The 72,089-nt window shown below is 44.6% G+C and overlaps 1 protein-coding gene across 1 annotated transcript; it reads left to right on the top strand.

The window, feature by feature from the left end:
• The first annotated feature begins 25,830 nt into the window (after window positions 1-25,830).
• On the top strand, window positions 25,831-56,329 carry NRL (neural retina leucine zipper). The gene is made up of 3 exons (XM_073653306.1): window positions 25,831-26,074; window positions 35,896-36,327; window positions 55,724-56,329. The coding sequence occupies exons 2-3, from the start codon at window positions 35,896-35,898 to the stop codon at window positions 56,099-56,101; spliced, it is 810 nt and encodes a 269-aa protein (XP_073509407.1). The 5' UTR covers window positions 25,831-26,074; the 3' UTR covers window positions 56,102-56,329.
• Window positions 56,330-72,089: the final 15,760 nt, after the last annotated feature.

A 72,089-nucleotide genomic window follows, 5' to 3' on the forward strand; every position in this document is an offset into this window, starting at 1 on the left:
CCACAAGCTTGATGACCAGTGGGAGAGAGAGCCCTACACTGTGTTGAATTCAAGGTTTGACAACAGGAAGACGTGTCTGATCAGCAAAGATGGAGGAAGAACAACTGCAACAGTATCTAGGGACCACCTGAAGTTGTGTCCAGATCTGCTAAAACCCCAAGAAGAAGTGCCTCTCATTTTCCCGGAGGAACCCGATGAAGCAGTAATACATACTGATTTAGGAGACTTCCAGGCAGATTGGCCTCAAATCGGAGGAGCAGTCATAATTCCAGTACTCCAATTCTTCCAACAGCCAGAAGACCCTCCACAGCAAGTTGAACCTGTAAGTGCTGCAGAAGAGCCTAGTGCCACAGAAGAGCCTGCTCAGGAAGAATCCCCGGAAGAAGGATCCCCGGCAGAAGCGGAGCAGGAAGGCCCAGCCAATGGTGAACTTGCCAGCCCAGTAGCAAGGTTAAGGCAGTTTTTCAATACCATCGCTAGTAGAACTAACAGGGTAGCTGAGAGAAACACGGACACTACACAGACCACCGCACTACGCAGATCTACACGTAGCACGAAAGGTCAACTCCCTGTCAGGTACACTAAGTAAAATAGTTAAACCGCGACAGATGTAGATAGTTACCCCTAGGGTATTGTATTGTATTGTATTGTATAATACTGTATATAATTGCATTATCCTGCGTATGTATCACTATGTATTTATTGCCTTTACATGCCTTTAACTTATATTTTTCCCCTCTAATGGACAATCCAAGTGAAACGGACACTTTACTTATTCGCTTCCCATTACCCTATGGGTATCTAAGAACTCTGTGGCTGAGGACTATGTGCAGCCCAAAGACTTTATTTGTACATATTTGCACTCCCTGAGTGCCCCTTTGAGCAACCTCTCCGGAAGAGACTTGGACTTTCTGGTTGCTCATTGCCTACTGTTTACTGAACTATATATGTATATTTATCCATGTTCTGGTTATGCAACGTTCAAGTGTCCTAACCTCCCATAAAGGGAAGCTTGTTATTGTTTTTGTTACAAAATGTGCTTCAGCCCGGGAGTGCTGAGTTCAACTAGGGGGGAATGTGACGCCCTGCTGTGCATGGAGTCACAGATCCTAGAGGAGTGCATTTCAAGTTTTCTCCACAAGAGGCCCTCAGAGCATACACACACCTCCACCTTCCACCTCAGACCACCAGAGGGAGCCTGATAGTGATATAAATAGGGAAGGTGGAGTGATTCAGCAGTTTTTAGTTTCTGCTCAGACACAGAAGGAGAGAGTCTATGAGTGAGTTCTCCTCAGGAAGAGAGTGGAGACAGAACAGTCTGGAGTCCACAGCCAGTTCCTGCAGAGTGAGACACAGAGAAACAGGTCAGTTGCAGTGGAGCTCAGTCAGATTCAAGCAGCTCAAGTTAAGCGAGCTAGGAGCGTTGCTGATGCTCAGAGAGCAGCAGAAGAGGCAGCCACCTAACTGCCAGTGTGTATAGCTCACCCCAGAAACCATATCCCGGATACTGTGTCCGAGTCTGCAGGGATTCTTTATACTCAGCAGAAGACAACCAGAACCCCTGGCGAACTACAGGTCCCAGGAATACCAAACGCTGACTGTTATACCAGGGTCAGGAGTTACCGAGGCCCCATATACCAGGGAGTGTGTACTCCAACAGAAGGCCCTACCACAGGATCAGCCGGTGCAGAACAGAGACTAAGTTAGGCCTAGCTCCAGGCAGGCCAGAGACTAACACTAAGCGGCGAAGAAACAGGAGGCCCTACACCTGCTCACTGGGGAGAGTCCTGCAGTGCACCCCTCACCCTACAGTGCTCTGGACTGTACCTGCATTCCCACCAGTAAAAGGTACAGAAGCAAACCGTGTGTGTGTGTCCCCTGTTCTTCCTTGGACCCGGCTGGGTCACCGCCATATCGTGCACCTCGTCAAACATCACTGCCCTGAGGCCTAGCTCCACCTGTGGGGAGCTACACCATCAAAGCTGCCGTAACACCGGCCTCAGTGGACTGCCGCAGTGCTGGTGATCCTCACCAGACACCACAGGTGGCGTCACGAACTTTGACATTTTATTTTCCCCTTTTTTAAGAGAGACCCCAGGGTACGGGCCCGGGAGCCGACCACCGCGACGTCCCCCAAGACCAGGCATTAAGGCCCGGGCGCCGAGTAGTCCCCATCCCCTGGGCGCCACATTACCCTTATGATAATGCTAAATTAGGGGATGAAAAACATTTTTTGTGGGAAAAATGTGAAAATTTTATTTTTACGGCTCAATATTATAAACTTCTGTGAAGCACCTGGGGGTGCAAGGTGCTCACCACACATCTAGATAAGTTCCCTAAGGGGTCTAGTTTCCAAAATGATATCACTTGTGGGGGGTTTCCACTGTTTAGGCACATCAGGAGCTCTCCAAACACAACATGGCGTCCGCTAATTATTCAAACAAATTTTACATTCAAAAAGTCTAATGGCGCTCCTTCCCTTCCGAACCCTGCAGTGCGCCCAAACAGTGGTTTTCCCTCACATATGGGGTATCAGCGCGCTAATGAGAAATTGCACTACAAATTGTGTATTCCATTTTTTTCTGTTACCCTTGTGAAAATAAAAAAATTGGGTCTAAAGTAACATTTTTGTGAAAAAAAGTTAAATGTTCATTGTTTTCTTCCACATTCCAAAAATTCCTGTGAAACACCTGAAGGGTTAATAAACTTCCTGAATGTGGTTTTGAGCACCTTGAGGGTTGTAGTTTTTAGAATGGTGTCACTTTGGGGTATTTTCTGTCATAAAGGCCCCTCAAAGTCACTTCAAATAAGATGTGGTCCCTAAAAAAATGGTTTTGTAAATTTTGTTGGAAAAATGAGAAATCGCTGGTCAACTTTTAACCCTTATACCTTCCTAACAAAAAGAAATGTTGGTTCCAAAATTGTGCTGATGTGAAGTAGACATGTGGGAAATGTTATTTATTAACTATTTTGTGTGAGGTTGAAAAACGGAAAAAGGTGCTCCCCCTGAAGACCCCACTAGAAACAGTTACTGAAACGGTGGTCGATCATGATGAAGGGTGGATCAAAGTACCCACAGAACTACCGTGGACGACGCCAAGTGAACCGACTAGAACCTAAGAGCTCTCAGAAGAACCTCTATCGGGAGAATTGTGCAGGACAGAACGAGCCAATGCAGGCATTCCTCCAGGTGGTACGCACAAGATGATTTCATCTGGACGCAAATCCAACAGAAAACTCAGGAATGAGTTGGACTACCCTTAAAGAAGCAACACACATTTGTAAACTTCCCTCGCCCAGGGACTGGCGAGATAAAAGAAGGGAGGAATGTAAGGAGACAAAACACTGTGGAACCAGAACAGCATGGAGGCATGGCAGAGGGGAGGAGTTTGATCAGGACTCTGGGGACAGCATTGTCAGGGAATCGAGCTGAGGAGAAAAACAGCACGCGTGCAAGTTCTGGGGTGATTCTGACACCGAGGAGAGAGATGGGAGAAGCAACAGCAGTGTCCAGAGCTCCTGTCAGGAAGAAAGGTGCCGCATATCCGTCCAGCCCAGATGTTGACGGTCAAGCCCCGAAGACCTGAGCAACGCCAGTCAAGGTTCCTCACCCGGGTGACGTCAGTTGACAGAACAGGAACAGGTTGCAGCGGCACGGTTCTCAGACGTGTGTGCCAGTGATAGGACGTTGCAGAAGCTCAGGAGGTGGCAGATTGGAGATTCATGGTCGGGCCAGTGACCAGGAAGGACGCGCGAGAAGGGCCATTACATTTGACAGGAACATATGGTACCGGGCACGGATAGAGGGAAAGACAGTAGTCAGACGGGGACCAGCAGACGCAAGAGCGGGATCGCGAAAGTGGATAGTTATGGGGGAAACGGGCAGCGAGTAGTGCCAAAGCTTTAAAAGACTGCCCCTTGCCCGCTATAGTTAATATAGTTCCCCTTCCCTCCAGTAGATCATTTTAAACTACCAGCCCATGAATTCTAGTGTATTCTGATAATTTATTCTGTTATGTGATTTACTGCTTATTTTACTGTCAAACATTGTAAATAAATTGTTACCATATAATACATGTTTGATAATTAATATTAGTTGTTAAATAAAAGAAATATACTGTTGCTCCACCTGTGTCTCCGCTGTTGCATACTATTTACCTGCATTATATTTTCACCACTATTTGCATCCTGAGGATGTAGGTGGTGGTGATAACGGGATGCGGACGGGGGAGGGCATGGTGCAGTCTGTGGGGCCACTATTTTCAGTACCTCGGCTTTCTTGGTCCATGGGCCGGACTGAAACAGCCAGTGGGCCGGATGTGGCCCATGGGCTGCACTTTGTCCAGGTCTGCTGTAAGAAAGTCAATACTTTTGGCTGTTAACCACAGTTCAGCTTGGTGTGAAAGAGAAACCCAGCCTCAAGTACAACACTGTTTATGATGTTTACAGTCCTGGTCAAGAAAAAAAAAGCAGTCCATCATATGCGATGGATACATGCTTACCTTTTTGGTCACTTTTGTATCAAAATTAATTACCATTAAATCAAGAGCATGTGGCTGCAGATGAGCAATGTTACAAAACATACACGTCCCATAAGTATGCTTGTAGTGCACGCACCACATGTACATATTCTTGTAAAATACTTTTAAACATTTTATTACCTAGACTTCATATTTGTTTATGATCTACAAAACTATGGGTCTTAAACACAGGTTAAGTGCACATGTAGATGTACAATGCACTGTATTTATTACATCTAACCTGCATAGGCTGTTTTATTGCTGCTTGTACTAAGAAATATGTGTATGTTTCTGTGAACCATCTGCAACATCAGGAAATATTATAAGGTGGATCACCAAAAACATACAAGAAAGAAAGAACTTTACAGTGAAGTTTAATGTTGTTTTTATAAATTATTATTATTTATTTTCAAAGCACCATTGATTCCGGGGGCTGTACATGTGACGTCAGAATGGTGTTATCAATGGCCACTGTAGATCACTCTTTGTATTTGTAGTCTCTCCTTTGTAATGCTAATCTAATTATTTCTCATTAGTGTTATTCAATTACATAAACATTATTTTCATCTAGTAGTACTACAAGTTAAAAAAATATGTATTTTTTTCCTATAGCAGCTACAGTATATTACAGATTTACAATCCTTTATTTCTTGTATTTCAATAGTCAATAAAAAAAGCAATGAAAATAATTTACACCCAACCTTCATTGCATCACCAAGAAGGAAAAATCATGGAATTATTGAATTTACAGGATCGATAGACATGTTAATGATATTCAAATGATGAAAAAATGGATACAAAATTTTGAAAACATCTTGATTTATTCAGTAGCGAGTATGAGTGCCTCGTGCAGAATTACTCACACTCCTTGGCATGGTATAAATGAGGGTATTAATGGTTGTCTGCCACACCAAATGTCATGTTGAAAAATGGCTTCTGTGTCACTTTGGAGAAATGGACGCACCACTGGTTCCACGACTGATCCATTCTGTACTGCAACTGTAATTGGACATCATGTGCCAAGGTTAAGGTGTCAAACAGTGTCTACACAAGCAATAAGAAGGCATTTGCATTACATTGGGCTATGAACCAGATGGCCAGTTCCATTGACCTCATTTCACAGCTCTCAGAGGCCATCTTGGTGCAGAGTAAGACAGCAATGGAGGCTGTAATGGAGGTCTATCCTCTTCTGTGATGAGTCCAGTCTTTTGTCTTGGATGCAGTGATAACCAGAGATTGGTCTTAAGACCATGTGGGCAAAGCCATGAAGAGGCATTCACAAGGGAAGGTTACACCTTTTTTTAAGTAACTATGTTGTGGGGTGGCATAATATACGGTAGCTGGATCCCTCAGATCTTCAGTATAGGTACACTAACAACTCAGCATTATGTTGATTTGGTTGTGGAACCAATGATATGGTGATTTCTCCAAAGTGTCCCAGGAGCTATTTTTTTAACACAACAATGCCAGACTACATGAGCAACTTGCATGGCCTAAATGTGCTACTATGACCTGCCTTTCTGGACTTGTCTCCCATCGAGCACATCTGGGACGTCATCGGTTGTCAATTGTAAAGGGAGCTGCTAGCGGTGAATCTTGATGATTTGCGTGTCATTCAGCGTGGAAGAACATTTCTCAGACAACTATTAAAAAGCTCATAGACAGCACAGCAAGGCATTTAATTGCGTGTATTTCTGCACGTGGCGCTCATACTTAAACTGGTTTTCCCACAACAAAAGTTCATTTTAATCAATGGCTGTGTCTGACAGTGTACAAAACATACCACAGCTCCTGGGCAGGGAGGAAGCAAAAGAGTATACAGACATTACAGCACAGGATCACAGCGGATTCTTTCTTTGAAGTAAAACATTGTTTAAAAACAGGCAGTGAAATATTTTACCTCACAAAATGACTCCTCTGCGATCTCCTGCTGTAATGTCTGTATACTCTTTTGCTTCCTCCCTTGCCCAGGAGCTGTGGTATAATCAGACCATGTTCCTGTACGGTCAGACACAGTCATTGATTAAAATGAACTTTTGTTGGTGGGAAAACCCCTTTAATACTGAAAAAATGGAAATGTTTTGAAAAATTTGTTTCCATTTTTCCATCATTTAGATATCACTAACACGTCTATCTATCTATCCTGTGATTTCCATAATTCCACAACTTTTCCTTCTTGGTGTTATAATTTCAATGTTTACTATAAAGTGCGAAGAATTAAAGATCCAGCACCATATTTGAAAGTGGTTATCACACTGTATGTATGCTGTGTTTTATTGTAAATATGCCAATAGTGTGTATAACTGAAAAAAAAATGTGTTTCATCAGATTCATCATGATATTTGTAGTTTAAAAGACATTTTACAAGGTTTAGATGGTGCATGTTATGGCCTGATGTTCGGAAAGGCTTCTACCCTGGACCTCTTCCAAAAGGATTCTTTCTGCACATTGAGATGGCATCTGACAAGATTCAACCAAACTACAATTCTGAAGTTATTTTTTGGTTTGTCTATGCTCCTTTTACCTTCCTCCTCATTCTGCATGGGGGCTGCATACTCATGCTTCCTCTTACAAGTTCTCAATGGTAATTTAAACTGACGGCTAATAATTCCTAAACTGTGCAGGTCCACAACCTTTTCTCTCATGTGCTGACAGATCTTTGGTTTTACCCACGTTGATGGATGACAAAGGGATTTTACATGTGTGTAACCTTATATTTATACTCCAGGTAAACACTCATGAAGCCTAGGAGCTTTAAAAATAGAGATTTTTTCTTTTGCTCAAACATACAATTTTCACATTAATTTACATGCATTATTCTTAAGGAATGTCCATAATTTTGAGCCATTTGTTTTTTTAAAAGAATGTACTATTGCTAAAATGATGATGATATATGATGCAGGAATGATGTCTGTTACGTGAATGGGAATTCATATAATACATTATATTATTATTATTTATTATTATAGCGCCATTAATTCCATGGCGCTTTACATGTTTAAAAGGGGTATACATACTGTAGCAAACAACAAGTACAATAATTTGAACAAAAACGAGTCAGCGACTGGTACAGGAGGAGCGAGGACCCTGCCCGCAAGGTTCACAATCTACAGGGGATGGGTGAGGATACAGTAGGTGAGGGTAGAGCTGGTCGTGCAGCAGTATGGTGGAGCAAAGGTTACTGCAGGTTGTAGGCTTGTCGGAAGAGGTGAGTCTTCAGCTTCATTTTGAAGGTTTCCACGGTAGGCGAGAGTCTGATACGTTGGGGTAGAGAGTTCCAGAGTAGGGGGGATGCACGGGAGAAATCTTGTATGCGATTGTGGGAAGAGGAGATAAGAGGGGAGTAGAGAAGGAGATCTTGTGAGGATCGGAGGTTGCGTTCAGGTATGTACTGGGAGATTAGGTCACAAATGTATGGAGGAGACAGATTGTGGATGGCTTTATGTGCCATTATTGGAGCTTTGAACTGGAGTCTCTGGGCAATGGACAGCCAGTGAAGAGATTGATAGAGGGGGGAGGCCAGGGAATAGCGAGGGGACAGGTGGATTAGTTGGGCAGCAGAGTTTAGATTAGATTGGAGGGGTGCGAGAGTGTTGGAGGGTAGGCCACAGAGCAGGAGGTTGCAGTAGTCGAGGCGGGAGATGATGAGGGCGTGCACTAAGGTTTTAGCAGATTCATGGTTGAGGAATGTGCGGATCCGGGAGATGTTTTTGAGTTGGAGTCGGCAGGAAGTGGAAAGGGCTTGGATATGAGGTTTGAAGGAGAGATCAGAGTCCAGGGTTACCCCAAGGCAGCGAGCTTGCGGGACTGGGGAGAGTGGACAGCCATTGACTTTTATGGATAGGTCAGATGGGGGGTTGAGCGAGATGGTGGAAAGATGATGTTGTGTTGATGATGTGTTGTTTGGTTTCTGGGGCAGCGTCAGTAACTCTGGAACTGTAAGGTAATATTCATATATGGCCGAAATTCAGTCTGGAATACTCCTCGAAAAGTTCATCCGACAAAATAGAGTTTTCTAGGTTTTATAAACCTCTTTTACATTAGGTAAATTTTCTCATTATGAATTTAGCGCCTTCCCAACCTGGACAATTTAGGTTTTTGCGTTTTCGTATTTTCCTCTCCTTCTTCCAAAAGCCATAACTTTTTTTCTCTGTCCACATAGACGTATGAGATCTTGTTTTTTGCACGACAAGTTGCACTTTTCAATGACACCATTGATTTTACCCTATAGTGAACAGGGAAATGGAAAAAAACATTCCAAGTGCGGTGAAATTGGAATAAAACACAATTCTGACATTGGTTTTTGGGAACTGTTTGTACTACGCAAAGTATAAAAGTCAAAAAGTGAAAATCAAATATAAAATAAATTTATCCGATCGGTAAATGGCGTAACGAGAAAAAAATCAAAACTCCAGAATTACGTTTTTTTGACTGCTTCAAAATTGCAATAAAATGCAATAACAGGTGATCAAAACATATGTACCGCAAAATGGTGTCAATAGAAATGTCAGCTCAGGGCGCAAAAATGAGCCCTCACATAGTCCCAGATGCCAAATAATGAAACGTTTCGGGTCTCAGAAAAAAGCGAAAAAAATAGAATTATTTCTTTACAAATTTCCAAATTTTTTTCAACAACTAAATAATAATAATAAAAAATATATATACATGTTTGGTATCTGCGTACTCGTACTGACCTGGGGAATCATATTGCCAGGTCAGTTTAACCATATAGTGAACGTGGTAAATAAAAAAACAAAAATACAATTGTAGAACTGCACTTTTTTGCAATTTCAACACACTTGGAATTTTTTTCCCATTTTTCAGCACACTATATGGTAAAATCAATGATGTTATTCAAAAGTACAACTTGTCCCGCAAAACAAGCCCTCATACGGCTATATGGCTAGAAAAATAAAAAAAAAGTTATGGCTCTTGGAAAAAGGGTTCATTCTCTATCTTTTCATACTCATTTATGGGTTCATCCACATACCTGTTTCTTATTTGACCATTGTCTTGGACCATGCATGGTATGTCGTCGGCAGTATGCTACATAGGTCTTCACATGGCCTCGTACTTATTTAGATAGTATTGATCACAGCCTCAGTTGATTTTGTTGGACATTAACTTTATAATTTTTTTCTTGCTTCCATCCATACACTAGCTATCATATTACACATTTATTACATGCCTACAGGTTTATAGGAGATGCTGATGGTGCATTTTCTTACCTTGAATTCAATGTTCACATATTACGTTGCTGTTTGTATCCATTTAAATACTGCTTTAATTTCATACACTTTATAGGCATTTGCATTATTGTCATTGACATTATATTTGATAAACCGTGTTTTTTTATTAGATAAGGGGACAAAAGCTTAATTATAGGCAGGGGCGTACATAGAAATCATGGAGCCCCATAGCATAAGTTGTATTTGGACCCCCAAAAACAACAAAAAAACAAAACATTAATATTCAACGGGGTTACAGAAGAGTAGCCCTTACAAAGTAATTTTCCTCCTTTATAGTCCTCCATACAGTATTATGGGCACCACATAGTCCTCCATACAGTATTATGGGCACCACATAGTCCTCCATACAGTATAATGGGCCTCACATAGTCCTCCATACAGTATTATGGGCACCACATAATCCTCCATACAGCATTATAGGCATCACATAGTCATCCATACAGTATTATGGGCACCACATAGTTCTCCATACTGTATTATGGGCACCACATAGACCTCCATACAGTATTATGGGTACCACATAGTGCTCCATACAGTATTATGGGTACCACATAGTGCTCCATACAGTATTATGGGCACAACATAGTCCTCCATATAGCATAATGGGCCCCATATAGTGCTCCATGCAGTATAATATACCCCATATATTGTTCCATACAGTGTAATGGGCTCCATATAGTGCTCCATATAGTGCTCCATACAGTATAACGGGCCCCATATAATGCTCCATACAGTATAATGGGCCCCATATAATGCTCCATACAGTATAACGGGCCCCATATAATGCTCCATACAGTATAATGGGCCCCATATAATGCTCCATACAGTATAATGGGCCCCATATAGTGCTCCATACAGTATAATAAACAAATAATCACCTCTTCCCGTTCCCCTCTGCTCCAGACTCTGTAGTCTCCGGTCTTCTGAACCTCTGCACAGCTCGGCACAGAGGGCGCGCTGTAGTGATTTCATCGCACTCTCTGTGCTGACACATCAGACGCAGAGGGGGAATGATGGGAGAGGGAGTGTTAGCTGACGGCTCCCTCACCCATCATTGTTTTCAACTGTATCGGCATCCAGAAAGTACAATGCATGGGGGGGGAAGCTGGTGCTGGCGCTGATACCGGTCCCACCCGACTCATGGCCACCAAAGCAGCTGCGTGGTACTCCATTGATTATAGGCTTGTCCGTGGTTATTTCCTTTATAGACATTTTAGCTGATTTTTATTATATTGTGGTTTGTGGCTGAATAAATAAATATTTATCATTGTACGGTGATCCCTTTTTTGTGGCTTACTTCTTTTTCTTTGTATCACGGCTCATGGAAGAAGAGGAGGAAAACTAAAAAACAGAAAAGGTTGTGAAGGGGTACATTTTTTCCATAGTTTTTAAACTTTTTTTTTTTTACTTATTAGTGTATTTTTTATTCCTGATCGCTTGTACTATATACATCAATACTTCAGTATTTCTATATATAGTAAAAATGACAGTCTTCCTTAGGCAACATTCCCACTTTGAACTTTTGGTGAGTTTTTAATGTTGCAGATTTTCTCCACCATTTCTGCACCCATTAAGTAAAATAGGTTACTGGCTAACACGGTACAATAATATATATTTTCCTTGCATTTTTTGAAAATATGCAGGGTGAAAAACTCAGCCATAGGATGAGTTTTAACAGAGCTCCATCGTGGCAGGGACGGGGGTTCTCGACAGGCCTCCGACTGTTATAGCAACTCATCAGCACCCCGTAATCACTTTGCGGGATGGCCAAAGGGTGCGTAGAATGACACACCGCCATACCAACGCGTGCTCTGTTAATGGCACTGTCAGTGATTGACAGCAACATATAATAGGTTAATAGGCTTCATCCACGGCTTTTAGTCATTATCTGCCAGATAGGAGGCCGGTGTAAGGCCATGTGCCCACATAGCGTTTTTGCGGCGTTTTTACAGCCGCGAAAACGCTTGAAAAACCGTCTGCCATGCAAAGCAATGTCAATTCGGATGTCTTGTGCACATGATGCTATAATTCGCGCGCCGAATTCGCATTGCTTTGCAAAACGCAGCATGACCATTTCTACCGCGATTACGCTGCAAATTCGCGGTTATTGAGGAACATTGAAACGCAGCAAACTCGCAGGTATATGTGGATTTGCTGCATTTCAATTAAATTCAATGGCTGCGAATTTGCAGCGTAATCGCGGGGCGTGTGGTACCCGGGATGAAGAGGAGACTACAACTCCTCTTCACCCCGGCTACCACGCTGTGAAAGTGAAAAAAGAAATAAAAAAGTTAAAAATAAAAAAAAATGTATATTCACCTCTCCGGTCTGCTCCCAGCGGCGTCCTCTCTCCTCGGCGTCCCGCGGTGTACTTGCAGGACCTGCGGTGACGTCATTTAGTCAACTGATGGTCACGCGACTGCTGACGTCAGCGGTCAGGTGATGGTCACGTGACCATGAGCTGACTAAATTATGTCACTGCAGGTCTTGCAAGTACACAGCGGGACGCCGAGGAGAGAGGATGCCGTCGGGAGGCGACTGGAGAGGTGAGAATACAGGTTTTTTTTATTTTTAACTTTTTAATTCTATTTTTTTTTTTTACTATAGATGACCAACTTGTCAAGCACTTTTCCAAGTGATGCTCAAAATCGCTTGGAAAACTGCTTGAAAAAACGCATGCGAAAACGCATGTAAAAACGCTGAAAAAACGCTTCTCTCTGGCAGAAAAAACGCATGTAAATCTGCATGCGTTTTTTTCTGCCAGAGAGAGGCAAAAACGCTCTGCATCAAATCTGCTACGTGGGCACATAGCCTTGCAGGCTAAATTAACCCCTGTCTAGATTAAACCCGAGTATAGCTTGTCCCATGCCAGAGTAAACCCCAGGGAATAAACTGTCCTAGGCCAAACTATACCCAGGGATGTAAAATAGCCTAAACCAAACTATACCCCTCCAGGCTACAGTATATACCACTCTATTTTATGAGACCTTGTAAATGAGATAGATTATAGATGCCATTTTTTAATAACTTAAAACAGACTTACACATAGTGGGAAGGTATTTGTGTTGTTAATCACGTGATGAAGATGATCTTAGAATACAATATGACTGGTACTGAACAACGGTCATTACATCTGAGATTACACTGTTGTGCATTATGATAAGTGCTTTTACCTTAGAATGATGTACAATACAAAGTTATATTGTGGTACCGTGTTAGCCAGAAAAATCTTGGAAATACTTTTATGCCCAAAAATGACAAAAGTATTCTCGGAGTGATTCCTTTATTGGCTAACCAGAACAAAATATATATTTGCAAGCTTTCAGAACACAGAGGCTCCTTCCTCAGGCAATATTACAAATGAATTGAAAAGGTATCACTCCGATAATATTTTTCTCATTTTTGGGCATAAAAGTATTTACATTGATTTACCTTAGAATGCAATTGTAACTTGATGTTATCACTTCACTGGTTTTCTCACCCTGTCTCTGGTTGAAAAGTGTGCCGATCTCTTTCTATCATACTCAGACACACAGTTGCTTTTAATGTGTAACTACTGAGAAGTGCGGTAGGATTCTTTACCTCATTATATCTTTGTGGAAGTCTGATATTTTTACTGATTGAAGTTTTTCTGATTCAAGTAATAAAATTGTACGTGCTTAGAACTTTAAGATTTAAGTCAGTTATCTTCTCACATAAACTTAACTGACAAACCTGAACCCCCAATAAGATGTTGAAAAATTAAGTAATTCTTGTGTATATCACCTAATGCTGCGGATATCAAGAAGGGGTATAATCTGGCATGAGGGGGTATGAAATGGCCTAGGCCATAATAAACCCGGGGTATAATCAAGCCTAGGCCGCTTTAACCCCAGGTATAGTCTGGACTCGGTGTATACTATGGCCTGTTACACCGGCTCAGCCTGTGAGCCCGTTTCAAGTACCTGCTGCCGACTTACACTGTATGTGTCTCTGCAGCACATCATCCTGAGTTTAGAGGACATGTGCTGCCCGTAACCTAATGTCCTAGAATCATTCTATTCGCATGGAAGTGTGATCGGCCTGTCTCAACAGATAACCAACTGATGTAGCCAAGTGGTGGTCGTTCATCTGCCGCAGTCAGCCTGCCTACAGGGGACCTTAGAAATAATGGTATTTATTGCTACTTTTTTCTAGTACTCATGCTTCCATATGTCAAGATTGGGTATTTTTCCCTAAAAGCAATGCTTCTACATGAGAATATCTCCATAAATACTGATTAATAGAATCATACAGAAAAAAACCTCTATATGCCCCAGTAGTAAAGACCCAATGTAAGACGTAATAAGTACAATAAAGAGACGAAATTAAGACGAGAACTGTAATTTCTTTTCATATAAAGAAGCAGATGCAGATCTATGTTCCCACTGTTAATGGTAATGAGTCTGGTTTATTCTCTGCGTGTTTGGCTGTAGAAAATGTAATTATATTTTGTTTCACGCAGACTTTTGTGTTCGTACATAATAGCTGCCCATCGCTGTCTATTCCTTGTACTTCTGTCTCGCTCTGACTGTGTGTCTCTCATTCCACCCCCCTGTGTATATACAGGCTGTCTGTGTGTCACTGCGTGTGTTTAATCCCATCTCTCTTTAAAGGATTGTTTTGTGTAATCCCTTTAACACTTCATTCTGCTAATTATCCGGAGAATGAGGTGCAGGATGGGGAGAGGGGAGGACAGGCACCATTACATCATGGTGAGGGGGGAAGGTAGTCAGTGTGACCCCAGCATCACCGTACTAACACAACAATGGATGCAACGCCTGTCACTAACACACTGTGACAGGAGGATTAGGGGTGGATTCATACAGTGACAAACTGACAACTCCACACAGTGACAGACATACACCTAACACACTCAGTGACAGTCACCGGTAAGCATCAAACCCCACAGGTGCACCATGCACGCAAGAAGCTATCCTGGCCGCACTCTTCTTCTATTATATATCCTACCTACATGCTTTTGGTTTTTATGTACACATGATATGTTGTTATGTATATATATTTAGTATCTTGAAAAAGTATTCATACCTCGTGAATTTTTCCACATTTTTTCACCTTACACTCACAAACTTTAAATGTATTTTATTGGGATTTTATCTGATATACCAACACAATGTAGTACGTATTTGTCAACTGTAAAGGAAATTATACAGTGAAGGAAATAAGTATTTGATCCCTTGCTGTTTTTGTAAGTTTGCCCACTGACAAAGACATGAACAGTCTATAATTTTAAAGGTAGGTTAATTTTAACATTGAGAGATTGAATATCCCCCCAAAAAATCAAGAAAATCACATTGTATAAATTAGATATTTTTTTTTTGCATTTTGCAGTGAGAAATAAGTATTTGATTCCTCTGGCAAACAACACTTAATACTTGGTGGCAAAACCCTTGTTGGCAAGCACAGCAGTCAGACGTTTTTTGTAGTTGATGATGAGGGTTGCGCACATGTCAGGAGGAATTTTGGTCCACTCCTTTTTGCAGATCATTTCTAAATCAGTGGTCCCCAACCTTTTTTGCACCAGGGACCGGCTTGAAGCAAGATCATTTTTCTATGGCCCAGCAAGGAGGGGGTGGGGTGGGCGGGGCTTTGGTCATATGGGGGCGGGGTAATGGAGGGATTTGGAGTTTAGTGCATACTTATCATATAGTGTAGACCAGGTCCCCGCCAGGAGCTATGCCAGGAGCCCCACATAATGTGCTGTGCCAGGAGCCGCATCACTGAGGCCCCATCACGCCCTGCAGCAGGACAGGGCAGCTGTCCTGACAGCTGCTGTTCAGCTGCATTTACTTCATCCCAGGGGCGGACACAGACTGTAGTGGGCCCCTGTGCAAGAAATTTTTGGGGGCCCCCCCCCCGCCCTTCATAAGGCAACAAAGTTATGTAAACATAACCCCCCCATGTGCATCTCTCACCCCCCCATGTGCAGCTCACCCCCGTGCATCTCTCATCCCCCTCCGTGCATCTCTCATCCCCCTCCGTGCATCTCTCATCCCCCTCCGTGCATCTCTCATCCCCCCCGTGCATCTCTCACCCCCCCGTGCATCTCTCATCTCTCCCCTCCCTCCCATGTGCATCTCTCATCTCTCCCCTCCCCCCATGTGCATCTCTCATCTCTCCCCTCCCCCCCATGTGCATCTCTCATCTCTCCCCTCCCCCCATGTGCATCTCTCATCTCTCCCCTCCCCCCCATGTGGATCTCTCATCTCTCCCCTCCCCCATGTGCATCTCTCATCTCTCCCCTCCCCCCCATGTGGATCTCTCATCTCTCCCCTCCCCCATGTGCATCTCTCATCTCTCCCCTCCCCCATGTGCATCTCCCATTCCCCCCACTCCTAGTTAATTGTATTTAAAAAAAAATAAAACTTGTTATACTTACCCCCATGCGATCCCTGCAGAATCCTGGCGCTCGTCCAAATCGCTGACACCAGGTTCTCCTGACTTCCGGCCATGTGACGGCGCCATCACATGACCGGAAGTCAGGGGAATCATGAAGGTGCTGCCGCAGCAGCGCAGCGCTAAGATGTTCCGGACCCGGCGCTTAGCATGCGGCCGGGGGCCCCATGAGGAGAGAGACGCACAAGAGGGGGGCTCCGAGGGGGCTCCTACCGGCCGGGCCCCATACTGGAGTCAGGGCAGTCATGCCCTGATGGCGGCCCTGCTGGAGGCTGGAGGGGCCCCCTCTCCCCGCGGACCGGCTGAAAAACCCCAACGGCCCGGTCCTGGTCCGCGGACCGGCGGTTGGGGACCTCTGTTCTAAATCATTAAGATTTTGAAGCTGTTGCTTGACAACTCGGAGCTTCAACTCCATCCATAAGTTTTCTATGGGATTAAGATCTAGAGACTGGCTAGGCCACTCCATGACCTTAATGTGCTTCTTTTTGAGCCACTCCTTTGTTGCCTTGGCTGTATGTTTTGGGTCATTGTCTTGCTGGAAGACCCAGCCACGACCCATCTTCAATGCTCTTACTGAGGGAAGGAGGTTGTTGGCCAAAATCTCGCGATACATGACCCCATCCATCTTCCCTTCAGTACGGTGCAGTCGTCATGTCCCCTTTGCAGAAAAGCACCCCAAAAGTATAATGTTTCCCTCACCATGCTTCACGGTTGGGACGATGTTCTTAGGGTTGTACTCCTCCTTCTTCTTCCTCCAAACATGGCGAGTTGAGTTAATGCCAAAGAGCTCAATTTTTGTCTCATCTGACCACAGCACCTTCTCCCAGTGACTCACAGAATCATCCAGGTGTACATTGGCAAACTTCACATGTGCCTTCTTGAGCAGGGGGACCTTACGGGCACTGCAGGATTTTAAACCTTTAAGGTGTAATGTGTTACCAATGGTTTTCTTGGTGACTGTGGTCCCAGCTGCCTTGAGATCATTAACAAGTTACCCTCGTGTAGTTTTAGGCTGATCTCTCACCTTCCTCATGATCAAGGATACCCCACGAGGTGAGATTTTGCATGGTGCCCCAGATTGATGTCGATTGACAGTCATTTTGTATTTCTTCCATTTTCTTACTATTGCACCAACAGTTGTTTCCTTCTCACCTAGCGTCTTACTTTTGGTTTTGTAGCCCATTCCAGCTTTGTGCAGGTCTATGATTTTGTCCATGACATCCTTAGAAAGCTCTTTGGTCTTGCCCATGTTGTAGAGGTTAGAGTCTTACTGATTAATTGAGTCTGTGAACAGGAATCTTTTATACAGGTGACTATGTAAGACAGCTGTCTTTCATGCAGGTAACGAGTTGATTAGGAGTGTCTAACTGGTCTGCAGGAGCTAGAACTCATAATGGTTTTTAGGGGATGTTAAAATTAACCTACCCTTAAAATTATAGACTGTTCATGTCTTTCTCAGTGGGCAAACTTACAAAAGCAGCAAGGGATCAAATACTTATTTCCCTCACTGTATATGGTTTTCTAAATATTTTACAAATATCAATCTGAAAATTGAGACTTGCATTTGTATTCAGCCCCCATGAGTCAATACTTTCTAGGACCACCTTTTGATGCAATTACTGCTGCTAGTCTTTTGGGGTATATCTCTATCAGCTTTGCACATCTAGAGGCAGCAATTTTTGCCCATTCTTCTTGGCTGACAGCAATTTTCAAGTGTTGCCACAGATTCTCAATGGGATTTAGGTCTGGACTTTGACTGGGCCATTGAAACACATGAATATGCTTTGATCTAAACCATTCCATTATAGCTCTGGCAGTATGTTTAGGGTTGTTGTCCTGCTGGAAGGTGAACCTACGCCCCAGTCTCAAGTCTTTTGCCGCCTACTACAGGTTTCCCTCCAGGATTGCCCTGTATTTAGCTCTATCCATCTTCCCATCAACTCTGACCAGCTTCCCTGTCCCCCCCGAAGAAAAGCATCCCCAAAGCATGATGCTGCCACCACTGTGTTTGACGGTGGTGATGGTGTTTTCAGAGTGATGTTCAGTGTTAATTTTCCGCCACATATAGCATTCTCCACTTAGCTCAAAAAGTTCTACTTTGGTCTCATCTGACCAGAGCACCTTCCTCCACATGCTAGCTGTGTCACCTAAATGTTTTTTTCCAAACTGAAAATGGGACTTCTTATCGCTTTCTTCTTGCCACTCTTCCATAAAGGCCAGATTTGTGGAGTATATGACTCGCCCCCTGGGCCGTGGGGTACCCGTAACCGGGCCTTCTGGTGTACGGTGCCGATTGGGGTAGTAGTGGCAACCCGATCCCGTAGCTCAGGGTGGTCAGACCAAATTGTGGCAGTCTATTTATCAGTGTTTTGAATGTCCGACAACGCCACCCGTGGATTGCGGTCAGGGATAACCGCCGCTGCGAGGCAGACCGCTGAGGCTGGTGTTGGTGTGCAGCACAGGGATAGGATAACTCCCCACGGGAAGAGTGTAGCCTCAGGGCAGTGTAGGTGGATGCTTGGGGTGATGGTGCAGGCGCAGCAAAGATCACACTGAGTCCAATGGTGCAGTCCAAGGTTTTTACTCACAGTTGTTATCCATGTCACTTCTGTCAACAATGACTGCCCAAGCCGTGCTGCGTCCACCAGGTGAGGAGCTCGGTCAACCCCCAGGCAATTCAGGAGTATGGCACAGGACCCCATTCTGTCCTTTCTCTGGCCTCTCGTGCCCCACCAGTGACCAAACTTCTGTCCAGCTACTGCGGACCGTGTTGGGCAAGCGTTGGCCTCCGCTTCCCGCTATCCTATATGGTGCCTTCCTAGCAGGTTTGGCGGGGGGTCGCACCAATAAATGATCACGACCTCCGGTTCTTGGCTGAGGCATGATTTACCTCCACCAACTTGGGAATCCGGTACCCTTCCACAGCCTGACCCTTCACCTGATATAACACGGGTTTGCAACGGTTGCTGTCCGTTCTGCTCTCTTAGGGTCCCTTCTGCCTTCTTGTTTCTGGAGCCTTTCTACTCCTCTGTCTCTTCTCCTTCCTTCCTTCTCCTTCTTCTCTTCTCCTCTCTGGCCCCGGCCTTCTCTCTAGGCCTGCCTCGTGGAGCTGAGCTCAGGCTGAGCCTCGGCTCCCTGTCAGCTCTCTCTCCCTCCTGCTCTGACTGGACTTTCTCTCTTGACTAAGATGGCTCCCACCTTTTATCTGCTTCTCTGTGTCTGAGCTCAGGTGACCTGCACCCAATGAGCTCCTTCCTGTACTCCAGAAACCGTCCCCTCTGCTCCTACATCACTGGGTTCTCTCCCCCCTCCCCACTCCAGCCAGGGACATGGTCAGTTGTGCCTGCAATAAGATGGGAGCACCGTCGAGCTGTCCCCCGGAAATGGGGTGAGTGTGTGTATGCAGGTAACTGAGCCCTGGTCCACACTCCATCCTTACCTGGGAGTGGGATATCACACCTCTGGTTGAGGTGCAATACCCCTGTAGCAACTGAACCCTCGGGGCGCTACATTCCCCTCTGGTAAACCACAGCACGTCCTCGGGCTGGAACAAAGCAAAAACATTTGATTTACAAGACATGCAGAATTAAAGTGGTTTTTTTTTGTTTGTTTTTTTTAACGTTAGAAAACAGCCAACATTATTCAATTCCCTTTATGGGAAACATTTTCTCTTTTTCAACACTTTAACTCTTTTACCAGACACCATATAAAACATTTTCACTATCATGTAACTCTCCTAGCAGCATATATAACAATTCTATATATAAAACTTTTTCAGGTAAAACATTTTTAAGCAAATTCTGATTCACTGGCCGCGGTGCAACTTGCGCCCAGGTGTCCATTCTTTCAATAAGGTGCAAAACTTTAGCACACTTTTAAACATGAGGGACTCGTCCGTAAACTCTCCACGTAGGCCCTGGGCGTGGCTGCAGGGCATAGGTGATCCGGTAGTTGGACCACGTCTTCGGCCACGCCAAACGAGTTTTTGTCCTGAGGTAGATGTTGCAGTACTTTTATAAAACCAATAGGGGGCACTTTAAGAAGCGCAACTATTTACAGGGTTGGCCGCTCCCAGTCCTCGGCCGGATCAAACAGAGGGGAATGGCTTCTCTCAGTCCTCAGCCAGGTTGGGAAGAGGGATGGCTGCTCACAGTCCTCAGCCAGGTTTTTAACTGACCCGATACCAGGCAACTCTATGTAACAGTTTCTTTACCCTGACGGGTAACTATATACATTTGTACGCTGCCGCTCATTAGTAGCGGTGTCCTCCTCGCGCACCTTCTTCCTCCTCGTAATACTTCTCAGACCCGTCCGGGTCCTCTGGGCAGCAATGCTTTTGATACTGCTCCCCCTCCACCCTCTGGATGTTAAGGGCGTACCCGCCCCTTGCGCCGCGGTGCAGTAGGCCTTGCGGCGGGGCCTGGAGAGGGCCGCTGTTGATGACGCCCGGGATCGGCAGCTCCACCAGGGGGCCCGGGAGCAGGCTGACGCTGGCAGCGTCCGGGACAGGGAGACTCCTCTTACCTGCTCCCGCGACCGCTCCTGCGTCACGCGTCTTCTCCTGGCGCTGGTCGGGACCCGCGACGGCTGGGGCACTGCCAATGCTGGGCAGCTTAGTCTGCTGTTGGTCCGCCATCTTGCCCTCCATTCTTGATGTCTTCCTCCCCCCTGGTTAACCGTGGCCTACCTTCTGGCGATCCTCTTCTGTAGGCCGCGGCTCCGCTCGCGATGCTCTGGACGAGGACCTTGCGTCGCTCGGTGATGACGTCGACGTCCGCTGGATCTCCTTCCAAGACCTTGCGCAGCGTCTCAGCGTGGGGCGGAGCTTCAGGTCTCGCACGTTTTTGACGTCCACGCCCCTCTTCTTCCCGCACGGCGTCCCGAAGATGGCGCCCGATGGCGGGAAACGGCTCCGATTGGCGGAAAATGGCCCCGAATGGCGGGAAACTTCACTCAGGTAAGTATAAAGTCTTTTTCAGGCACGCAATACCCGTTTGTGGCGGGTTGGTCACAATCCTGCCGACTACGCCAAAGCTGACTCGCCCCCTGGGCCGTGGGGTACCCGGGACCGGGCCTTCTGGTGTACGGTGCTGATGGGGGTAGTAGTGGCAACCCGATCCTGTGGCTCAGGGTGGTCAGACCAAATTGTGGCAGTCTATTTATCAGTGTTTTTGAATGTCCGACTACGCCACCCGTGGATTGCGGTCAGGGATAACCGCCGCTGCGGGGCAGACCGCTGAGGCTGGTGTTGGTGTGCAGCACAGGGATAGGATAACTCCCCACGGGAAGAGTGTAGCCTCAGGGCAGTGTAGGTGGATGCTGGGGGTGATGGTGCAGGCGCAGCAAAGATCACACTGAGTCCAATGGTGCAGTCCAGGGTTTTTACTCACAGTTGTTATCCATGTCACTTCTGTCAGCAATGACTGCCCAAGCCGTGCTGCGTCCACCAGATGAGGAGCTCGGTCAACCCCCAGGCAATTCAGGAGTATGGCACAGGACCCCCTTCTGTCCTTTCTCTGGCCTCTCGTGCAGCACCAGTGACGAAACTTCTATCCAGCTACTGTGGACCGTGTTGGGCAAGCGTTGGCCTCCGCTTCCCGCTATCCTATATGGTGCCTTCCTAGCAGGTTTGGCGGGGGTCACACCAATAAATGATCACGACCTCCGGTTCTTGGCTGAGGGATGATTTACCTCTACCAACTTGGGAATCCGGTACCCTTCCACAGCCTGACCCTTCACCGAATATAACGCGGGTTTGCAACGGTTGCTGTCCGTTCTGCTCTCTTAGGGTCCCTTCTGCCTTCTTGTTTCTGGAGCCTTTCTACTCCTCTGTCTCTTCTCCTTCCTTCCTTCTCCTTCTTCTCTTCTCCTCTCTGGCCCCGGCCTTCTCTCTAGGCCTGCCTCGTGGAGCTGAGCTCAGGCTGAGCCTCGGCTCCCTGTCAGCTCTCTCTCCCTCCTGCTCTGACTGGACTTTCTCTCTTGACTAAGATGGCTCCCACCTTTTATCTGCTTCTCTGTGTCTGAGCTCAGATGACCTGCACCCAATGAGCTCCTTCCTGTGCTCCAGAAGCCGTCCCCTCTGCTCCTACATCACTGGGTTCTCTCCCCCCTCCCCACTCCAGCTAGGGACATGGTCAGTTGTGCCTGCAATAAGATGTGAGCACCATCGAGCTGTCCCCCGGAAATGGGGTGAGTGTGTGTATGCAGGTAACTGAGCCCTGGTCCACACTCCATCCTTACCTGGGAGTGGAATATCACACCTCTGGTTGAGGTGCAATACCCCTGTAGCAACCGAACCCTCGGGGCGCTACATATACAACTAATAATTGTCCTGTGGACAGATTCTCCCCTGTGAGCTGTGGATCTTTGCAGCTCCAGAGTGATCATGGGGCTCTTGACTGCTTCTCTAATTAGTGCTTTCCTTGCTTGGGATGTTAGTTTAGTCAGCGGTGGGGAACCTCAGGCCCAATGACCTTTTCTCCGGCTCCCGGCCAGATTCCTGGGGCCACAGTACTTGAGCCGGCAGCTGTGTTTTGATGGTCACCGGCCTATTAATTTCTTCTTGCTCTGTGAGCATGTGCATGCAATGCTCACTACTGCATGCTGAGGTGCGTGCAATGAAAGATTACGTCCAGACACCAGTGGCAGCATCAATACTTACTTTGTGGGAGGAGATAGCACACAATTTGTATGGGCCCCGAAGGATGGCTTGAATATCCAAATGGCCCTTGGCAGAAAGAAGGTTCTTCACCTCTGTGGACGGTCATGTCTTAGTAGATTTGCAGTTGTGCCTTAAGGCCCCGTCACACTTAGCGATGCTGCAACGATCCTGACAACGATACGACCTGTCAGGGATCGTTGCGGCGTCGCTATGTGGTCGCTGGTGAGATGTCAAACAGGCAGGCTCACCAACGATCAGGGGAGCAGCGACATTGTGGAAAGAATCTTTCCACGATGTCCTGCTCTGGTTACCAGCCTGCTGAAGCAGGAGCAGGCTGGTAACCATGATAAACATCGGGTTACTAGGGGCACACGCGCACCCAGTAACCCGTTGTTTATCATGGTTACCACTCTGCTACAGTGAGTGGGAGGTTACCGCTCACTTTAGCAGGCTCGTAACCATGATAAACAACGGGTTACTAGGTGCGCGTGTGCCCCTAGTAACCCGATGTTTATCCTGGTTACCAGCCTGATCGCTGGTCCCGCTGGTCACACACAGCGATGTGTGCTGACCAGCGGGAGGGCAACGACCAAAAAATGGTCCAGGACACTTTGCAGCGATCAGCGACCTCACAGCAGGGGCCTGATCGCTGCGAAGTGTCACACATAGCGACATCGCTGGTGAGGTCGCTGTTGCGTCACCAAAACCGTGACACAGAAGTGATCTCACTAGCGATCTCGCTATGTGAGACGGGGGCTTTAGGGTATCAGACTACAGGGGGCTGAATAGTTTGTGGAATATGAATACTTTTTCAAGGTACTGTATATATTTATATAGAGCAAGAGAGAGAAAGAATATGGTTGCTATATATCTATCTCTTTACTCTCTTCAACATTGAAATTGCTGCACAAAGAAGGAAAAATCTTGGAATTGTGGAAATCACAGGATTGATAGACATGTTACTTACTGAGCTTCTTGCTGTAGTTCTGATAAGATCACTGTTTTCTCTGCTGCAGATATAGCAGTTCTCTGAATGCTGAGCTCTGTATAACCCCGCCCACACCACTGATTGGCAGATTTCTGTGGACTCTGTGCATAGGCAGAAAACTGCCAATCAGTGGTGGGAGCTATACAGAGCTCTTGAATATGCAGGACTACTTGGCAGCAGGTTTACAAGTCCTCTAGTGATAATATCCTGACGATAAAACAGTGATTTTATAAAAACTATAGTAAACAGCCCAGTAGGTGACACATGGCTGGAATCAGGGTCTCTGTCTCTACATTATGCTGCTTTCAGATTAGGTGGCAAAAAACTGGTAACAGATTCCTTCTAATGATATGCAAATTATGAAAAATGGAAACAAAATTTTCTGAATATCTCAATTTATTCTGTATTGAGAATGAGCTGAATTTGTAACATGTTAATCCATCCAGTGATTTCCATAATTCCACGACTTTTCCTTATTGATGAGGTAATTTCAATGTTGAGAAGAGTATACTGTATTATATATCAATGTGTAAATATATAATTATTAAGTATGTCTATCCATCTATCAAGTATTATTATAAATCTGTAAATGTATATTCACTATCTATCTATCTATCTATCTATCTATCTATCGATCTATCTATTATATGTAAAAATGAAGGCAGCACTGCCAAATTAGAAAAATTTTAATTTAATGGCCCATAGTGACGGCAACCTTTTGGTCCAATTGAGGACCGTTTCGAGAGTGCTGCCTTCATTTTTATGTATATTGGAGGATTGGTTTATGCCTGGGAGGCTTTTTGCACCCTGCCTATCTGCTGGGGCTGCCTTGACTTTTTTCATCTATCTCTCTATCTATCTATCTATCTATCTATCTATCTATCTATCTATCTATCTATCTATCTATCTATCTATCTATCTATATGTATCTATCTATCCCATATCTATCTATCTATCTATCTATCTATCTATCTATATGTATCTATCTATCCCATATCTATCTATCTATCTATCTATCTATCTATCTATCTATTTATCTATCTATATGTATCTATCTATCCCATATCTACCTATCTATCTATCTATCTATCTATCTATCTATCTATATGTATCTATCTATCCCATATCTATCTATCTATCTATCTATCTATCTATCTATCTATATGTATCTATCTATCCCATATCTATCTATCTATCTATCTATCTATCTATCTATCTATCTATCTATCTATCTATATGTATCTATCTATCCCATATCTATCTATCTATCTATCTATCTATCTTTCTATCTGTCTATCTGTCTATCTATCTATCTATATGTATCTATCTATCGCATATCTATCTATCTGTCCATATCTATCTATCTATCTATCCATCCATCTATCTGTCCATATCTATCTATCTATCTATCCCATCTATCTATCTATCTATCTATCCATATGTATCTATCTATTTATCCATCTATCCATATTTATCTATCTATCTATCTATCTATCTATCTATCTATCTATCCCATATCTATCTATCTATCTATCTATCCATATTTATCTATCTATCTATCTATCTATCTATCTATCTATCTATCCCATATCTATCTCATATCTATCTATCTATCCCATATCTATCTATCTATCTATCTATCTATCTATCTATCTATCTATCTATCTATCTATCTATCTATCTATCTCTCTATCCATCTCTCTATCTATCTCTCTCTCTATCTATGTATCCTGTCTGTCTGTCTATCTAATTCTATATGTTTGTCTATCTATACACCTATCTAGTTACTGGGCAGAACTCACAGACTAAATAGGTAAGGGTAGTGCCAGACTTTCCAACTCTACACCCCACCCCTCAGCTCCTACTTTCTGCCCCTCCACCCTTTCTACTTATTGGAGAGCTTTAGCCCAGCTCTGACAGATCTAACAGTCTGTGAATAATTTTCCAGCACACCCTCCCTCCCCAGTGCCCTCTGCCCTCTCCCTCCCTAGCTGTGCCCTGGCTATTGCTATTGGAGAGTCCATAATGAGATAAGCGTGAGCTCACAGGCCCGCTATTTAACCCCTGCACCCAGGGCACAAGCAACAGATAGGGGCAGTTAGGAGGCACGAGGGTAGTTAGATTGGCACCGGGGGCAGAGCAGGCTTTGCCCAGGAATTGCATGGGGATCTGTGGAAAGGGAGAGGACAGGAGGAGCTGACCACAGTGTTGCCCACTCAGAGTAAGTTAGCCTTGTGTCTTGTCCACCTTGTACGTCTGGACTTTGTCACTTTGTGTCATTCGCTTTCTGTCACACTTCGGTGTGGTACAGGTGTGTTCTGTCTGACTTGTGCTGTCTCTCAATGGCTGACTGCCACATAATACCCTGAACAATTAAAAAATTGTCTTAAATCCTGAGATAATTGTACTCGTAAAGTCATTTCCTCTCATTCATTAGGGCTGCAGTTAATCTTGGTATAGTCTAGAACTGCAAGGCCACACAAAAAGAAATGAATCATCTACTCATCATCAGCGTGTGGATGTTACGGTTAGATATTGGTTGCAGCTGATTGTCTAATGGATGATGGGTATTGTTAATCAGTTATCTGAATAGATGCACAGTCTGTAAAGGCCATATATACTGTTTTAGATGGATGTTATCTATATACAATGCGATAAGGGATTTGAGATTAAATGAAGAACCTCACTGTTATAGAAGTCGCAGTCCATTAGACTTGTACTTTATAGTCTGGCAGTGTGCCCAGTATGGGTGATGGCCGACATACTGGACAGTGCAGGTTAAGGTAGAGTCAGAAGGACTGTTAATCATGCACTAATGCACCTTCATGCTTGTGGTGGTCTTAAGGTTTGACCAGATTGAGTGAACGTTGTTTTTCTTGCCTATAAAATGTAACATTTATTAACTAATAGTTATGGTTAAGTTAATGATTAGTACAGAACTTCATTTTGATCATGATGATTTGAGATGTGGATGATGATACTTTCAGATCTACAGTATAATAGACAAATGACATCTGTGATCCTTAGGGTTTCCATATCACTTCCTTATCTGCCCGCTCCCCTCCTAGTTTCTGTGCCCACCTCTTTCCTCCCCTGGGATTTTTAAGATCCTACTTTTTCTAGATTTGACCTCTCCAAGATTGTCCAGAGTCACATAAGCCATTTTAACACTATGGAGACTGTGTCTCCATCTCATCTATCTTTCCCGTACCCTCTTTCCCCTCTTGATATAAGTACCAACTATCTTTCTTCAAACTTTTCTTATCTCCTACCTTAATTGTACACTTCTGCTGCATTAAGGCCTCCATATATATTGATAAAAATTGTCTGAACTCACCAATATCAACCGGAATGAATGACAGAGTAATTTGTATGGGGGCTTCCTGACTTTCCTTCTTACAGATAGTTTCATAGATTTTAAGGTTGATGGTAGACATAAGTCCATCGAATTCAACCTATTAACTAATATATTGATCCAGGAGAATGCAAAAAACCCCATGAGGCAGATATTAATTGCCCCATATCAGGTGAAAAATTCCTTCCTGACTCCACATACGGCAATCAGACTAGTTCCCTGGATCAACGACCTATCACAGAATCTAGTACCCATAACTGGTAATATCTTATTTTTTTAAGAAAGGCATCCAGGCCCTCCTTGTACTTTTGTAGTGAATTGACTATTATAACATGTTCCATAATCTCGCTGTTCTTATGGTAAAATTATAATGTGATTATGATGAAACCTTCTTTCCTCTAGACGTAGAGTATGCCCCCTTGTCCCGTCACAGGTTATTAGAAAGATCTCTATACTGTCCCCTCATATATTTGTACATTGTAATAAGATTGTCCCTAAGCCTTTGTTTTTCCAAATTGAATAACCCCAAGTTTGATAACCTGTTTGTTTTGCAGTTCACTCATTAATTATTATTAATAACCTTGGTCACTCTGCTCTGCTTCTCTTCTCTCAGACATTTATGGCATAGGCACAGTAGTATATGACACATAAGTCTGGTAGATGAGGGTATGACCAACATGCCCGGATCTTGTATACCATTTGCAATTCAAAGCAGCCAACAGATAAGTCACAAATATCTGCAGTTGAAAAAACTTTAATAAACCCCATGTAATTTTCTGTTGGTGCAGATGTGGCAGAGTAGATTATTATATCTGACCCAAAAATTAGATTCATTACATCGCCCATGCAATTTAGATAGCTGTCAACGAAACACGAAAAACTCTGCCAAACATCTCTAGGTGTGTATTCCTGGGAATTGGATTTTTAAAGAGGTTGTCCACTACTTTTACATTGATGGCGAATCCTTATAATAGGTCATCAATGTCGGATCAGCTGGGGTACGACACCCGACAACCCCACCGATCAGCTGTTATTGGTGTGGGCGGGATAGGCCATCAATGTAAAAGTAGTGGACAACCTCTTTAAATTCAATCTAGCGGTTCCCTATCTTTCCCGAATATTATCTATCAGGGATGAGTCAGGAGTCCACCATACACATTGGACGGTTGGCTGGTAAACCAAAATCAACTTTACCTCACACCCATTCCTTCTTGCATATCTCCTAGCATAGATTACTGGAGTGTGTAACTTCCAGTATGTAAATTGCTTCTTCAGAGATGAAGAGGACTTTAACTGTAGTGCTACCGATTGGAACAAGCAATCCTAAAAGTCAATATTGACCCTTTAATGAGCCTTCCCACATGACTTAGGATAAAAGCCAAACCAGAATTTCAATTTGCAGACATGTGTTTCGGGGTGTTGCCCCTCGTCAGTGCAAAGTATGAGATCTGATTTGTCTGCTTATTGAGATTCTAGTTTGGCTTTTATCTTAAGTTATGTGGAAAGACTTGTTCAAGGGTCGATATTGACTTTTAGGATTGCTACTTCCAACAGATGGCACTACAGTTCAAGTCCTTTTCCTCTCTGAACAGGCAATTTGCATATTTAATTTCCCAGAGGAGCATTACATTGCCTACAAGTCTCCTTACACTGGCATGTCAGACATGTTACTCTACACAAGGAAAAACGTTAGCTCTTACCCTCCAATTTAACATTTTGGCCATATGAAGCAATTATAATTCAGATAAAAACAACAATGACCATTTATAACAATACTTGCCAAGTACATGAACAAAATCAACCACATTAAAAGTGATTGTCCACTACTTTATCATTGATGACCTATCCTTAGGATAAGTCATCAACATCTGATCGGTGGGGGCGGGAAACACCTGGCACCCCCGCCTTTCAGCTGTTACCTGTGCTGGCGGCAGCCAAAGTACTCAGTTGTGGAGAGGCGCAGTCTACTAATAGTGGCCAAGGCCAGATACTACACATCTACCCTCTATTGATTTGAATAGGGGCGGATGTGCAGCACCCGGCCGCGGCCATTATCAGTAGACAGAGCAGCTCCATAACTGAGCACTGTTGGCCGCCGTGGCACCAGGAACAGCTGATTGGTGGGGATGCTGGGTGTTGCACTTCCACCAATCAGACATTGATGATCTATCCTAAGGATAAGTCATTAATGTTAAAGTAGTGGACAACCGCTTTAAGAATATTGGGTATTGTACATGAAATACACTGCTCAAAAAAATAAAGGGAACACTTAAACAACAGAATATAACTCCAAGTAAATCAAACTTCTGTGAAATCAAACTGTCCACTTAGGAAGCAACACTGATTGACAATCAATTTCACATGCTATTGTGCAAATGGAATAGGCAATAGATGGAAATTATTGGCAATTATCAAGACACCCTCAATAAAGGAGTGGTTCTGCAGGTGGGGACCACAGACCACATCTGAGTACCAATGCTTTCTGGCTTATGTTTTGGTCACTTTTGAATGTTGGTTGTGCTTTCACACTCGTGGTAGCATGAGACGGACTCTACAACCCACAGAAGTTGCTCAGGCAGTGCAGCTCATCCAGGATGACACATCAATGCGAGCTGTGGCAAGAAGGTTTGCTGTGTCTGTCAGCGTAGTGTCCAGAGGCTGGAGGCACTACCAGGAGACAGGCCAGTACACCAGGAGACGTGGAGGGGGCCGTAGGAGGGAAACAACCCATCAGCAGGACCGCTACCTCCGCCTTTGTGCAAGGAGGAACAGGAGGAGCACTGCCAGAGCCCTGCAAAATGACCTCCAGCGGGCCACAAATGTGCATGTGTCTGCACAAACGGTTAAAAACTGACTCCATCAAATCATTTAACTTCTTTATCCTCTCACCTGAACTGGTATTTATCCAATGCATTAATTCACATTTTTCTAATTACTTTTATTGCTCATGTGATATTTGATGCTGTGATATTATTTTTTTCCATTATTGTTTCTTGGATATATATCTGTATATACACTGCTCAAAAATAAAGAGAACACTTAAACAACACAATGTAACTCCAAGTCAATAACACTTCTGTGAAATCTACCTGTGCTGTTATGAAGCAACACTGATTGTGAATCAATTTCTCTTGCAGTTGTGCAAATGGAACGGACAACTGGCAGAAATGATAGGCAATTAGCAAGATATCCCATATAAAGGAATGGTTCTGCAGGTGGTGACCACAGACCATTTCTCTGTTTTCATCCTTTTTGGCTATTTTGGTCACTTTTTCATTTTGCCATTGCTCTCATCCCTAGAGGTACAGTAGCATGAGGCGGTGCCTACAGTACAACCCACAGAAGTTGCTCAGGTAGTGCAGTTCATCCAGGATGGCACATCAGTGCGAGCTGTGGCAAGAAGGGTAGCTGTGTCTGTCAGCACAGTGTCCAGAGTATGGAGCAGATACCAGGAGATGTGGAAGGAGCCATAGGAGGGAAACAACCCAGCAGCAGGACTGTTACCTCCTCCTTTGTGCAAAGAGAAACAGGAGGAGCACTGCCAGAGCCCTGCAAAATGACCTCCAGCTGGCCACAAATGTGTATGTGTCTGCACAAACGGTTAGAAACTAACTCCATGAGGGTGGTATGAGGGCCCGACGTCCACAGATGGGGGTTGTGCTCACAGCCCAACACCGTGCAGGACTCTTGGTATTTGCCACAGAACACCAGGATTGGCAAAGTCGCCACTGGCGCCCTCTGCTCTTCACAGATGAAAGCAGGCTCACACTGAGCACATGTGACAGACGTGACAGAGTCTGGAGACGCCGTGGAGAGCAATCTGCTGCCTACAACATCCTTCAGCATGACTGGTTTGGCAGTGGGTCAGTAATGGTGTGAGGTGGAATTTCTTTGGAGGGCCGCACAGCCCTCCATGTGCTCGCCGGAGGTAGCCTGACTGCCATTAGGTACCGAGATGAGATCCTCAGACCCCTTGTGAGACCATATGCTGGTGCGATTGGCCCTGGGTTCCTCCTAATGCAGGACAATGCCAGACCTCATGTGGCTGGAGTTTGTCAGCAGTTCCTGCAAGATGAAGGCATTGAAGCTATGGACTGGCCCGCCCATTCCCCAGACCTGAATCCGATTGAGCACATCTGGGACATCATGTCTCGCTCCATCCACCAACGTAGCTTTGCACCACAGACTGTTCAGGAGTTGGCGGATGCTTTAGTCCAGGTCCGGGAGGCGATCCCACAGGAGACCATCCGCAACCTCATCAGGAGCATGCCCAGGCATTTTCGGGAGGTCATACAGGCACGTGGAGGCCACACACAATACTGAGCCTCATTTTGACTTGTTTTAAGGGCATTACATCAAAGTTGGATCAGCCTGTAGTGTGTTTTTCCACTTTAATTTTGGGGGTGACTCCAAATCCAGGCCTCCATTGGTTAATAAATTTGATTTCCATTGATGATTTTTGTGTGATTTTGTTGGCAGCACATTCAACTTTGTACAGAACAAAGTATTCAATGAGAATATTTCATTCATTCAGATCTAGGATGTGTTATTTGAGTGTTCCCTTTATTTTTTTGAGCAGTGTATGATAAATGATCATGTTGCTCATTTTTACATCAACATTTCAGGCCTGGAAGTTCATTGCTATGGTTGGTTGGTGAATTTCTGCTAATCGATTCTTGTAAATGAGTATTTATATAATCTTAAAGCTAGCCTTTTCTATAATTGCTGCCAGAGAAATATTCCTGACCACCAGATGTATAATCCCCCAAATATCAGATGAGTCTCTGCAATCCCTGTAGATGTTAAAACATAGAAAAGTAGAGTTGGATGGGACCTCCAGGGTCATCTGGTCCAACCCCCTGCTCAATGCAGGAAATGTTAGATAGTCAACAGTATCTGACATGAGAAAATTAAAAGATTAGATCAATGCTGACACATTCATCATTCTCCTTTCCTTTCCATCTCCTTATTGTATATACCATTGTTTCTCCACCTCTATCTCTTGGATGAGCAATATTCTGTGCCACAGCATAAGATGAGCGCAGGAACTGTCAGACAGTATCACTCAAATCTGAATAGTAAATCCAGGATAAGACACAGCTCAGAGACGGAATTATCCGCACGTTATGGGACAAGTGAGGTCTTGAGATATATATCCTACAGTGATCAGTGGATAACCTCAGGCTCTTGGCTGTAAACAGACATTGGTATAGTCCAATTGTTCATGAATTGAGATGAACGTATCGTATTAATATGTGAAGGGCACACTTTTTCTACAAACTTAAATGGAACATTAAACAGATTGATTAATGAATTCATGCAGTCTTTATGAATTTTCTCAATATATACAGCGTGACAAAGTCACTGGCAAAGTACTGGAGGGGAGATATGTAGCACTAAGGTTAGCTCCAGTAATTAAAAATAGGAAAAAGGTTCCAGCACACGAGTGAGTTAAACAGCCATCTTGGGTGCTAGGGTGATTGAACACCTGTAGAGAGGGAGGAGGTCAGAGGATAAAATCCCAGCCTGGAGAGCATTTGGTGTGGGCCTGGAGGTGAAAGCTCTGAGCTGTTTGTTTCACACATGCTGGGTGTATGGAGATTGCAAGTCCCCTGGTGTGAATCCCTTTGTTAAGGGACATGGAAGCTAGACTCTAACCAACACTATTATATAGACTTGTTATTTTATGTTTTACCTTCTGCCAGACAAAGGCTGTATTTACGTTTTCTGGTGACATGATTTATGAGAACTGCAATAAATCAGCTGCACTTTAAATAGAAACGGTTCCTGTGTCTGCCTCTTTAAGAAGCTGACTGAATCAATCTACCACAACAGCTAAGACAATCAGAAGATATTCTCCAGCCATATTAATAATGGTCATGGTACATTGCAGTTACGATACTAGAATTCACCCAAAGTTATGTTTCTTTTTTTAGTGGTTATCTCAATTGGACAAGAGATGAGCTCCCTGAATAGGACCTCCACTGTGAGACACAACAAAGAGCAGCTTCTACTCTTATGGACTTGGCATGACCATGTATTATATGGTTGACTATTTGTTTCAATAGACACCTTGTATTCCAACAATTACTGAGTAGTGGCTGCTGCAGGGAAAATGTAAGCCCACCTGAAGTCTCCCCAAAACTGATTGCTGGTGGTTTAAAGGGGTTGTTCGGCCTTAGGCTACAAGTCTGCAGTCACTCTATGTGACTTCAAACTTGTGAATCCACACAGCGAGTGGGCGCGTGACCGCAAGTGTGCGATGTGCATACACGCGGTCACGTGCTGACTATATGCGCGCAGCTTGCATTGAGCGAGGCTGGACACTTCTAGTCAGAGTGTGGCCCGAAGTGTTCAAATCGCATATTTGTGGTCACATAACCGGCCACTGCCGGCGTCGGCACTGGAGAATCATCACTGTGCGGATTCACAAGTGTGCAGTCAGATAGAGTGACTGCAGACTTGTGGCCTAAGGCCGCACAGACCCTTTAAGCAAAATGATTCAAAGCCCCTTAATTAAAAAAAAAAGTTTACTCACAATCTCGCTATGTTATAAGAAAAAGAAATGTTATATACTATACATTATACGGTACATACATTATAATATACATTATACATTATAATATAACCAGCAATAAAATATTCAGCAATTTATGCTACAGTTTCACCGACTAGCCTTTCCTCCACACACATACATAGATATCAATGAGCCTTGTGTGCCCATGACCCTGTCACTGGTTCATTGATCCCATTGCTAACTGTTCCCCTCTAACCTTAAAGACTACAGGTACAAATAAACTGCTAGCAAACCAACTGATTCCTACTGCAGTTGTCTGTCATAATGGTGGCTATAGACATAAAGGCTTACATTTCACGCTGTAGGCTTTTCCCTGGTCAATAACTTGCAAGGTTTTATGTGCTTGTAAAAATAATTGTCCATTGTCTTTTCAGGAAAAATTCGCTAAAGTCATCCAATGATAATGTGACTATAAAAATGAATATCGGTGTCATGATTTTTAAAGGGAACCTGTCACCTCGGAAAATGCTATATACCTGCAGATAGGGGGTTAATCTGCAGGTAAATAGCGTTACAATGCTGCCTGGTTGCCTTGTGAAATTACGGACAATAGGAGAAAATGAACTTGTTTCTGCCTGGGAGCCGTCGGCTTTCAGTCATGAGACCGTGCACAGTCACCGATCACAGCACCGCTCACTATATTGTGAGCAGCGGTTGTAAGCATGCGCCAGCACTTTGGCTCTGCAGCACACCAGGATGTCATAGCGGTATCATTACATCTCACAGACTGAGAAACCTGCTCTAAGCTATGGTGGGGGCGTGTTCTTCTTTCTCTTGAGTGTTGCTGCCTGCCTATGATTGGTCAAAATCATACAGGGAGAAGAAGTACACGCCCCCAGTGAAAACTCTGACAACACCCACTTTTGCTTTAAAAAAGTTAACTCATTAGGTGCCAAATGCTTTGACTGCTTATACCTCCGCAACGGAGGTATAAAAAATAAGGTAAAATAAATGACTAAAAAGTTTTATTTCACTCTGCAGCCACTATTACAACCTGTATCCAGTTTAACATGGCAAATTTGGTGAAATGTCCTCTTTAACGAGGTACATCTTTCAACTGCCATGTGCCACCACCCAAAACGTTACTACTGGAGTAGAATTCTAGTGTAATATATCTCACTTTTAGTATTGTATATTATCATGAATTAGTCGGGCAAGCTTGTTTACACCCCCTCCCACCCCAACTCCACCCAATCTTCTATATGTTGGGAGAACTGGCTGCGAGTGGTGTAAAAATGCCAAAACTTTTTTGTACAACTTTGAGTTGTGCAAAAATGTTGTGATATTTTAAGGTGTTTTACACCAAAATTCAAGCGTAAACACCTTGATGAACTGGGCCCTTAGTCTTTACTCAGGTTTATATATTATTACACACAGACAAGTCTACACTACCAACATTGAACTTAACAGTTCAAAATCAGAAAAGTACACTTTTAACTGCACTATAAACATGGAAAGCTGTAACTCAAACCACATAGAGGCAAAGTCCAAAAGAGAATGTATCAAGCACACAGTTAGAGACAGACCAGACCTTACATGTTAGATTATATAATTCGGCTGTTATACTCAGCGCATATAATGTTATGCACAGGCAATAGATGGTGTACGGTTGCTCCACCAGCTAAAAAAAATATTTTAGGTATTTTTTCTCACATCTCTTAAGCATAAGGCCACGTTCACACAATGTATTCGCAATGTAATTTTTTGCTGTGATTTTCCATTATTGATATGGCCATTGGACCAGGATCCTGTGAATTGATTTGATTATCTGAAATCAATCTCAAGATAATGAAAATTCTCACTTTATTAAATATCTGGAACTAAATGTAGGAATTAGTATGGTATATGGTACTAGTTGATGTAAGGTGAACCATAATTTGGCCATCCAACACCAGAGCCAATGCCTAGCTCGCAGGGAACACTTGGGTAACATCCAGCCATGCAACAGTTTTTTTCCTGATGACATCTCAGGTGATAATCTCCAAGGCCCCATAAACATTCATTAAAACCCTTGAACATTTGATTTTGGATAATGTTTGCGCATATGGAACATCTACCGAAAAAAATGCTGCTGCTTCAATCCAATGTTTCTTGTGTTACTTTTTTACAGATGGCGCTCTCAGATCTTCCCAGCACCCCATTGGCTCTTGAATACCTCAATGACTTTGATCTAATGAAGTTTGAGGTAAAGAGAGAGCCTCCTGAACCACGAACCAACCGTCTGGCCCCACCTCCATCTCTGGGCTCTACTCCATGCAGCAGTGTACCACCATCACCAACATTCAGTGACCCCCCTGAGCCAGCAGGACCACCTCGTCCTAGTCTAGAAGAACTTTATTGGATGGCAGCACTACAACAGCAGATGGGTGGGGAAGGACTACCGCTAACTCCAGAGGATGCTGTAGAGGTGCTGATGGGTGGTGGGGTGCCATCTTTACAAGGGATGGAGGGGGGATACAGGACTGGGGGGCAGCACCCTCACAACACTCACCCTTCTGGTTATTTGCTGAGTCCAGAAGATATGAATGCACAACAACACCAGGTGAGCTGGCCTTTTTTTTTGTTTAATTGTGATACTTTTTTGATATGCAATACTTTTTTTGGCATATCTTATGACTTGACCAAGCAGTCCCTGTTAGAACAAGTAAATAAGCAAAGTGTAATATTACCCAATTCCCAGAGAGACTGCAAAGATATCCCAGATTGTCACACCTGAGTGATTATGTGAGGACATATGTGTGACACCTTGCATTGTTACTGTGTGACAGGATTTGTCAGTACAGTTATAGCTATAAAGCCTTACATGTCACTGATCACTTAATCAGCTAATATCAGAAGATTGACAGGAGCTAAAGATAAGGACATTCAGTAAACAGGAGGAAACAAAGGGGACAATTAATCAGTTTTGTTTGTGGCGGCTTTGCCTTTTTTTTTTTTGCACCAAAAGTAACGCACAATGTTTGATAATTTGTCTGCATTTAAAGATATAATACTGGAGCAAGAATTGTGACATTTCTGCATTTTTTTTAAAAAAGTTGCAACTTATAAGGTCTGGGCTTCTATGTGACTATTGATTGATTTTAAGTATTTTGTGGCACCTGCAGTCCACCCAATGGCTTACAACTTAATGTATTGTTTGGACTGCAGCGGTAGCTAAATAGTTAAATTAACCAGTAGCGCTACAAATGTGGTAGTGTGGCCTAGGCCTAAATAGAACTCATTTAAAAATGCCGCATAGCAAACTTTGCAACATTTTGGTGAGATAAAACTGGTGTAAAAGCAAAAATTCTATCAAATATGTCCAGACAAAATAGTAATGGAAGAGTACACTATTTACAGCAATAATGTTCACAAGTTGGTGCCCACAATTACTAATAGCTCCATTTCTGATATTATTCTGCAGTCTATAGCTCTTATATGGTATTATATGTTACAGGCATTAATAAAGATGTTTCAGTATTATGTTACATTTATTAATATTTAATTAATATAAAAATAATTATTTATTTAAAATGTAAATGAGCACAAATAAGAGCAATGAAAATGGGGGATGTTCAATATACCGATATTGGGGGGTATTCTTGAAATAACTTGAGCAATTATTAAAAAAACAAAAGACCATAAGGCTATACGTGTTTTTGGTGAGTTTTTTTATGCTGCGTATTATTAATAGTCGCACAGTCTTGCAGATGAAACAGCTTTTTCCATGCAAGATTAATTGTGCAGAATACAGTGGAAAGACCGCAGTGTGCCCACTGCATGTGAACGTAGACCAATACATTCCCAAATATATAGTTCAAATAAATACATATTATTCATTTTTTTACCATAAAATTACATTTAACTTCCCCCTTTTCAGTATTCCAAACATACAGTGCCTACAAGTAGTATTCAACCCCCTGCAGATTTAGCTGGTTGACACATGCGGAATTAACTTGGCATTGTGACATTTGTACTGTAGATCAGCCTGGAAGTGGGAAATGCACTGCAGCTAATATTGTTTTTGGTTTTTTTTTGTTTTGTTTTTTAAAACGTTAAAAGTTAATTCAGTGTCATTTATTATTCAACCCCTCAAACCACAAGAATTCTGTTTGGTCCCCCTAAAGTATTAAGAAGTAGGTCAGCACCAAGAATAATGAGCTTCACATGTGTGGATTAAAGATCTCTTTTGCCAACCTTTTCTGACTATTTAAGACCCTCCCCAAACTTGTGAACAGCACTCAGACATGGTCAACATGGGAAAGACAAAGGAGCATTCCAAGGCCATCAGAGACAAGATCGTGGAGGGTCACAAGGCTGGCAAGGGGTACAAAACCCTTTCCAAGGAGTTGGGCCTACCTGTCTCCACTGTTGGGAGCATCATCCGTAAGTGGAAGGCTTATGGAACTACTGTTAGCCTTCCACGACCTGGACAGCCTTTGAAAGTGTCCTCCCGTGCCGAGGCCAGGCTTGTCCGAAGAGTCAAGGCTAACCCAAGGACAACAAGGAAGGAGCTCCGGGAAGATCTCATGGCAGTGGGGACATTGGTTTCAGTCAATACCATAAGTAACGTACTCCACCGCAATGGTCTCCGTTCCAGACGAGCCCGTAAGGTACCTTTACTTTCAAAGCGTCATGTCAAGGCTCGTCTACAGTTTGCTCATGATCACTTGGAGGACTCTGAGACAGACTGGTTCAAGGTTCTATGGTCTGATGAGACCAAGATCGAGATCTTTGGTGCCAACCACACACGTGACGTTTGGAGACTGGATGGCACTGCATACGACCCCAAGAATACCATCCCTACAGTCAAGCATGGTGGTGGCAGCATCATGCTGTGGGGCTGTTTCTCAGCCAAGGGGCCTGGCCATCTGGTCCGCATCCATGGGAAGATGGATAGCACGGCCTACCTGGAGATTTTGGCCAAGAACCTCCGCTCCTCCATCAAGGATCTTAAGATGGGTCGTAATTTCATCTTCCAACAAGACAACAACCCAAAGCACACAGCCAAGAAAACCAAGGCCTGGTTCAAGAGGGAAAAAGTCAAGGTGTTGGAGTGGCCTAGTCAGTCTCCTGACCTTAACCCAATTGAAAACTTGTGGAAGGAGCTCAAGAATAAAGTCCACATGAGACACCCAAAGAACCTAGATAACTTGGAGAAGATCTGCATGGAGGAGTGGGCCAAGATAACTCCACAGACCTGTGCCGGCCTGATCAGGTCTTATAAAAGACGATTATTAGCTGTAATTGCAAACAAGGGTTATTCCACAAAATATTAAACATAGGGGTTGAATAATAATTGACCCACACTTTTATATTTAAAATTTAATAAAATTCAACTGAGCAACATAACTTTTTGGTTTGTAAGATTTATGCTTCTGTTCATAAATCCTACTCTCGTTTGCAGTTTGAAGGCTCTAACTTATTTGCATCTTATCAAACCAGCTAAATCTGCAGGGGGTTGAATACTACTTGTAGGCACTGTATATGTTTTTTTTTTTAATCTGTTCAGGTAAAATGCATTTCTGTACGTGATAAAAGATTCAGATCTTTTTTGTATACGTTCTACATAACAAAAATAAATAAGAAACTATTTTTTAAAACATAATATAAAATAAAATTGATTTCATAAATATATTTTTAATTTTAACATTTTTATTGTCAATTAAGGATTTATTCCAAAGCACCACAAGCAGTACAATTACAAAATCATTGAGGCAAAGAATAACAAAAGAACATAATAGTTTAGAATTACATGTAAGACTAGATATTGAATCGTTACTACATATACAGTACAGACCAAAAGTTTGGACACACCTTCTCATTTAAAGATTTTTCTGTATTTTCATGACTATCAAAATTGTACATTCACACTGAAGGCATCAAAACTATGAATTAACACATGTGGAATTATATACTTAACAAAAAAGTGTGAAACAACTGAAAATATGTCTTAGATTCTAGGTTCTTCAAAGTAGCCACCTTTTGCTTTGATGACTGCTTTGCACACTCTTGGCATTCTCTTGATGAGCCTCAAGAGGTAGTCACCGGAAATGGTCTTCCAACAATCTTGAAGGCGTTCCCAGGGATGCTTAGCACTTGTTGGCCCTTTTGCCTTAACTCTGCGGTCCAGCTCACCCCAAACCATCTCGATTGGGTTCAGGTTTGGTGACTGTGGAGGCCAGGTCATCTGGCATAGCACCCCATCACTCTCCCTCTTGGTCAAATAGCCCTTACACAGCCTGGAGGTGTGTTTGGGGTCATTGTCCTGTTGAAAAATAAATGATGGTCCAACTAAACGCAAACCGGATGGAATAGCATGCCGCTGCAAGATGCTGTGGTAGCCATGCTGGTTCAGTATGCCTTCAATTTTGAATAAATCCCCAACAGTGTCACCAGCAAAGCACCCCCACACCATCACACCTCCTCCTCCATGCTTCACGGTGGGAACCAGGCATGTAGAGTCCATCCGTTCACCTTTCTGCGTCGCACAAAGACACGGTGGTTGGAACCAAAGATCTCAAATTTGGACTCATCAGACCAAAGCACAGATTTCCACTGGTCTAATGTCCATTCCTTGTGTTCTTTAGCCCAAACAAGTCTCTTCTGCTTGTTGCCTGTCCTTAGCAGTGGTTTCCTAGCAGCTATTTTACCATGAAGGCCTGCCGCATAAAGTCTCCTCTTAACAGTTGTTGTAGAGATGTGTCTGCTGCTAGAACTCTGTGTGGCATTGACCTGGTCTCTAATCTGAGCTGCTGTTAACCTGCGATTTCTGAGGCTGGTGACTCGGATAAACTTATCCTCAGAAGCAGAGGTGACTCTTGGTCATCCTTTCCTGGGGCGGTCCTCATGTGAGCCAGTTTCTTTGTAGCCCTTGATGGTTTTTGCAACTGCACTTGGGGACACTTTCAAAGTTTGCCCAATTTTTCGGACTGACTGACCTTCATTTCTTAAAGTAATGATGGCCACTCGTTTTTCTTTACTTAGCCGCTTTTTTCTTGCCATAATACAAATTCTAACAGTCTATTCAGTAGGACTATCAGCTGTGTATCCACCTGACTTCTGCACAACACAACTGATGGTCCCAACCCCATTTATAAGGCAAGAAATCCCACTTATTAAACCTGACAGGGCACACTTGTGAAGTGAAAACCATTTCCGGTGACTACCTCTTGAAGCTCATCAAGAGAATGCCAAGAGTGTGCAAAGCAGTCATCAAAGCAGAAGGTGGCTACTTTGAAGAACCTAGAATATAAGACATATTTTCAGTTGTTTCACACTTTTTTGTTAAGTATATAATTCCACATGTGTTAATTAATAGCTTTGATGCCTTCAGTGTGAATGTACAATGTTCAAAGTCATGAAAATACAGAAAAATCTTTAAATGAGAAGGGGTGTCCAAATTTTTGGTCTGTACTGTATATATATATATATATATATATATATATATATACACTGCTCAAAAAAATAAAGGGAACACTCAAATAACACATCCTAGATCTGAATGAATGAAATATTCTCATTGAATACTTTGTTCTGTACAAAGTTGAATGTGCTGACAACAACTTCACACTAAAATTATCAATGGAAATCAAATTTATTAACCAATGGAGGCCTGGATTTGAAGTCACCCCCAAAATTAAAGTGGAAAAACACAATGCAGGCTGATCCAACTTTGATGTAATGTCCTTAAAACAAGTCAAAATGAGGCTCAGTTTTGTGTGTGGCCTCCACTTGCCTGTATGACCTCCCTACAATGCCTGGGCATGCTCCTGATGAGGTTGCGGATGGTCTCCTGTGGGATCTCCTCCCAGACCTGGACTAAAGCATCCGCCAACTCCTGGACAGTCTGTGGTGCAACGTGACGTTGGTGGATGGAGAAAGACATGATGTCCCAGATGTGCTCAATCGGATTCAGGTCTGGGGAATGGGCGGGCCAGTCCATAGCTTCAATGCTTTCATCTTGCAGGAACTGCTGACACACTCCAGCCACAGGACGTCTGGCATTGTCCTGCATTAGGAGGAACCCAGGGCCAATTGCACCAGCATATGGTCTCACAAGGGGTCTGAGGATCTCATCTCGGTACCTAATGGCAGTCAGGCTACCTCTGGCGAGCACACGGAGGGCTGTGCGGCCCTCCAAAGAAATGCCACCCCACACCATTACTGACCCACTGCCAAACCGGTCACACTGAAGGATGTTGCAGGCAGCAGATTGCTCTCCACGGTGTCTCCAGACTCTGTCACATCTGTCACATGTGCTCAGTGTGAACCTGCTTTCATCTGTGAAGAGCACAGGGCGCCAGTGGCGACTTTGCCAATCTTGGTGTTCTGTGGCAAATACCAAGCGTCCTGCACGGTGTTGGGCTGTGAGCACAACCCCCATCTGTGGACGTCGGGCCCTCATACCACCCTCATGGAGTTGGTTTCTAACCGTTTGTGCAGACACATGCACATGTGTGGCCTGCTGGAGGTCATTTTGCAGGGCTCTGGCAGTGCTCCTCCTGTTCCTCTTTGCACAAAGGAGGAGGTAACAGTCCTGCTGCTGGGTTGTTTCCCTCCTATGGCTCCCTCCACATCTCCGGGTATCTGCTCCATGCTCTGGACACTGTGCTTACAGACACAGATACCCTTCTTGCCACAGCTCGCACTGATGTGCCATCCTGGATGAACTGCACTACCTGAGCAACTTCTGTGGGTTGTACTGTAGACACCGCCTCATGCTACTGTACCTCTAGGGGTGAGAGCAATGGCAAAATGAAAAAGTGACCAAAATAGCCAAAAAGGATGAGAACAGAGAAATGGTCTGTGGTCACCACCTGCAGAGCCACTCCTTTATATGGGGTATCTTGCTAATTGCCGATCATTTCTACCAGTTGTCTGTTCCATTTGCACAACAGCAGGAGAAATTGATTCACAATCAGTGTTGCTTCATAACTGGACAGGTAGATTTCACAGAAGAATTATTGACTTGGATTTACATTGTGTTGTTTAAGTGTTCCCTTTATTTTTTGAGCAGTGTATATATAGATATATATTTATGAAACAATAATGGAAAAAAATAATATCACAGCATCAAATATCACATGAGCAATAAAAGTAATTAGAAAAATGTGAATTAATGCATTGGATAAATACCAGTTCAGGTGAGAGGATAAAGAAGTTAAATGATTTGATAAACTGTCCTGTGAGGGACAAAGGAATCCCCATGTGTATCGCTGAAATTAGGCTTCCTAAACGGGTTGCGTGAATACATCACCAGAAACACCAACAGTACAGAAATATAACACCAGAACCACCATCAATACAGGAATACATCACCAGAACCATCATCAGTACATGATTCCATCCACAGAATGACGATCAGTATATAAATATATCACCAGAACTTTTATCAGTACAGTAATGCATCACCAGAATGACCATCAGTACATGAAGACATCGTCAAGCTCAGTATAGCAATCAATTGCAATGTCAGGTCTGCCCCATATACATTTGTATCGCATGAACCATGAACCTACAACTCCCAATATGTCTTTAACAATAGTAAGCAGATGCTACTGAGAGGAGATTAACTTTATTCCTCCTGGCAGATTTCAGTCAACTGTAACCACACTAAGAAATTGACTGATACTCGTCTCTGAAGATGATCACAACAATACAGCAGTCCAGTGTGTATTGAGCGGTAACTGAATATGTGTTGGTGTGCCATCATGACTGAAAGCTGGAGGTTGCTGGGAGAAATAAAGTTAATTTTCCCCCGGTAGCCGTGTTTTCAGTTCGGTGGCTGGGCAGCTTTAGAACTTTAAAAATCTGCACGTTAATAGCATTCGGGGATGTGACAGTTTCCATTTAAATGTCGGCCCTCCACAATGCCCCCTTCCCATTCCAGGCCCCCTTTTCATACTGTTCCCCCCACGCTGTATCCCCCTTATACTGCCCAGTCTCTATACTGTGCCCACCACTCTCTATACTGCCCCTCACACACTACGCAGTGTCTTTACTGTGCCCCCCTAACACTTTTCCCCACCCATTTTCTCACCTTACACTACCCTCTATACTATACTGTCCCCATACACATTCCCCTAATACTGTCCCCTCACCCCATCACACTGTCCCTCACTTTCCACCCCATACGGCCTCTTCACAAGTCCTTCTGCCCCCCTCCCCCAACCTATTAGCTGTTTGCGGGGGTTGCAGTAAGCGAGTCCTGGGGTGAAGAGCTAACTGTCCTGGTGTTTGCATTTAATTTAAGAAGGGATTAGTTTTGGAAACACTATCTCTATATTGAATAAGAGGGCTGCGAAAATGTAATCCCAGACAAATCCTTTAAATATCAAAGAAGAAATTTCCAACTGAGTGACATTATTATTCGATGGAAATGCAGGTTCCTATCATATACGGGACAGTTATCATTACAAACATGAGTTATCAGTAATACCTTTGCAAATTTAACCACTTGTAGAATAAAATAGACTATCAAGTATCATGCAGAAGAGGTAGCTGCCGTATAACTCTATGTGTAAGGCCATGGCCCCACTATCAGTATTTGATCAGTATTCGGTCAGTATTTTTTCTCAGGAGCGGGAGCCAAAACCAGGAGTGGGTGATAAATGCAGAATTGGTGACTTGTTTCTATTATACCTTTTCTCTGATTGTTCCTCACCTGGTTTTTGTTATGATCTGCAACATAAACTAAGGAAAGAATGGGAAAAGCTGTCCCTACATTAAGACTAAGCTGAATCCCTACGATGTAACGGGCTGCCTGTTCCTTGTGAACAGACCTGCCTTCGTCCTCGGCTAGTCTGAACGAAGACCTATAGAATAAAGGGAGGGGTCCCTAAAAGAACTAAGGACTGGGACAAAAATGGGACACCTCCTAACAGAAGTTGTTGTAGAGCAAAAAGACAAACTGACAAAAAGTACTAGAGGTCCCAGAGGACCAAGCGAACTAGACAGAGATAGGCACCGAAGCACCTGGCTAGAGAGACAGGCGAAAAACACTGAAGTCCAGCAAAGCCAGAAGGGCGGAGCTGGAATATATAGGCAGCTGGTCACGTGACCGCAAAACACAAGATAGCAAAAACTAACAGGAGGGTTCTAACAGTTTTGGCTTTCACTCCTGAGAAAAAATACTGACCAAATACTGACCAAATACTGATAGTGGGGCTGTGGTCTAACCCTTGCAACATGACCAGGGATAAATGTTATAGCAACACTCCAACGTTATTTCACCTCTGTGTGCGCCTTGCCACAAATTGTACTCCAGTCCCTTCTGGAGTAAGATTTATGGTGTAGCGACCGCCGCCACCCACTTTGTAGGATCCGCCAGTTGCGCCAAAATTATGTGAATTTTAAAGGTTTTTAACCCAGCATTTTGGCGTAAAAGCTTTGATGAATTGGGCCCTGAATGTCTGACACCAATAACTGTGTCATTAAGTTGATTCAAATACCAGTAGTCCTCTATAAGACTGCATTCACAAGTTCTAGCTGCGGAGCGCTTTTTGCTGTCAAATGTGGTAAAATTGTAATGTTTTTTGCTACAACTTTTGAAAATGGTGTATTATACATGTTGTATATTATCAGGGCCGTATTTGCCCTTAGGCACTTGTAGGCACGTGCCTAGGACGCCGGAATTCGGGGAGGGCGGCGCCTGAGCGTGTTTTTTTTTTTTTTGGTTTGTGCCCTGAGCCGGCCGGGTGGCTCCCCCAGCAGCAGCCGCCGCTGCTTCTTCTCTGGCCGGGCCAGCACTGCAGCAGTTAACTTCCCTGTGTGCTGGCCCGGCCACGTCACTGCTAGGAGACACGGCCCTGTGCACGACCGTGTCTCCTAGCTGTGACGTCACGCAGTGCGCGCCCTGCACTGCTACTTACCACCGGAGAGGACTGGAGCCGAGCCGGGGGATGGTGAGTGTGTGTGTGTATGAGAGAGTGTGTATGTGTGATTGATTGTGTGTGTGTGTGCAGATATCATTGTGTGATGTCTGTTTACTGTATATGTATTTTTGTGTTTCACATGTGTTTATGCGTGTATGTATATGTCTGTATATGTTTGTGTGTGCGTGACTGCGTGCGGCCTCCCCCCTGTCTCTGGGGGGGCGCCGTGCGGCCTCCCGCTGTGTATAGATGGCGCTGTGCGGCCTCCTGCTGTGTATAGATGGCACTGTGCGGCCTCCTGCTGTGTATAGATGGCGCTGTGCGGCCTCCTGCTGTGTATAGATGGCGCTGTGCGGCCTCCTGCTGTGTATAGATGGCGCTGTGCGGCCTCCTGCTGTGTATAGATGGCGCTGTGCGGCCTCCTGCTGTGTATAGATGGCGCTGTGCGGCCTCCTGCTGTGTATAGATGGCGCTGTGTGGCCTCCCGCTGTGTATAGATGGCGCTGTGCCACCTCCCGCTGTGTATAGATGGCACCGTGCGGCCTCCCGCTGTGTATAGATGGTGCCGTGCGGCCTCCCGCTGTGTATAGATGGCGCCGTGCGGCCTCCCGCTGTGTATAGATGGCTACGTGCAGCCTCCCGCTGTGTATAGATGGCTACGTGCAGCCTCCCGCTGTGTATAGATGGCTACGTGCGGCCTCCCGCCGTGTACAGATGGCTACGTGCGGCCTCCCGCTGTGTATAGATGGCGCCGTGCGGCCTCCCGCTGTGTATAGATGGCGCCGTGCGGCCTCCCGCCGTGTATAGATGGCGCCGTGCGGCCTCTCGCTGTGTATAGATGGCGCCGTGCGGCCTCCCACCGTGTATAGATGGCTACGTGTGCTCAATATTGAGTCATACAATTAATATAAGGGTATGTGCCCATGATGCAGAAATGCTTCGGATTTTTTTTGAGCGTTTCTGCATCTCCCTGGCAGAAAAAACGAATGCGGATTTTACATGCGTTTTTCCTGCCAGGGACATGCGGATGTCAAGCGTTCTTCACTTGCAATTCCGCATGTGGGTTGACAAGCGATTTTAGCATCACTTGGAAAGTGCTTGACTACTTGGTCACACTATATAAATCCATGCGACCATAAAAGAATGGTAAAAAAATAAAATAAATATATAATTACCTTCTGATGGCCTGCCAACGTCAGCGGTCGCGTGACCCGTCACATGACTAAATTACGTCATAGCAGGTCCTTTTCAGACCATCGTGAGCTGCCGGCAAGCCAGGACGCATCGGATAAAGACACCAGGGGCCATCAGAAGGTAAGTGTGATGTTTATTTTTTATTTTATTCTTTTTTTACAGGTTCTATGGTACCCGGGTCCGGAGGAGAGTCTCCTCTTCTCCAAACCCGGGTACCATCCGCACATTGAAACGCATGGATTCTGCATGCACAGATGCCGTGATGCGGATTACATGCGTTCCAATGCAAGTCAATGGCGGCGAAAACGCCGAGCTTCCACAAAATAATTGGTAGTGCTGTGGATTTTTCCACAATGATAATCCGCAGCGGAAATTTCCGCAGCATGTGCACAGCACATGCGGATTATCATTGGGGAACATGGCAGACCTTCTACCAAGCATTTTTTAAGCGTTTCTGCAGTGTAATTGCTTAAAAAACGCATAGTGGGCACACAGCCTAAAAAAAATTATTATAATTAATATTGTGCCAAATTAATTTCACGTGAACTATCACATGATCTATCATGTGACATGTGATACATCAGGTGTGTGTGTGTGTGGGGGGGGCCCGCGCCTTCTAAACTGCCCGGGGCCCTTGCTACTCTTAGTCCACCCCTGATCGCGCCCTCTCACCCTCCGGTCACGCCCACCCACCTCACCTCTCTAGTCTGCTCTGCTGCTGCGATCTAGAAAGAAGAGCAGGAGCCCGGGCACTTGAAGTTCCCGCGGAGACCCGGGCAGCACATCGCTGACGGCGGCTCATCTCAGCAGACAGCGCCGGTAATTGTGTCCTGTTGTGATGTGCCATTGCGCCGACACTGCCACCCGGGCCGTGGTGTCGGTGCATGATGCTGGCTGAGGAGCTGCCGCTTCTGCAGACAGTCTGCTCTGCAGCATAATTGATGATGGCGGGCGGCGAGGCGGGCGGCGGGATCATAGTTTAGGCGCAGACGCGCAGTCAGCAGCTGCCGCCGGTACTGTGTTCTGTGCTGTGCAGACAGTACAGCCAGCGGGCAGCAGTGCCAGCCTGACAGAGCCCAGACTGCCTGAGTCTCTGACTAGTCTCAGACTCTGAGGAGTCTGACTAGTCTGTGACTGTTGTCACTGGTCAGACATGATGGCAGGCAGCAGCAGGGAGGGACACAGTGGGGTCTGAATCCCAGACATGGGCTGCATCAGGCACTGCAGCATTGCATATGGGCAATGCTCACACCCCCCCCCCACCCCAACCTTTTATATGTGCTACATGGAAAGGGGAGGGGGAAGCTACATGAAACTTGGGGAAACGGCCGTGACGGGGGGGAAGATATTGGATGCGAGGGGGGCACGACGTGGGGGGTACGTGACGGGGGGTGAGGGTGGGCGTGACCGGGGGGGGGCGACCACTGACAGTGCCTAGGGCAGCAGAAACTCCAAATACGGCCCTGTATATTATAACATACCTCTACATATGGTGTTGTTCTTCCTGATACTATCATTTGGCTAGTTGTTTACCCCCCAAAAGATCATACAGTACAAACCAAAAGTTTGGACACACCTTCTCATTTAAAGATTTTTCTGTATTTTCATGACTATGAAAATTGTACATTCACACTGAAGGCATCAAAACTATGAATTAACACATGTGGAATTATATACTTAACAAAAAAGTGTGAAACAACTGAAATTATGTCTTATATTCTAGGTTTTTCAAAGTAGCCACCTTTTGCTTTGATGACTGCTTTGCACACTCTTGGCATTCTCTTGATGAGCTTGAAGAGGTAGTCACCGGAAATGGTTTTCACTTCACAGGTGTGCCCTGTCAGGTTTAATAAGTGGGATTTATTGCCTTATAAATGGGGTTGGGACCATCAGTTGTGTTGTGCAGAAGTCAGGTGGATACACAGCTGATAGTCCTACTGAATAGACTGTTAGAATTTGTATTATGGCAAGAAAAAAGCAGCTAAGTAAAGAAAAACGAATGGCCATCATTACTTTAAGAAATGAAGGTCAGTCAGTCCGAAAAATTGGGAAAACTTTGAAAGTGTCCCCAAGTGCAGTTGCAAAAACCATCAAGTGCTACAAAGAAACTGGCTCACATGAGGACCGCACCAGGAAAGGAAGACCAAGAGTCACCTCTGCTTCTGAGGATAAGTTTATCTGAGTCACCAGCCTCAGAAATCGCAGGTTAACAGCAGCTCAGATTAGAGACCAGGTCAATGCCACACAGAGTTCTAGCAGCAGACACATCTCTACAACAACTGTTAAGAGGAGACTTTGTGCAGCAGGCCTTCATGGTAAAATAGCTGCCAGGAAACCACTGCTAAGGACAGGCAACAAGCAGAAGAGACTTGTTTGGGCTAAAGAACACAAGGAATGGACATTAGACCAGTGGAAATCTGTGCTTTGGTCTGATGAGTCCAAATTTGAGATCTTTGGTTCCAACCACCATGTGAATGGATGGACTCTATATGCCTGGTTCACACCGTGAAGCATGGGCCAACAAGTGCTAAGCATCTCTGGAAACTCCTTCAAGATTGTTGGAAGACCATTTCCGGTGACTACCTCTTGAAGCTCATCAAGAGAATGCCAAGAGTGTGCAAAGCAGTCATCAAAGCAAAGGGTGGCTACTTTGAAGAACCTAGAATATAAGACATATTTTCAGTTGTTTCACACTTTTTTTTGTTAAGTATATAATTCCACATGTGTTAATTCATAGTTTTGATGCCTTCAGTGTGAATGTACAATTTTCAAAGTCATGAAAATACAGAAAAATCTTTAAATGAGAAGGTGTGTCTAAACTTTTGGTCTGTACTGTATATGTGTATATATATATATATATATATATATATACATATATACACATATACACATACATACATACACTGCTCAAAAAAATAAAGGTAACACTCAAATAACATATCCTAGATCTGAATGAATGAAATATTCTCATTGAATACTTTTTTCTATACAAAGTTGAATGCGCTGACAACAAAATCACACAAAAATCATCAATGGAAATCAAATGTATTAACCAATGGAGGCCTGGATTTGGAGTCACCCCCAAAATTAAAGTGGAAAAACACACTACAGGCTGATCCAACTTTGATGTAATGTCCTTAAAACAAGTTAAAATGAGGCTCAGTACTGTGTGTGGCCTCCACGTGCCTGTATGACCTCCTTACAATGCCTGGGCATGCTCCTGATGAGGTTGTGAATGGTCTCCTGTGGAATCTCCTCCCAGACCTGGACTAAAGCATCCGCCAACTCCTGGACAGTCTGTGGTGCAACGTGACGTTGGTGGATGGAGCAAGACATGATGTCCCAGATGTGCTCAATCGGATTCAGGTCTGGGGAATGGGCGGGCCAGTCCATAGCTTCAGTGCCTTCATCTTGCAGGAACTGCTGATACACTTCAGCCACATGAAGTCTGGCATTGTCTTGCATTAGGAGGAACCCAGGGCCAACCGCACCAGCATATGGTCTCACAAAGCGTCTGAGGATCTCATCTCGGTACCTAATGGCAGTCAGGCTACCTCTGGCGAGCACATGGAGGGCTGTGTGGCCCTCCAAAGAAATGCCACCCCACACCATTACTGAACCACTGGCAAACCGGTCATGCTGAAGGATGTTGCAGGCAGCAGATCACTCTCCACGGCGTCTCCAGACTCTGTCACGTCTGTCACATGTGCTCAGTGTGAACCTGCTTCATCTGTGAAGAGCACAGGGCGCCAGTGGCGACTTTGCCAATCCTGGTGTTCTGTGGCAAATGCGAAGCGTTCTGCACGGTGTTGGGCTGTGAGCACAACCCCCATCTGTGGACGTCGGGCCCTCATACCACCCTCATGGAGTCGGTTTCTAACCGTTTGTGCAGACACATGCACATTTGTGGCCTGCTGGAGGTCATTTTGCAGGGCTCTGGCAGTGCTCCTCCTGTTCCTCCTTGCACAAGGCTGAAGTAGCGGTCCTGCTGCTGGGTTGTTTCCCTCCTACGGCCCCCTCCGCATCTCCTGGTGTACGGTCCTGTCTCCTGGTAGCACCTCCAGCCTCTGGACACTACTCTGACAGACAAAGCAAACCTTGCCACAGCTTGCATTGATGTGCCATCCTGGATGAGCTGCACTGTCTGAGCAACTTCTGTGGGTTGTAGAGTCCGTCTCATGCTACCACGAGTGTGAAAGCACAACCAACATTCAAAAGTGACCAAAATATCAGCCGGAAAGCATTGGTACTGAGATGTGGTCTGTGGTCCCCACCTGCAGAACCAATCCTTTATTGAGTGGGTCTTGATAATTGCCAATAATTTCCATCTATTGTCTCTTCCATTTGCACAACAGCATGTGAAATTGATTGTCAATCAGTGTTGCTTCCTAAGTGGACAGTTTGATTTCACAGAAGTTTGATTCACTTGGAGTTATATTCTGTTGTTTAAGTGTTCCCTTTATTTTTTTGAGCAGTGTATATATGTATATACAGTATATACAAACAATTACATAATATAATGCTACCATAAATATGATCTTAATAATATCTGTAATGATTATCAGGTTACTCCCATCTTAGGCTTTCTTGGCTGAGAGGCAGGGCCGGCGTCAGCACCCGGTTCACCCGGGCAAGTGCCGGGGCCCTGAGTGACATCCTACATGGGCCATTATATGGGGGGAGAGGTGACATCCTGCATGGGGCATTATATGGGGGGGAGAGGTGACATCCTGCATGGGGCATTATGTGGGGGCCAGTAATCTGTATGGAGCGTTATATGGGGGCCCGTATCCTGTATGGAGCATTATATGGGGACCAGTATCCCGTATGGAGTGTTATATGGGGACCAGTATCCTGTATGGAGCATTATATGGGGACCAGTATCATGTATGGAGCGTTATATGGGGACCAGTATCCTGTATGGAGCATTTTATGGGGACCAGTATCCCGTATGGAGTGTTATATGGGGACCAGTATCCTGTATGGAGCATTATATGGGGACCAGTATCCCGTATGGAGTGTTATATGGGGACCAGTATTCTGTATAGAGCGTTATATGGGGACCAGTATCATGTATGGAGCGTTATATGGGGACCAGTATCCTGTACGGAGCGTTATATGGGGACCAGTAATCTGCATGGAGCATTATATGGGGCCCATAATACTGTATGGAGGACTATACTATCCGGTCTGCACTGTGCTCTGTGAGGATTCGCCGGTTTCTGAGCTATTGTAGAATTTACAATAGATATCACTCATATAATGTAAGAAGTGAAATCCTTGGCATTGTACTATATATATATATTTCTCTGTGGTATCTGTGCATCATGAATCGTGGTATGTGTTAAAGGGGCCCACAACCTGGAGCCAGCCCTGCTGAGAGGATAATAATAACTGCATCCAATCACTGGTCACAAAGTGAGGCTATGGAAACAGCCGAATACAGCTAAGTTATGCTGGTTTCATAACACACCATAAAAATATGTGAGCGTTACATAAACATTGTAGAACAACGAGCTACATGGTGCCGTAACTCCAGAATTACGGAAAAGGCATAGCTCGCTGTGCTGCACAATTTGTGCAACTCCTGTTCATTGCTATGGGAGTTACGGAAACGGTGCAGCTCAGCCGTGCTCTGCTGATGTCGTAGCCCCCCCTTAGGTGACAGGACTGAGTTTGGAGGGAATGATGTGAAATTCCCCATTTCTGCTTAGCGGTACATAGGCAGTGTTTATGAGTTGATGAGCCAACATTATCCTATTACCGACCTCTAATCTCAGCTTTATGACCAGCTTGCGTTCTCAGGCAGACGTCTTCTGTCTGATAAGTGATAATGAAGTGATAACTTTTCATTTTACTACACACTGTACTGTAGATTGTTTCGCCATTAGATGTCATCCCAGATGACCGCCATATCTCCTAATGTGAAATGTCAAAATAAATGCCACAGAGTAAAGTACCGGTAATTTGATATATGATGTTTTGGAACATTTGCAAGAACATCATTTGCAAGATTTTTAGAAAAAGGCTGCTCAGTTTCCCGGGTTTGTTAGGTCTCAAATTTCTGTCCAATAATAGAATTTTTCGTCATCAAGGACTTAGTAGTCGCCAACCAATAAGATATTACCTGCGTGAGGCGTATTCTCATTGCTTTATTTTGGTCAGTATTTGTAAGCCCAACCAAGAGCTGGTCCAAAACTCAAAAGGGGGAAGAGATTTCTCTATAAGTGTGCATTCACACATAGCAGATTTGTTGTAGAAATTTCTGTGACTTTTCCATTCTTCCGAAAGGATTTTGTAGAAATCTATATAGTTTCTGCCAAAACAACGCCATTTAGATGCATGAAGCTGATTTTCTGCCACAGAAATGTTATTAATTAATTAATTAATTAATTCTGCCACTTGTGAATTCGCCAATAGGTTGTCATGAGCTTTTGATGTTGCAGATTTTCTGCATGATTTTTGCATCTACTAAATAAATTAGGTTACTTGCGTTTTTTTCATTGCGCTTTTGTGCTCATTTTTTTTATATGCGTTTTCATTGCATTTTTCATGCTGTGGTTTTAGTTACTTCTTGGTTTGTCATGTTTTAAACAAAAGCTGCTTTTTTTTTTTGATGCTTCCTGATATTTGGCTTTGACAAAACGTTATTGATACAGGCATGTACGGAGTACAAACACGTTTTTTACTTGCGGAATTTTTGTATCTAATGCAAGTCTATGAGGATAATCTGCATGTAAAAGTCAGCGTACCCGCAAGAGAAATTGACACGTTAGGGATTTGAAACCCGCACCGCAGGTCTGTTTACACTGAGTAAAAAAGAAGCACAGTGGGCAGGAGATTTCTAGAAATCCCATCTGCTCTGCTACTTTTTACCACAGTGAAAATATGCAGAGTCAAAAACTCACAAAAAGCTCACCGTGGGAACTATCAGTATTTGGTCAGTATTTATTCTCAGGAGTGGGAGCCAAAACCAGGAGTGGGTGATAAATGCAGAATTGGTGACTTGTTTCTATTATACCTTTTCTCTGATTGTTCCTCACCTGGTTTTGGCTCCCGCTCCTGAGAAGAAATACTGACCGAATACTGATAGTGGGGCCGTGGACTTATACTTTTTCTCTGTTCATGTTTAAGCGCTCATAGATCTTAGATAGCTGTTGACACAAATTAATACTTGGCTTGTCTACACGTTCATGGGTTTTCTGTTGAAGGAACTGTGGTTCCTTGTCATATATATGGCATCTGTATGGCATCTACTTTTACACACTAGCAGTTATTAAAGTTTTTAAGACCAAATACAGTTTTCTATCTTAAGACATTGCAATGTATCCATAAAAATCTGATGCTATATGGTTGATCCATAATGGATCCCATTATTTTTGGCCACCATTTAACATGAATAGGCGAGTCTTATCCAAAACACAAAAGAAACTAGTGCATGCTGTTAAAATTTTCACGTGGACATTCAATTGAAGAAAAACGAAAAAGTTATCTGAACAGTCCTATTAAATAACATTGGTACGAGAGCTGTCTGTTTTTACCATTGACAGCACTTGGACTGAAAATATGGTTGTGTCAACGTAACACGATAGTGGCTTATCTCCCCTACGTATTCAAGGACTTGGTGTATGAATTCGGAATGTCCGATCCTTATCTCCCACGATATCATCTGCTGGGGGAAAGCTAGTAGGTCCCCATAAATAACAGATGGCTGGCTGGTCTAACTGAAATTGGCGGATTTGACTGATGTTAAAGGGATTGTCCAGGAAATATAAATTATTATTATTACAATGGCACAGGCTGCTTAACAAAATAAAGGAAGCCATACTCGCCCTCCTGATACTCTGTGTCACGATTTCACCACTCACGGTGGCCTAAGGACGCGGTGAGTGACAGCTGAGGGATCCTTAGGGAGCCTAAGGGATCAAGGGCGTGCTGGACTGTCAAGTATTGTGAATGATAGCCCAGCTGTCCAATCTGGCTGGGTCTGTTCAGGTTGATCACCAGGCTATTTAGCTGGCTAGCAATGGTTAGACCATTGCCAATTGTAAACTTATGCACTGGTGTGTTAGCTCGTTGCTCTGTGTTCTGATACTCTGATCTTTGTTGCCGGACCTTAGATTTGCCTTTTGCCTACTCATTTGTCTTACCCCTTTTGCCTTTGACACACTCTGACCTTAGTTACCTGACCCTGGACTTTGCCTCTGATTATCTGTCTGTCTTATCCCTTTGTCTTTAACATACCCCCTTGGCATCTGACTTTGGACTCCTTGACTTCCCCACCTCACGGCTTTGTCCGTGAAAAGTGACTCAACGTCAAACCCTGCAGGTCTTATTCCAAAGCTGGCTCCTCTGCTATGTGCTTCCTGATCCCATGATCGATACATTGGATATGTCCTGAAATGCTTGCTCAGCCAGTCACTGGACGTAGTGGAAAACCAACCTGAGACTGTTATTTGGCTGAATGGGCATTTCTGTCCCTTTCTGGTGTGTTAAGGATGAGACCAGAAACCGCAGGACTGGGGAATAGGGAGAGTTGGAATAGAGTTGCAATAGAACCTGTGGGCCATCAGGGAGTGTGAGTATGGCTGTTTTTATTTTTTTAAGTATTCTATGCTATTTTAATAATAGTTTATCTTTCCTGGACAATCCCTTTAATCTATCGTTTATTGGGGGCCTTTACACTCCTAGTTTTGGCTTACTAATACAGATTCATACTACTGGCCAAAATATGGCTGTGTTAATGAGGTCTAGCTTGGAGGATTTTGGCGTAATCTGTGGGGGATCTCTGGTCGCCACATAATAGTCTTTTTCCATATTACAAAAACATTTTTTTTATAAACAAACATGTTTTGATTATTGTGCTAATATTGCTGTATTTTTCCACAGCTATCTCCCCTGTCTGAACGTTTTTCTGATGAACAATTGGTAGGAATGTCTGTGCGAGAGTTGAATCGCCAACTGCGGGGTTTCAGTAAAGAAGAAGCTTTGCGACTAAAGCAACGCAGGCGCACGTTGAAGAACCGAGGTTACGCCCAGTCCTGCCGGTACAAACGGGTACAGCAACGTCATGTCCTGGAGACAGAGAAGTGTCAGCTCTCTCGTCAACTTCAACAATTGCAGCAGGAGGTGGCTCGAGTGACAAGAGAGAGGGATGGATGGAGAGCAAGATATGAGAAATTGCTGACTGCCACAGGAGGGGGGACCGGGCCGGATGTGCTGGGTGCAGGGGGAGACACGGGGCCTGGAGCTGAGCTCTTCCTGTGATACCCAAATCAAAAGACTGAACCCAACTTGAAAAGGCGTTTTGTTATGCAGAGGACTCACCTCACTCTTTACATAAGAACCTATTCTAAAATGCCCCTAGTGTGCAACTTAAAAGTTATAGAACCTTTCACTGCCTATTCTCCATTTCTTTGAGTAGAAAAACACCTTTTTTCTGATCTCAATCACAAAATATTGATTCATTCCTACTGTTCATACATGAGGTACCCTTTAAAGCAGGGTTCCCCAACTCCAGTCCTCAAGGCCCACCAACAGGTCATGTTTTCAGGATTTCCTTAGTATTGCACAGGTGATGTAACTATTGCCTGTGCTGATGATGGAATTATCACCTGTGCAATACTAAGGAAATCCTGAAAACATGACCTGTTGGTGGGCCTTGAGGACTGGAGTTGGGGAACCCTGCTTTAAAGGGAATCTGTTGGCAGGTTTTTCCTACCTCATCTCAGAGAAGCTGAATCCAACAATGTATCACTTAGTTTACTGGGTGCAGCCGTTCTGACACAAACCGAGCTTTTAGATTTAGCAATGCAGCCGAGCTGAGGAAGCTAACCCCGCCCACAACAGGCTCTCTATGTATAATGGCTATAAACAGTGAGGTGCTTATCACAGAAGGGGACGGAGTCGGGCTACCAGGCAGACTCTTCTGTGTCCCATCAATGATAAGCTTCTGGGGGTAAAACAATCATTGCAAGAAAACAACAGCACAGAGCTTGATAAGAGAGGCATTGCTGAAATCTGTGTTCTAACCCCTACAGTATGCTGTCTTCAGATTACATAGCAAAAACCTGCAGACAGAGTACTTTTAATACTCCTTGAAATCACCAATGTCATTGGTTGGTATTGTCCCCCCTGCTAATGTTTCACATTTATAGTCAAGCTTGTCCTTGATTCTGCTGGGAAGAATGCCACAGATTCTAATTAAACGGCTGTATCTCAGCCACTGAGTGTAGTCTGCACTCTTTAATAACAGGTCACTTTTGTCTCGTCCCCTGGAGAACACAATTACAACAGATTCTCCTCCACAGCCAACAAGAACGTATGTGAATTTGAGAGATGGTGGACCGGCTGAGCCTGTCCTGTTCAGGGGCTCTCTTCTTTACATTTTCTATACCATTCATCCCCATGCAAGGGAGCGGAAGATATTTCTGGTTTTATTTGAGGGAAACATTAAATTATTGCATTTTTTTATGTGTGTGATTGTGAGTTTCCACAAAATGCAACAGTTTGCGTCTCCTCTCCCTGCACATAAGGGGCAAAGCTAGCGTGTTACTAAGCAGATCTGGCCGTGTGTTGTGAACAGTTTTAAGAATTTTTTTTTCTTCAAATATTATTATTATTTTGTATTCGAAAAAAAATATAAAGGAAAAAATATATATTTAAACATAGAGAAATAAAAGATACAGAGTTTTTACAGCAGAATCTCTTGTTACATGTTTATTGCTGTGTCTTAGCCATTATTTTTGAATATAATATTATGAATATTGAGCTCCAAAGAGCTTTGATCATGGGCTAACCCTTCCATCTGTGTTGGTGAGTTGTCTGCCCATCTATGACCATCTCATGGGATGTTCTCCTGGTAGGGCCGTAATAACCGCGGTAACAGAGATTGCCACTGGGCCCGGCTGGTGAGGAGCCTGCCGACGCCAGCACAAACTTCAACTGAATGTGCATACTCGGATGCCCATCCAATTGAAGGGTATTGCAGCGCACAGACCCATCGGGGGTGACTGGGGGCACATGGCATTGACGTCATGCGCTCCCATTGCTTGAACGCTGAAGTCAGCTGCCGGCTTCAGAAGAGGACACCGCACGAGGGAGTATTTTTTTTCTTTTTAAATCAGTGAGTACACAGTGGCCATGGACTATGAACGGTGTATTATACCATATGGAGCACTATGGGGTAGAGTATACTATATGGAGGACTATGGGATGCATTATACTATATGGAGGACTATGGGGGCGCATTATACTATATGGAGGACTATGGGGGCGCATTATACTATATGGGGGACTATGGGGAGTGCATTATACTATATGGAGCACTATGGGGAGTGCATTATACTATATGAAGGACTATGGTGAGTGCATTATACTATATGGACGACTATGGGGAGTGCATTATACTATATGGAGGACTATGGTGAGTGCATTATACTATATGGAGGACTATGGTGAGTGCATTATACTATATGGAGGACTATGGTGAGTGCATTATGAGTGCATTATAGTATATGTAGGACTAGGAGGGGTGTATTATACTATATGGACGACTATGGGGAGTGAATTATACTATATGAAGGGCTATATGAAGGGCTATGAGAAGTGCATTATACTGTATGGAGGACTATGGGGAGTGCATTATACTGTATGGAGGACTTTGGGGGAGCATTATACTATATGGAGGACTATGGGGAGTGCATTATACTATATGGAGGACTATGGGGAGTGCATTATACTATATGAAGGACTATGGTGTGTGCATTATACTATATGGAGGACTATGGTGAGTGCATTATAGTGTATGTAGGACTATGAGGGGTGTATTATACTATATGGATGACTATGGGGAGTGCATTATACTATATTGAGGACTATAGGATGCATTATACTATATGGAGGACTATGGGGAAGCATTATATTATATGGAAGACTATGTGGAGTGCATTACACAAGAGGGAGGACTATGGGCTGTGCGTTATACTATGTGGGGGACTATGGTGAGTGCATTATACTTCTGCTATGGGGTCCCATGACTTCTATGTACGCCCCTGGTGAGTATAATGTTGTTTTTTTTCTATACATTAAAGAACAGACGCAGAATGGGGGACATATACCAGGATGGGGGATATATATACCAGGATGGGGCCCAGGATATGGGCCATATACTAGGATGGGGGATATATATATCAGGATGGGGCCCAGGGTGAGCGACATATATACCAGGATGTAGGGTGTATATATACAGTATATATATATATATAGAGAGAGAGAGAGAGGGTGGAGAGGGCCGGGTCCAAATCTTGCACCGGGGCCCATCAGACTTTAGTTACGCCACTCTCTTGGTTTTGGTAAACTTTAATGCACAGTAATTGTAAGGTGAAAATTTATTAAAATTGAGGCATATTTATGAGAGTCAGTTTTTTTTACCATAAGTACCATATTTATCAAATCTCATGGTGCTTTTTCGGACACTTACAAATTTTCCATAAAGTTTAGATAAACCTGCTGTGGCTTGCATACTAACATAGAAGACTTCTACTACTTTTCGTTATGACTTTAAGGCCCCCTTCACATGTACATGTCTCTGGTACTTGTGGCATCTGTTTTCACATGTATCCACATGTGTCCATTATAAGCTATGGGGCTGCTCACATGTCCGTGTTTTAACATCCACGTGTGTCCGTGTGACCCACACGTAGACATGTCCGCCATGACAATGGCCAATAAAAGTGTATGGGTCAGTGTAAACACGTACAGTACACGGATGACACAGTAACTGCACACGGATTACACATGGACTGGCACACACACGGTACACACGGATGGGCAGGGCGGACCGTCTCCCACGTATGTTTTTTTAAGCTGATGTGAAGTGGGTCTAATGTGATGTAGCTTTGCACTTGAACCATTTTCCTATGAAGGACTATGTCACATGCTACATGAAAATTCCAATTTCAGTGAATAATCCTTAGGCAGGGGCTACATGGCAAATTTGGCTGCAACACATGTTGTTCGTCCAAAGTTAGCTTAGTGTCGCTGCTACATTGCAGCCCAATACAAGTGAATGTGATTCCAAGAGTACTGTGACTGCAAGAAGCAAATTGGAAAAAATCTGATGTGGATAGCCTTCTGGCGACTTACTTGTTGTGGTCGCAGTACGCTAAAGGTCACAATATGTCACCATCCACTTGTATTGCAGTGTGATGGAGCAGCAACATCTAGCAAACTTTGGCCTTGTGACAGGTGTTGCAGCCAAGTGGCCGTGTAGCAAAGGGTTGCCAACCGTCCAGAAATTCCAGTACAGCCCATAAAACTATGGCACTTTTTTGTGCCGTCCGTATAAAAAACTTAAGGCGTCCATGATTTTTTTTAAGCTGAAGAAACTTCTACAGATTATTTTGACTGTAAATATCATCATTTTACAGAGAATGCAGCTGATGTCTCATATCAGAACTATGGGCTGTTGACATTGATCACTTATAATCATAATGATTTATTATGGTTTTCTAATGTGTCTGTAAAAATATTGTCTGTCCGTGATTTTTTGATGAGCTGTCCAGAAAAAATAAAAAGCCAAGTTGTCAATCTTGGTGGAACCCCTTAGCCTTTTTCTGTTCCAGATCTGCTCTGCTACTCAACGCAAAAGGAATGAAAAATATTGATTTTCCCAAAGTTTATGTTTTCAGGGGTAACAGAAGAGAATGCACCACACAATTCTGTATTTTTTTTTATGAGTGCAACAATAAACCCATATGTAGTTGGAAAGTAATTTTTAGGAACGCGGTTGGGAAGAAGCACAACATGACTTTTGGAGCGCAAATTTTGCTGGACTAAATTAAGGACATCATATCGGCGCATTTAGCGAACCTTTGAGGAGCAGGAACACAAGAACTCCTTCCCCTCTTAAAAAATTATCTCATTATGGAAACTACATCCATCAAGAAATTTATCTAGTGGTATAGTGAGCATTTTGACCCCTGAAATTTATAAAATTTGGCAGCCATAATGAGAAATTCAATTTTTTCCTTTAAAGTGTTGTTGCAACCAGAGGCGAACAATCCTGCCCATGGAGGAAAGGGCATGTCGACACCTATTTAAGCTGCATTTGCTTCCTCTTCCTTTACTGTGGCACAGAGATCAACGGCTTCCTGCACCACAATAGCTATACAAGCCGCCGACCTATCAGAGGCTGGCAGCTGACGTCAGGGTGCCCGTTATAGGTGGAACATGACGTCACCGTCATGTGTCACCCCACCTCCCTTGTGTAGGCTATGGAGGAAGAAGACGAAGCTGCTCGTCGTGGGAGCAAGGACAGGAAAGAAGAATAGTTTATTTATTTTTTTTTAAAAATATGTGGGAGAAGAGCATCCGGATGAGGGACATAACTAGTGTTGAGCCACCCCCGTAGTGTTCGGTTCGGTTCGTTGAACATCGGCATGTTCGCCGAACGGTTCGTCGAACACCGTCGAACACCGTTAAAACCAATGGCAGGCAAACAAAAACACATAGAAACACATAGAAAACACCTTCAAAGGTGTCCAAAAGCTGACGAACTGCTCAGAAGACACAACTAACACATGGAAAAGTGACAAGTACATATAGTCATGCGAAAAGAAAAGAGGTGGAGGAGTAAAAGGAGGAGGAGACACAGATATAGGCATGTCATGCCCTTCTAAAATCAAGAAAGGCTGAAGTAAAAATCTAAAATCAGCCTACCAACACCCAGACATCGTGACAAGAAAATTAAAAAAAGAAATATCTTTAGGTAGAATGGCGGTTCCATTCAGAACACTTTCCTTACAAGACGTAGTGGTATCCCCGTTGGGAGTCGTGCCAAAAACGGAACCCAATACATTCGGACTAATCCACCATTTGTCATATCCAAGGGGCAGCTCAGTAAATGACAACATCGACGCGGAACCAAGTACAGTAATATATACTGTACCTCCTTTGACAAGGCAATCAGGCGGGTCAAGAAGTTGGGAAGGGGCACCCTAATGGCCAAAACAGACATTGAGGGGGCGTTCCGGTTACTTACAGTTATATGAAAAAGTTTGGGCACCCCTATTAATTTTAAGCTTAATGTTTTATAAAAATTGGTGTTTTTGCAACAGCTATTTCAGTTTGATATATGTGATAACTGTTGGACACAGTAATGTTTCTGCCTTGAAATGAGGTTTATTGTACTAACAGAAAATGTGCAATCTGCATTCAAACAAAATTTGACAGGTGCATAAGTATGGGCACCCTTATCATTTTCTTGTTTTAAATACTCCTACCTACTTTTTACTGACTTACTAAAGCACTTTTTTTGGTTTTGTAACCTCATTGAGCTTTGAACTTCATAGCCAGGTGTATGCAATCATGAGAAAAGATACTTAAAGTGGCCACTTTCAAGTTGTTCTCCTGTTTGAATCTCCTCTGAAGAGTGACATCATGGGCTCCTCAAAACAACTGTCAAATGATCTGAAAACAAAGATTATTCAACATAGTTGTTCAGGGGAAGGATACAAAAAGCTGTCTCAGAGATTTAACCTGTCAGTTTCCACTGTGAGGAACATAGTAAGGAAATGGAAGAACACAGGGACAGTTCTTGTTAAGGCCAGAAGTGGCAGGCCAAGAAAAACATCAGAAAGGCAGAGAAGAAGAATGGTGAGATCAGTCAAGGACAATCCTCAGACCACCTCCAGAGAGCTGCAGCATCAACTTGCTGCAGATGGTGTCACTGTGCATCGGTCAACTATACAACGCACTTTGCACAAGGAGAAGCTGTATGGGAGAGTGATGCGAAAGAAGTCGTTTCTGCAAGCACGCCACAAACAGAGTCGGCTGAGGTATGCAAAAGCACATTTGGAGAAGCCAATTTCTTTTTGGAAGAAGGTCCTGTGGACTGATGAAGCCAAGATTGAGTTGTTTGGTCATACAAAAAGGCGTTATGCATGGTGGCAAAAAAACACAGCATTCCAAGAAAAACACTTGCTACCCACAGTAAAATTTGGTGGTGGTTCCATCATGCTTTGGGGCTGTGTGGCCAATGCCGGCACCGGGAATCTTGTTAAAGTTGAGGGACGCATGGATTCCACTCAGTATCAGCAGATTCTTGACAATAATGTTCAAGAATCAGTGACAAAGTTGAAGTTACGCAGGTGATGGATCTTTCAGCAAGACAATGATCCAAAACACCACTCCAAATCTACTCAGGCATTCATGCAGGGGAACAATTACAATGTTCTGGAATGGCCATCCCAGTCCCCAGACCTGAATATCATTGAACATCTGTGGGATCATTTGAAGAGGGCTGTCCATGCTCGGCGACCATCAAACTTAACTGAACTGGAATTGTTTTGTAAAGAGGAATGGTCAAAAATATCTTCATCCAGGATCCAGGAACTCATTAAAAGCTACAGGAAGCGACTAGAGGCTGTTATTTTTGCAAAAGGAGGATCTACTAAATATTAATGTCACTTTTCTGGTGAGGTGCCTATACTTATGCACCTGTCAAATTTTGTTTGAATGCAGATTGCACATTTTCTGTGAGTACAATAAACCTCATTTCAAGGCAGAAACATTACTGTGTCCAACAGTTATTACATATATCAAACTGAAATAGCTGTTGCAAAAACACCAATTTTTATAAAACATTAAGCTTAAGATTAATAGGGGTGCCCAAACTTTTTCATATAACTGTACTACTTGTGCCTCCGAATAGTGTCCGCCTATTGGGCTGCTTCTGGGAAGGAGCATACTATATAGATCGCTGTTTGCCCATGGGGTGCTCCATGTCCTGCTCACTATTTGAGGCGTTTAGTTGCTTCCTCGAATGGGTCGTCATGGACTTTTCTAAGGGGGCACATATTATCCATTACCTCGACGACTTCTTATACCTGGGTCCAAAAGATTCGCCACAGTGTGAATACACGCGGTAGTCCACCTGTGAGAAGGAGAGAGCTGGAGGGAGAGCGGACACCACAGAGCCGAGGGGTTAGATGGAGAACGGAAGAAGAAAAGAGGGCGAGAGAGGTAAGGGAGTACGGTGGAAGGCTGACCTGAGCTCCCCCACGTTCCTGCTGGGCGGGGAACAGCCCTGGGAAGAAAAGCCGCTTGCTCATCCCTTTGAGGTTACGGGTGCGAGCGGGCAGAGGGACTACGCTGGAGTGCGAAGCCGACACGGCCAGGCCATTCCTGCCCGTGCGACCTCCGTGTCGTGCCAGAGCCGCGGTGGACCCTGACAGCCAGCCCCCCTCTCCCAATACTGGTGCCTGTCCGCTGGTGGGTCGAGACCCCCCGCGGTGGAGGCAGGTCTAAGCTCTGTAATTTAAATTGGCTCTGTAATTTTAAATTCTTTTACAAGGATCTATTGGAGGGCAAGTCTGGTGCCAGCAGCCGCGGTAATTCCAGCTCCAGTAGCGTCCACTAAAGCTGCTGCAGTTAAAAAGCTTTTATAAGGATCAAGCTTGGCGGTCCGCCGCAAGGCGTGCTTCCGCCAGTCCCAGCCCCCTTGCCTTGGGGCGCCTCCCCGATGCTCTTGACTGAGTGTCCCGGGGGCCCGAAGCGTTTCCTTTGAAAAAATTAAGTGTCCAAAGCACAGGTGGTGTAGCTTGCTTAACAGCTGGGCTACTCTGCTGACTAGCAGACACTGCTACTAGGCCCAAAGTATTGCCTGGGCTAGATGCAGTTAAAAATTTGTAATTAGATCTACAGGCGGTGTAGCTTGCTTAACAGCTGGGCTACTCCGCTGACTAGCAGACACTGCTACTAGGCCCAAAGTATTGCCTGGGCTAGATGCAGTTAAAAATTGTTATTAGATACAAAGGCGGTGTAGCTTGCTTCAGATGGGCTACTCCGCTGACTACGAGACACTGCTACTAGCCCAAAAGGATTTCCTGGGTTAGATGCAGTGAAAAATTGTTATTAGATACACAGGTGGTGTAGCTTGCTTCAGATGGGCTACTCCTCTGACAACGAGACACTGCTACTAGCCCAAAATGATTGGCTGGGTTAGATGCAGTAAAAAATTATTAGATACACAGGCGGTGTAGCTTGCTTCACAGCTGGGCTACTACTCTGACTAGCAGACACTGAAGCTTTGGAGCAGACCTCTGATTCCCAGGCTATAGTATGAGTAATAGTATGAGTAAACAGCTCTTCAGACTCAACCATCTGTGTTACCCCAAGCCATAGTGTATGTAGTTTCTTATGGTTAAAAGGGGGGGGGGGGGGGCGACCCGACCCACCTGGAATTGACGATGCCAACGTCATGTAAAACACAGCAAGGGGACTCCAAAAAGAGTCTCCATATTTTCCAAAAATTGTGGCACAGACACCACTTAAGTGGCATCAATTGCCCCAGAGTTGCTTAAAATGGTTGGTGAGGTGATTTTCCAAAATCCTCAAGCTTTTAGTCTCCCCAGGATGACACAGGGGTAGGAAAGTCCTTGCGGATCCATGATTTGTTCATCTTTATGTACGTGAGTCTGTCTACATTCTCAGTGGACAGCCGCGTGCGCTTATCTGTCAGCACACCACCAGCAGCGCTGAACACACGTTCAGAGAGAACGCTGGCTGCGGGGCACGACAAGATCTCCAAGGTGTGAGTGGCGAGCTCAGGCCATTTTTCCAGATTGGAAGCCCAAAATGAGCAAGGGTCCAGTGACACAGTCATGGCTTCAATGTTCACTTGGAGATACTCCTGTACCATCCTCTCTAGGCGTTGACTATGTGTCAGACTTCTTGTCTCCTGTGGCCTTGCAAAGGATGGTCTAAAAAATTGGTGAAACTATTCCACAAAATTGCTGTTACCAGCAGATACGGTGTTACTGTTACGGTGTGAGTGATGAAGACTCGACAATCCCACGGTTGGCAAGTTAGAACTGTGAGATTCACTACGTGCACCACTGGTGTTTTGTGGAAAAGCAGATGTAAGATTCTGTAACAGCCTCTGCTGATACTCCTGCATGCGTGAATCCCTTTCTATGGCAGGAATTATTTTGGCAAATTTACTTTTGTACCAGGGATCTAAGAGTGTGGCAACCCAGTAGTCGGGATTACTTAGAATTCTGACAATCCAAGGGTTATGTTGCAGGTAGTGCAGCAAGAAGGCACTCATGTGTCTTGCGCATCCAGGAGGACCAAGTCCTTGTTGTGTTGGTGGCGAGGTAAGAATCATGCTTCCTTCCTCAGCCCTCTCCCCCCAACCTCGCACAACAGAAATGTGATCAAGGGCTCCCTATTCTGATGAGTCTTCCATGCCCATCGCCAGTTCGTCCTCCACTTCTTCCTCGGCTCCTGCAACTTCCTCAACAGTTTGGCTGCTACCATGCGCCCTCGTTAATCCCTCTCCCCCACCCTCCCATGCCTGCTGCCTTGGTGCTGCCGACCATCTGGACCTTGGAGATGTTATCCCTTCTGCATACGACTCCTCCTGTACTTCCTCCCCCTCCTCTTGTCCCACCACCTGACTCCAAATACTGTTTAAAGTGTGCTCCAGCATGTAAATGACCGGAATAGTCATGCTGATAATGGCATCGTCAGCACTAAACATCTTCGTCGCCATTTCAAAACTGTGCAGAAGGGTGCATAGGTCCCTGATCTGAGACCACTCCTGCAGCGTGATTTGCCCCACCTCTGGATCTCGTTGGCCCAGGCTATACATCATAACATATTGCACCAGGGCTCATCGGTGCTGCCACAGTCGCTGCAACATGTGCAGAGTTGAATTCCATCGTGTCGGCACATCGCATTTCAGCCGGTGAACTGGCAGGCCCAATGACTTCTGTAGAGATGTATGTCGTTGAGCTGCGGAATGCGAACGGCGGAAGTGAGCACACAGAGACCGTGACCTCTGCAGAAGGTCAACTAGTCCAGGATAGTGGGCTAAAAATTGCTGGACAACCGGGTTCAACACGTGAGCCACACAAGGCACGTGTGTGACATTGCCCTGGCGAAGGGCCGCACCCAGGTTTGCAGCATTGTCGCACACGGCCTTCCCTGGCTGCAGGTTCAGTGGAGACAACCATTCATGAAACTCGGTCTCCAGAGCTGACCACAACTCCTCAGCTGTGTGACTCACATTTCCCAGACATTTCAAAGTAAACACCGCCTGATGCCGTTGAGCAGGATTCCTTCTGCGCAGTTAGAACGCGGGTGGCATTACCAGACAGGCTTTGGGTGCAGGTGGAGGACCGAGAGGAGGTTGAGGAGGCAGAAGCAGTGGAGGAACTTCTAGATAAAGAGGATTGACGCACAACTCGTGGGGACGGCAAGACTTGGACAGCAGCCCCTTGTCCTGCTGTCACCATAGTTACCCAGTGCCCAGTCAGCGACATGTAACGCCCCTGTCCATGCCTACTCATCCAAATGTCTGTGGTGAAATGCACCCTGTCACACACAGAGTTTCTCAAGGAAGCGGTGATGTTGTGTGCGACATGCAGGTGTAGCGCAGGCACAGCTTTCTTTGAAAAGTAGTGGCGACCGGGCATCTGGTACTGGGGCACTGCGACGGACATAAGGTCTCGAAAATCCTCTGTGTCCACCAGGCGGAAAGGCAGCATTTCTGTAGCCAACAGCTTGCAGATGGTGAAATTCAACCTCTTAGCTTTGTCATGGTCAGGAGGAAATGGTCTTTTACTTGTCCACATCTGAGGGACCGAGGGCTAACTGTTGTGCTTAGACGGGGTTGAGTAGGGTGTCCCCGGCAAACTGCCGGTCTGTGAGGAAGATGCAGGCGGACATGTTATGTTGCCTTGATCCAAAGGTGGTGCTCTCGATGTCGGAGAGCGCTCAACACCAGCAGGTGTTTCCACTTCCAAATGAACTGACGACCTGCCAATCACACTGGCTGTTGCGGGTAAAAAGGTGGCAGGTCTGTGTCCAAAAACATGTGTGACTGCTGTCCCCCCAGTCACAGAGGATGAAGAGGCCGCGGATGCACAAGATGGGGCAGACGGTGGTTGGCCCGGCCCGCTAGGCCGCATTGTAGCACAGTGAGCTTCCCACTGCAACTTATGCTTCATATCCATGTGACGGTTCATGCATGAAGTACTCAAACTATGGATTTTTTGGCCTCTACTTAGCTTTTGGTGACAAATGTTACAGATAACATGAGTTGGGTCATCCTTTGCAATCTCAAAAAATGCCCAGGCTATGCAAGGCTTAGAGCCCATGCGACCTGAAGAGCCACCACGACTTGTGGTCAGAGGCAGAATTGTGGTTGAGGATGCAGCTGTTGACGTGATTCCAGTACTCCGTCTCTGTCCAGGAAGGCGCAACCTAACCTCGTCGTCACTAGCATCCTCCTCCACCTCCTCTGCTGACCTCATTGACTGGCTGACTGTGGGTTGACAGCAAGGGGGATCTCCAACCTCATCATCATCGCCCTGTGTGTTCTCACACCCGTCGTCCTCAGAGCCAACCTCTTCCTGCCCTGACCGAAAAGTCAAGTTGTTGCTCCAATCAGGTATCTGAGTCTCATCATCGTCTTCCTCATTGTCTCCACCAACAGGAGTTACAGTTTGGGAACGAGGGTCTACATTATGCTCAGAACCTTCTTCATCTGGGCCTGGATCTGACTCATAAACATTCTGGGCATCAGTGCAGATCATTTCCTCGTCTGGATTCACAGAAGCTCTGGAGCAGACCTCTGATTCCCAGGCTATAGTATGAGTAAACAGCTCTGCAGACTCAACCATCTGTGTTACTGACTCGCCCCCTGGGCCGTGGGGCACCCGGAACCGGGCTTCTATGCGATGCTGGGGGTAGTAGTGGCAACCTGATCCCGTGGCTCAGGGTGGTCAGATCAAATGGTGTGGCAGTCTATTTATAGATTTGGGAATGTCCGACTACGCCACCCATGGATTGCGGTCAGAGATAACCGCCGCTGCAAGGCAGACCACTGAGGCTGGTGTTGGTGTGCAGCACAGGGGTAGGACAACTCCCCACGGGAAGAGTGTAGCCTCAGGGCAGTGTAGGTGAATGCTGGGGGTGATAGTGCAGGCCGCAATAGTAAGAGTTCAGAGTCCGCTTCAAACAGTCCAGGGTCTTTATTGCAGATGTTATTACTGACCCAACAGGAGTACCGGTTAGGAGTGGACTTGGGTATCTGAGAGGATTCGGGCGAGCCCCACTGGTCAGGGTGAGTGTGTAGGCCTACCGTTCTCTCTATGCTCTTTCTGACTATCCCCCTCTTCGTGGTGTAATAGCCCACGTCCCTGAGCTGGCCATGTACTTTGCCTGTATGGCTTGCGACTCGGGCCTTAGGTACCTTTTGCTTTCTCCTGCTGTACTGGTCCCTCTGTGTGCGCTGCTGATGGGCTGACAGACTGCACCGCCCCACTCTAAATGCGGGAAAGAAAAAAAAAATGGAGATCGGCATTATTTCTGCAAAGATCTATCCCCTGCCCCTCCCCCCACCCACTCTACACTGAAACTGTCTATTAACATTGATTAACAGTATTACTGTGAAAAAATCCAGTTACGCTTTTGGTGCACGAACAGTTATCGAATATAACCTCGAACAGCCGAATTTTTTGCAAATCGTTCGAGTTCGTCTAACGACTCGAACACCGCCCAAAACAGCTCGAATTTGAGATTGGCGAACAGTTCGAGTCGAACACCGCTCATCTCTAGACATAACTAAGGAAAGGGGCCAAGGTGGGGGACGTTATTACAGGATAGGGGCCAGGGACATTATTGCAATGAGAGGGACATGATTAAAGAATGGGGCCACAATAAGGGACATTATTACAAGGTATGGTCATTAGTACAGGATGGGGGACATTATTAAAGGATGGGGGCCAGGACAGAAGACATTATTACAGGATGGGGGTCAGAATGGGGGACATTATTACAGCATGGGAGCCAGGATTGGGCCCGTTCATACAGGATAGTGGCCAGGATAGGGGGACGTTATTACACGATGGTGGACATTATTAAAGAAAGAGGCCAGGATTGGGGACATTATTAAACAATGGGGGACAGGATGGAGTACATTATTACAGGATAGGGGCCAGGATGGGGGACATTATTATAGTATGAGTGACATAATTAATGTATGGGGGCTTGCCATGGCTCAGTTTGAAGATTCAATCCGGTGACCCCTGTCTGCTGAGCTATTGCCCTTTCTTCCCTGTCCAAATGCTGATAATTTTTATCTTTTATCTTTTTATCTTTGTTTTCCTTTCTTGGTTTGCTCCTCTCCAGGTATTTCTCATTTTCCCATTTCGATTTGCCCTATCACATTCTGGGTGTGGTTTTAAATGTTCAATACAAAATTCCAAAAGGCAAAAAATCCCTAACTAAAGATGATTAAAATATAACTTTCACTACTTATTTTAACCCCTTAGCGACTAGTCAATTTTTACCTTAAATAGTTAACAAATAACATTTCCCTCATTTTTGTTAGGAAGTTATAAGGGTTAAAAGTTGAACACCGATTTCTCATTTTTCCAACAAAATTTACAAAATCATTTTTTTTAGGAACCACATCATATTTGAAGTGACTTTGAGGGGTCTATATGACTGAAAATACCCAAAAGTGACACCATCCTAAAAACTGCAGCCCTCCATGTGCTCAAAACCACATTCAAGAAGTTTATTAACCCTTCATGTGCTTCACAGGAACTGAAGCAACGTGGAAGGAAAAAATTAACATTTAACTTTTTTTAACAAAAAATTTAATTCAGACCTCATTTTTTTTATTTTCACAAGGGTAAAAAGAGAAAATGGACCACAAAATTTGTTGTGTAATTTCTCCTGAGAACACTGATACCCCATATGTGGGAGAAAACCACTGTTTGGGTGCAAGGCAGGGCTCGGAAGGGAAGGAGCACCAACCATTTGACTTTTTGAAACCAAAATTTTCTGGAATCGAGAGCAAACGCCATGCAGGTTTGGAGAGCCCCTGATGTGCCAAAAGAGTGAAAAATCCCCACAAGTGACCCCATTTTGGAAAGTACACCCCTCAAGGATTTTATCCAGTTGTATAGTGAGCATTTTGAGCCCACAGGTATGACACAGAATTTGATAACATTAGGACGTAATATTGAAAAAGTTCATTTTTTTTCCCAAAAATTTTGCTTTAGCCCTAAATTTCTCACTTGTGCAAGAGGTAATGTGGCGCCCCTGAGGGTTCGGTCACCACAGAGGTACTGCATCTCACCCAGAGGTGTGGTATCTCACTCTCACGTAAGGAGGGAGTACAGCTCGTGACCCTAACACCAGCATCCAACACATACCAGCAGTGGGGGCAGGTCGAGATTGCTCCTAAGGGAGAGCACAGTCCCTGGTCCCTAGCTGTTGGGAGGAGCTATGTAGTGGATGTGGGTGGAGGAAGTAGCTTAGAGGAGCACATGAAAGGAAAGTATAAATAGAGAAGTCATCTTGTTTAGAGTAGAGAGCAGTAGTGAGAGGGAACAATCTACAGTGAGAGGAGTTGGGAGCAGGGGCTCTGTAGGAGCTCTGCTCAGGCGGAGGGCCTGAGGAGAGGCCCAGGACTGAAGGAGAAGGAGAGAGGAGCAGGAAGGGCTCCAGGAACGAAGAAGGGACCCCAGGGCTATGGGCAGGGCTGGAGGCCACCCGTAAGCCACAATCTACCAGGAGGTGGAGGGGTCAGGCCACACAAAGGGGACCGGTCCCTCAACTAGCGTAAGACTGTATGTCTCAACTAGAAACCGGAGGCTGCAGTATTTCAAGTCCTGCAGCCAACAGTCCATATCAGTCTCACCAAGAAGGTAGCTATAGAGGACCCAGGGGACGCAACAGACGTCGCCCGACAAGGCCCGCGGGTACCGGATTGGGACACTTGGTATGAGGTTCAGGGAAATGGCCAGAGAGAGAACACACAGAAGGGGGTCCCGCTAAGTACTCCGGAGATATCTGAGGGTGGACTGAACCCCTCTCTGAGTAAGCGCAGCACGACGAGGGAAGTTACACTGGTACCTGTAACTTGGACTGCAACAACCGTGAGTAAAGACTCTGAGGACTGCACCCCACTGTCTCTGTGATTATTAACTGCGCCATCACCCCTGCACTACAATGCCCAGCATCACCTATAACAAATACTACATTCCCTGCCCTGGAGCTAAGCTCTGCCTGTGGAGAGCTGAACCAACCCTGCTGCACCAACATCAGCTCCAGAGGTTCTGCACAGCAGCGGCGGCTCCATATAGCCGCATACCACAGGTGGCGTCACGAACTATATATATATAAAACTTTATTAAATCCCCTGTAAATAAATCCCCTTTGGATTGACCGC

The sequence above is a fragment of the Phyllobates terribilis genome, unplaced genomic scaffold (assembly GCF_046119375.1).
Source record: "Phyllobates terribilis strain yellow unplaced genomic scaffold, ASM4611937v1 Scaffold_1__5_contigs__length_1240528914, whole genome shotgun sequence".
Classification (NCBI taxonomy): domain Eukaryota; kingdom Metazoa; phylum Chordata; class Amphibia; order Anura; family Dendrobatidae; genus Phyllobates; species Phyllobates terribilis.

What these genes read in the sequence shown, in the direction of transcription:
- NRL (XM_073653306.1), top strand. Translation starts at nt 35,896, where the DNA reads ATGGCGCTCTCAGATCTTCCCAGCACCCCATTGGCTCTTGAATACCTC. An exon ending in TGAATGCACAACAACACCAG is followed by an intron (nt 36,328 to 55,723) that starts GTGAGCTGGCCT and finishes ATTTTTCCACAG; the next exon opens with CTATCTCCCCTGTCTGAACG.